This window comes from Diadema antillarum, unplaced genomic scaffold (assembly GCF_040938485.1).
Source record: "Diadema antillarum isolate AM-2024a unplaced genomic scaffold, OU_Dant_1.0 scf00000167, whole genome shotgun sequence".
NCBI lineage: Eukaryota > Metazoa > Echinodermata > Echinoidea > Diadematoida > Diadematidae > Diadema > Diadema antillarum.
In genome coordinates, this window is record NW_027271056.1 from 1,590,971 (window position 1) to 1,663,059 (window position 72,089).

At 39.3% G+C, this 72,089-nt stretch overlaps 1 protein-coding gene across 3 annotated transcripts; it reads right to left on the reverse strand.

The window, feature by feature from the left end:
* Positions 1–3,391: 3,391 nt before the first annotated feature.
* On the reverse strand, positions 3,392–43,632 carry LOC139722531 (zinc finger E-box-binding homeobox 1-like). 3 transcript variants are annotated; one of them, XM_071633818.1, is made up of 5 exons: positions 43,335–43,632; positions 11,980–12,393; positions 5,926–8,604; positions 5,172–5,351; positions 3,392–3,754 (listed from the first exon to the last, which is right to left on the reverse strand). In XM_071633818.1, the coding sequence occupies exons 1-5, from the start codon at positions 43,408–43,410 to the stop codon at positions 3,417–3,419; spliced, it is 3,687 nt and encodes a 1,228-aa protein (XP_071489919.1). In that variant the 5' UTR covers positions 43,411–43,632; the 3' UTR covers positions 3,392–3,416. The 3 variants fall into 3 exon arrangements, with proteins under 3 accessions (XP_071489919.1, XP_071489920.1, XP_071489921.1); XM_071633819.1 differs by lacking the exon at positions 43,335–43,632 and adding an exon at positions 14,018–14,415; XM_071633820.1 differs by having other exon boundaries at positions 3,645–3,754; positions 5,158–5,351.
* Between the last annotated feature and the right edge of the window lie 28,457 nt (positions 43,633–72,089).

Genomic DNA, 72,089 nt, shown 5'->3' on the forward strand with positions numbered 1-72,089 from the left:
TTGCGATTAAAGGTCAAGAAAAATAAAGAGAATAATAAGAAATTTTTTGCTTCTTTTGACCATAACTTCAAAAATGTACCTTTATATGTAGTGACCAAATATCATTTAAAAGGTTTTATTTTGTACTTTATGACAGAGACCATACTTCAAAATCTTCAAAAATGGACTTATCAGTTTTTGCGAACAAACTCTTCATATAGACAGATGGATAAGTAGATAGGTAGGTGAATATAAGCTACATAGAAAGATGATAGAATGAAAGATAAATAGGTTTGTTGATAAAAAGATATATGGATATAAACTGAGAGGTATGAAGATTGTACTGCATTTTGGAAAAAAATGATAGGTGGATAAATAGGCAGAAAGATATGAAGATACTTAGATATATAAATAGATAGGTTGTATAAGTATACTATATAAGTGGCTATACACACAAATTGATAGCAATAGAAAGATAGATACCATAAGAAAATTAATGGAGGGATAGAGAGATGATCACAATGATACACATACATATTTACATACACACATACATTCACAGAGCAGTGAAATACAGCTAGCATGCAAACAACTCCGCTGCGAGTTATGTCGTGTAGGGGAAAATCCTCAAAACTATAAGCCCATCTATTGTTTCACATTAAACAGACACCTTGTGGTAATGTATACTTTTAATGACAAGAGTTTTCATGCCATGCACAAATCTGTGTCGTGACTTTTGTCACAGTGTTCATATAGTGTGTGTAATGAGAAATACAAATACAGGATAGTACCATGGGAAGCCTACTTCTCTGTTTCAGGTCTGCCCTTTCTGTAATGTTTGTTATCTTTCTTAAATCTTCTCCACAAAATAAAATAATGTAGTGTACACAATCATAGAAATCAACATCATAATCATCATCACTAATATTGTAGTATTATATATCAACAACAGCAGCATCATCACCTTCATTCAATGACATAATGATCTCACTGTGTAAGAAAATCATGGTATCCCACACTCATGATGATCAAACAACAAAATCAAACACGAACCACGAGCATTTCAGGATTCAGTATGCTAACTTCCAGTCTGGTAACTTGCAACAGTGGCTGATGTATGGCAGAAACTAAGCCCAACTGAAAATACACTACAGTATGCCCTACTATAGCATTTTAAGAATTGTATAGCCGAGTCTTGATTATCTTATGTGCTAGGCTGTTGAAGCAAGTTCAGTACAGTCATGTTCTAACTTTTATCAACTTCTCAGTACAGTCAGCAATATCCACTGGAGTCCACAGACAATGTCATTAGTAAACACAGCCACCAAACAATCCCTCCAGCTCAGTGTAATTTGCACAGAACACCCATCAATCACTGCATATAAGTAAGTGGATTTCTTTTAGTGACATTTTATTTTGTTTCAAAATAGCAACATTGCTACAATACATAAATATGGCAGGGTGCCTCTCAAAATGGGCAACCCCTTTTTCTCAACAAATATGTTACATTGTTCGAATAAATAGTTACACGTCGACAAGAATAAATAAGTGTATACACAACTCCATTTACATGATTATCAATACCAAATACCCAGTGGCAATTCTGAGCAAAGCAGAACCCCAGCATATCAAGATAATCCATACGGAAGATTCATGATTTGAATTCTTTGCTAGATAATTTCAGCAACACAACACACGACATGGGACTATTTGCTTCATGAAACTAAAAGCTACCACAACAATCTTTCAAAGACAAAGTAAGTAATATTTCACAGGGAGAAAAAAAAAAATGAAAGTCATTTACATGAATTTCCCCCCTCTTCCTGCCTTATAAAACAAGAGTTGGTTTCAGATATCAATCTCTCTAGGAATTACACAGGTAAATATATGGTGGCCAATGAAAAGTTGTTATTTCTTCAAAACCAACACTAAAAAAAAAATAGCATCACCAAAATTTTATACACATGTCTACATTGAGTAACCTAGAATATCTTTGAAAGTTAGTCCTGTGCAATTATTGCAAGTCATCGGGACTGAGAAATGTCCCCGGCCCTCAGCAAGTTGAACTACGTATCTGAATATTGATCGATCTTGGAACTACAACCACCAGCCCCCCCCCCCCCCCAAAAAAAAAAAAAAAGAAGAGAAGAAGACAAAGAAAAAATTCTGGATATCTGGGATATAGCAATTTGGCCAGATTTTCACCTTCAATGAGGTTGTTGCAATGGGCAAGTTTGATGGTAATTACACAGTATTTGAGAGCTGCACTGCGTTTTGTCAGTCACAAAAATCTATCATCATTTTTTATTTGGCCTGGAAACTATGATTATCAAGAGCATAATTGAAAGGAACATGTCGAAAGTGAAAAGACAGGAAGAGATGAGAAGGAGAGAACAGAATTATGTATTCAGCGAAAATACACACCTCTTTCTGTTTCATTTCTGCGATTGCACATACAAAATAAATACATTTCCCCAATAGTTTCCTTGAAATGTGTACAGAATTCAGCAAACAAACAGACAAACAAAAATATAATTTCATTGAAACAATATTATTCAGCACATTGTGCTTAGCAATCATGAAGTACATCTTGTACATCCAAATGCCAACTGGTGTATAAGATATTGTTGCACTAAACAGAAAATTTCTCTGGGTTTTGTGCAACTGAGTGGTCTGTACAGATGGGAAGCTGATCGTTCCCATAGTTTTGATCTTGAGTAGAATTCTGATGCCATATACGTGTACTAATCATTGTACTGTTCATATATACAGGAAGAAACCATGAAGTGTAAGTAGTACAGTTCTGAATCACTTTCTTCACAATTAATTGCCCTCACATCTCTTCGGTGGCTGCCATTCTAACTTACATTCACTCTGAGTACGTATCTTGCACATAACAGTGACGCGCAATTTTATGTCTGCAGTCTTTACGAATGCGAAGTTGAGACTATCTTTCCAAGCCCACACTTTGCCCCCATCAAGAAGACTACTGACAATCTGTCATGGTCTTACTTAAAAATGTGTGAAGTCCACACTTTGGAAGCATGGATAGATGTACACAATTGATTAAAGATAACCTTCACCCTGTTGGAGATGAGTGAACAGCTGTGGACACTCTCTGTTGCTGTGCAATTTGCTCTCTTGCTGTACAATGATTAATTGAGTCTGTGCACAATCATCGATCCACTTTTTTTTTCTTCTGGTTAATCACATTCTTTATACAATCAGAAGTACAACAATCATGTCATCCAATCATGGTTTCAAATTCCTTTTGTCTCTCAGAATTAAGTAAATGGTGATTAGATAGTAGCGTTTGAAATGTGCACGTTATCTGCATACAATTATTTTGCCATCTCGATAATTTCAGATGAGTAATTTGTTAAGGAGTATCTTCATTACCCATATTTCATTAAGTTATTAACAAGCAAGTAGAGTGTCTACATCCCAGCTGCCTGCTTCTCTTCCAGTCGCCGGATCATAGCTCCAGTGCTCTCCAGCTCCATCTCCTCTGGACCTCCTTGGTCCATATCTTTGCCCTCCTTCAGCTCCATCTCAGCTCCTTCCAGTGGGAGCCCGCCCCCGGCTATGGCCTCTCGCCTGCAGTAGCTGTAGCGATGGTTCATGTGCTGGCTGTAGGAGCCCGAGTGCGAGAACTTCTTCAGACACCGGTCGCACTGGTACGGCTTCTCGCCGCTGTGGAGACGAGAGTGCTCCATCAAGTGGTGTTTGTGCTTGAAAGCCTTCCCGCATTCCTTGCACTGGTGAGGGCGCTTTCCTGCAAATGGGTCCAAGCAAAGAAAAAAAATAAGAACCTATAAACAAATTAGAAACTTTCCTTTAATCACAGAAATCACATTTGCTTCATAAGCCCAAATACAGTATCAGAAATTATTGAAAATTATTGAACATAAAATTCTGCAGGACACATTTGAAATATCAGCTTTAGGGCTAAGCTCAAAGACAAAGCACTGGAGGACAGTGATACAATACAAGATCAATTATTTTGTTTCTCTGCATAAAACTGTTCAAACTTTTGGGCCTATATTGCAACTTGAAAGTAAAAACCTTAAGCCAACAACATAAAAGTCAGCATACGATTATTCTTTACTAAGGAAGTATCTAGAAAAGGAAGAACAATCTGCCACTGTAGTTCACATGAAGATAAAATCAATACTGCATGTCTCAGATAAAGTACAGTGTATCAAAGATATTAACTCTCCTTTCCACATTTTGGACATGATATTTCAATTCTTTTTGTTTGGAGGAGACCTGTATGATTTTCTGCCTGAGCCGTGCCGATAAGTACAACCCCAGGTTAAGGTCATTCTCCATGCTTATCTAAAAAACTTATCCTTGCCTTTGCATTGACAGGAGAAGTGTGAGCTTGAGGGGGGCTTAAGGCTCAAGGTGCTTGACAATCATACAAAATGACTTGCAGTCTGAGAGCCCAAGTGTAGAATGCACAACAAAACAAATCAGACATCTGTTCTTCCTGCTCTTATCATCACTGAGATATCATCTCTTTGTCTACATCCGCGCAGGCGTAGACAAATTCTTGTTTCACTCACTCGTTCTGCAGGCAGCAGTTCACATATTTGATTCAATGTGCCTATTACATTGTAGTGCCACCCTCCTAGAGGGGCCACATAAAAAATTAGCACTCACTGAAAATGCCACACTAGCAATTTTATTTATTTTATTTTCTTTTGGGGGGGGGGGGGGGGTTGTTTATATTTTTCTTTAAAAGTACATCTGATGACTTAAAATATTGCAATTTGTACCTTTTCCATGGAAAACTCTTCAATTGCTAATCTGCCAAATCTTTTTTTTTTTCTTTTTTGGTGTGAGAGCATTCAAGGAATATTCATTTTGATTGATTAGTAACAGAAATTCAGTTAACATTTTGAAAGCCTGCACAGCTGAGACTAATGTACACCTTCAACATGCACAGTCTTCAATCTACACCTGTTCTGTCAGTCTACTATTCCTTGAAAGCCTGAAATGTTACAAAGCTTCAACAAGCCAAGAATTTGACTCACTGAAGGTTAAGCAAATGCAAGGCTTACCCAGTTTAGATTTGTTTTAAAGAGACCAGGCCAATCTAAATTCTACTCTTGAATATTCTATCTTTTGGCTGATGAAAGTCTGAACCTTAAGTTTCTCTAGAGCATGGCTTACTTGGTGTTATGTACCTGAGTGCTCGTAGACATGTCGCAACAGGGAGCTGTGCTTCTGGAAAGTCTTGGGACACTGCGAGCAGGCGTACTGCCCCGACGACGTGCGTGATGGCCTGTCTGACCTGCGCCGACGCCCAGGTCCAATCCCAATGTCACTCAGAGCATCATCGGAGGCTATGTCTGACGAAGCATCAGCTGTTTTGACACAAAGTAACAAAATGAGAATAACATCATCAACCACTTGCAGATTCAAGTTGCTATTCACTTAAAACTATTAATTGTACAAAATGTAACAGCACATTTTATCTTTAAAATAGACCTGTCTCTACATCACATTGACTTTCAAGAATTTAAAGTGGAAATATACATCAATATTTGAAATATCAATCCCCAAGAATTGCAGATTCAAGTTGCTATTCACTCAAAACTAATAATTGTGCAAAATGTACCAGCATATTTCATCTTTAAAATATACCTGCATCTATATCACATTGACTTTCAAGAATTTAATGTGGAAATAAAAATTAACATCTGGAATATCATTCCCCAAGAATTGTGTGGCTGTACATCAATAAAGAAGTTATCATAAAATGTGCTGTAGATATCATTTTTAAATTTCATAACCCTTGTTATAACAAAAGAAAAAGTTTGGTAACCATGCTGCATGCCTATTAAATCAATAAGTTACCAGGTTTGCATAAGTGAAATTTCTGATGTGGAGAAGAAAAGACGAAATATTTGGGTAAAACTCTAGAGAAATGACACTTACTGTGATTTTGATGGATACCAGCTCCATTCAGCATTGCTGGGAGAAAGGGGTTGGTGGTTGCCATGGCTCCAAGATGATGTGCCAGGGTGCTCTGCATGTAGCCAGTTTTAGCTAGAGCACTGTAGACATCTGGAACCTGGAGATGTGGATACAGGGGAGGAGGGGCCGCCGGGTAGTCCACTCCATCAGCAAATCTCATCCTCTTGGGTGGGTAGCTGTTCATGGGCATGTAGGCGTAGAGGGATTCTGGGTAGGAGCGCTTTAGGAGGAAGCTGTTCTCCGACGAAGTTGTGCTGGTGGTGCTCGCAGATGAAGAGGTGGTTGATTTACTTGGGATGGGCGCGGCCACATTGGTGTGTGCTTTGATGCTGTTTTCCAGCACACTGGTGGGTACAGTCTCCGAAGGAGCGTAAGTGGGAGGCAAGAGGTATCCATTGGCGGCAGCTGCAGCGGCTGCAGAGTAGAAAGCTGAGTAGTTCAAGCCGTAAATGAGTTTTGGTGGAATGGAAGATCTGCTAGGAGAGAGAGGAGGAGTTGTCTTCCTCTTAGGCATCGAAAGATCCAGGGGTGAAGTTTCTGTAGCAGTTTTCTCCGGTGAGAGGGATCTTGATGGGGATCTGCTATCTCTATCCATTGACTCTAATCGCCCCGGTGCATTATGCTCAATCCTCGTGTTCACTGTAGTGCTGACATCCATGTTTTTAGTGCTGTGGTACTTATCTTTAGCTAGGTCTTTAGACAGGGAATTATTGCTGCTGTACGGGGAAGCTGGGGGGCTGTCCACATCACCCACCACCTCAGCACTGCTACTGCTGACTGAAGCTGTTTCCAAATCACAGCTCACTTCCTTAGATTTCACCGAAGCCTTCTCAGTTTCAATCACACAAACCCGCGCTATGTCTTTGCTGTGATTTGCTGGTTGAACGACTGACACAGCTGGGGATTGTTTCATTAAGCTGAGACTTTTAAGCGAGGGGTCTGACCCCTCCTCCTCAAGCTTACGTGTGCGCTGAAACCACTTGTTCACAACTTGCATGGGCAGATTGAGTGCTACCGAGATCTTGTCAATTCCGTCCTCCGAGGGCTTAGCCTGCATGGCATAGAATGCACGAAGCGCCTGCTCTTGGGCCTGCGATATAGACTCTAGGCGCTGCAGTATATCATCATTGGACTTGCCCGTTTCGGGGGCAGGGGGAGAGGCTACAGAACTGCATGGGGAATGACTACTTCCTGAAACAGGGCTTGCTTTCGGAGACAGGTGCCTCTCGCTCTCAGCTGGTGACGACAACATCCTCCTCGGATTATCTCGCTCATTCTTATCAGCCTCATTGTCTTTGTCTCCCTGACTCTTCCCTCCGTTGTGCTGGGCTATAAATTGTTGCTGCATCTCGTAGTATCGATCAAGTTTGAAGTTTGCCATGCTCTGCTGCTGCTGTGGCGTGTTGCCGTTAAACAGTTTCATTTTCAGCACATCTTCGTTGAGGTCACAGAGATAACGCTCGTGCTGATGTAGATCAATAGGGCTAAGATACTCACGTCCACAATATTTGCATCCTGTTCTGTCGGGATTAAGGTTTATCGGAGTGGGGAAGCGGGACTCTAAGCAGCGATTGATGGCCTGGGCCTCATGTACTTTCCTCAATGTATAGTCAACAATATCATAGCTCTTCTTTTGCGGATGCATATCGCTCTCACTCAGAAACACTTTGGGCTTTTCAGTTTCTTCTGCTTTCTTTTCGGGCGTGGCTTTTGGCAAGGGGGGAATGGCGGAGAGTTTTTCAAGCTTGAAAGGGCGAATCTCAAAGGGGCTAGCTACCACAGGAGTGTCAGATGACGTTTTTGTCTTCTTCAATTTTGAGATGTCAGTTTTTTGACCATCCTGTTGCTGCTTGCTCACAGTTGATGCCACAATCTGCAAAACTTTCTTGACTGCATCATTTGGAGGTGAGGTCAAGGGTGTCGTGCTGCCGTTTTCCTGCTTCTCCTTGCTTGGGTGACCTTCCACAGAGCCATCTGCATTTGGGATCTTTATGTGGAGAGGGGTCATATAGGCAGTAGCATTGTTCTTGGGCTCTGCGCTGGGTCTACTCTCCCCTTTTTCAATGTCACTGATGGGAGAGCACAAGACAGGGGAAGGAAGGTTGTTGATAACTTTAACAGGAGGTACGCCAACAATTCTTGCTAGCCCCTGCGGCTGCTCCTTCACTGGGGAGCACTTTTTGCTGCTGATGTGCGAACTGTAGGAGCCCGAGTGGGAGAATCTCTTCAGGCAGGTGGGACACTCGTATGGCTTTTCCCCACTGTGGATCCGCAGATGCTCCTTCAAGTGGTGCTTGTATTTAAAGGCTTTGCCGCACTCGCTGCACTTGAATTTTCGGTTGCCAGTGGTGTGTGTGAGCATGTGTCGCTGTAGACGGTAAATGTTCACGAACGCCTTATTGCAGATTTCGCAGACCTGATTGCGTCCAGGCATGTGCGTTGCCATATGACGCTCCAGCTGAGATTTATAGGCAAAGCAGTAGTTGCACTCAGGGCAAGAAAAGTTGTTGAAAGTCTTTTCATGACGATACTTAATGTGCTCTTTCAGGGAGGTCCAGCGCTTGTAGGATCGCTCACAGTAAGGGCAGTCAACAGGCTTTCCGAGCTCACCATCATTCTCAGTTTCATTGTCATTTCCTCCTGTGGGCAAACAGAAAAATACAGAGAGTCAAATCCAGTCATGTTGTCACACCTACAAACAATAAAGCCTTTTCAAATACGAATAAAAACTGTCAAGTTTCACATTTCAAGTGGGGCAGCTTGAACATCTTTTCCCCTTTCACTTTTACCTGTGGTTAACAAGATACTGCAAATTATTTTACTACCAATCAAATTCAATGTTTGAAGCATACTGGCAAGAAAGTTTCACTTTTGCAACCACTTGATTTAAGGCTGGCACTCTTCATTGTCAATCTAAACAAGATTTTCAAGTACCTGTGAAGTCGAGGGTAATTACCTTTCAAAACTTACTTTAACAGCACTATGCTGAATTCAACTTGTGGAGATTCCCTCTACCACTTAAGAGGGTGAAATGAATGTTTTGAGAATGTTTGCATCTTCCAGCATCAAAAACAGTTTAGTTGCAAAGCCATGTAAATTCTTCAAAGTCACCGACTCTCAAAAAGTCAGTCACAATCCCAAAGGGCTTCTGAACCAAACTTGATATTGTGATGTAATATGTCATAATGTGATGATAATTTTTGTGAAGGGCCAACAGTGTGGTACCTGAAATCAATCCACTCATTTTTCATCTGCCAACTGCATCTGTCAGCACCCATAATCCAACAAATGCTCTAATTCAACTAACAAAACGACAGGAACTTGCCACTTAGCCTTTTCCCCCTGTATTTTTTTTTTTGAAAAAAAAAAACTTCATTTCTGTTTGCCCGGCCTCTCTCTGCATCTGTCACATGACACGGTTTATCCCATCCCTTGATCCTTTTGGTGACTACACCGAGGCCAGAGCGATATATATTTTGTCTTTATGTCTCTTTGATTTGTGGCAATAAATGAGATAGGAATCACAGCTAGCATGGGGTGTGCTTTCATTTACAGTTTTTTTTTTCCTTTGTCTATTCATTTTTTAACTTATATGTCTGTGTTCTCACTTCTAACTCCTAACAAAGCAAATACTGAACAAAGCAAAAGAAAAAATGAATGCAGAAAAAAAAAAACAGTCACAACTACTGCACTTTACCGTAGCTGTGAATCAAATGTCATGTTTCTTATCAGAAATGGCAAGTTCATACTACTTTGAGGTATAATGATATATTTTTTTTAAAGTCTGTAATAAAGTGTCAGGGTTCCAAATCAATTAAACTGACATTTTCTGGAAATCAAAATAATGAAGTTCATGTTATGTTAAGCAGAGCATGAAAGGGGAAAAAAGAGGGGAAAAATTAAAACAGAATAGAACATATCCTTGGCTAACAGTTAGTTCACCCACTGCTTTGCAAACATTTCTGGTGACGTTGATTATCCATGGTGTGTCTTGAATTGTCCCCAGTGAAGTGTATCAACTATGCACACAACTTAGTCCATTCATTCAGACTTCAATTCATGTCTTCCCCCTACATGTGCACTGAGCTAGTGTGCAACATTGCTCAATGCATCCACAAGTGGCAAATTTGCATGTCTTCCCCCGAAATCATGATTTGCAACAGCCCAGAGTGTAAACGTGTCCCCTTGCCACAAGAGGATGGGGATTACAAGGGAGAGGCGGAGAACTTGATCCCAATTTGGGGTTAAGGTACTTTGTTTGCAGATCACATCCACCTACTGATATTGATCTCCTTAAAACTAAGGATGCAGGAGATGAATGCAATCAAACAATAATCTATCCCCCCAATCCCTCGCCGAACGTGAGGAATATCTCTCTCCTCGTTCCCTTTCTCTCTCCCTCAGTCTTCCTTGTCTCCCTCCCTCCCTCTCTTCACTCCTCTAAGTCTCCTGTTACGGAAACAGTCATCACACAAAAAAATTGCAGTAACTCCTTCAGGATTTTGTTTGCTTGCTTGTTTTGTTTGTTTCCTTGTGTCTCTGATTGTTTGTTTGTTTGTTTGTTTTGTTTGTTTCCTTGAGTCTCTGATTGTTTGCTTGCTGTCCAGGGTAATGAGATGAGGTATTAAACTTCCATACATGAAGGTTTAATTTTAGCAGTGGGGATAGATTCTATATGAATACTTTGTTGCTTCTTCAATCTCTGCAACAAGAGCCTTTTGATACACCCAGCTAAAAGCAAGATACAGCTTTGTGTGATCTCACCCATTATAGGTATTAATCAAATCAACCTAGACCCTGCCCACTCTGTTACTGCATGTGCACACTTGTGCAATAGGTGTATCCGAATTTGTGTTTGGGTACAAAACAAATGTGTTACTTTGTAAGACTAATATATTGCCATAGAAAAGCAGCTATGACCATCACCTAAGTGGAAGCGGACGTATTTGACAGCACATGATTCATTTGGCATTTGCTCTGAAGGGGAAGGCCCTATTGAACAGATAATATTTCAGTCCCAATGGTAATACAATTACTATATACTGTTTGTACATGACACAATCTACACATTTCATTTTGGGTTATAACTTCAGTAATGCCCCATAGTGCAGACCCATCCCTTAAATAACAGCTGACTGAGTGACTGTTTCCAGCACATAAAGAATGTAAGAGGAAATGAAGCAAACAGAAAAATGTTTCACTGCTTGTTTATGGCTAAATGAGGCAAAATTTGACATCTGCTGGTTTGGACACCAAGCAGCCAAACAAGACTTGATGGAACTTGGGATGCCTTGAATAAGAGAACTCTAACTTTTCTGAAAAAGGCAAGGAATGAGCCATGACCCAGCCAACTTAAAATGTTGACAGAATCTGGATCTGAATACAGAGGCTTAAAAGACGAGTTCACCTTAACATATGTGAGGATTGAGTGAATACTACAATATTGGTAGAACACATCAGTTAAAGTTTGAGGAAAATCTGTTCAAAATTTATGAATTTTTGGGGGTCAATGCTGCCACTGCTGGATGAGAAGACTACTACAGTTTGTGATGTCACATGCACAGAACAATATAAATAATCAAAGAGTACCATAAAATTTCATTTTTTGGGGGTGAAAAGTACTTATCCCTCGACTTGTTACTGACCTATGTTAAAGGTAATAGTATTCCCCCTGCCTTCTTAAATAGGCAAGTCAAGTGCTCTTTTAATATGCGAGAAAAATGGAAACATGTTGAATTTTCTTTACATTTTCTTTATCTCTACGCATATGACACCACACACTGTAGTAGTCTTCTCATCCAGCAATAGCGGCAGCAAAACTTCAAAAAATTAATAACTTATGAACAGATTGTCTGATTTTCCTTAAATTTTCACTGATGTGTTCTATCAATATACCTGCATTCACTCAGCCCACACATTATATATTAAGCTGAACTTGTCCGTTAAACCTGCATTCAGTATCATCCAAAGGTATCCCATAGGTAATAAGCATGCGCAAACAATATTTGACTCTACCTGGACTGTCTGGGTCATCGGTGTCACCATTCACGCCATCCATGTCCTCTACTGGCTCTGGGTAGATAACAGCGGTGTCACTGCGGTTCATGTACTCTTCCAGGTTGATGACACCATCACCACTGATGTCCCCGTTCCTGAGTTGGGGGAGCTGGAGTCCGTTCTTGCGGTGGAAGTCTTTCTCCTCCCCATCATCCATGCTGTCGTCGCTCTCGCTTCTCGTCTTGTCCATCTCCACCTCGTCGACGTCCTCCTCATCCTCTTCGCCCCTGAAGCTGTCCTTGTCGTCCACATCGCTGTCTTCGATGGTGGAACTGTTGCTATGGTAACCATTCTCTGGACTGGGAGAGATGGGGTCATTGCCATCACTCAAATCCCCTGGCGTCATCCCCTTGGGATTTCCATCAATGTCAACTGAAAAAGACAAGAACAGACAAATAGGTTGCCAGTTAAGCAAGTTGCATCACCAGGGAAGTAGACATTATGAACACCTGTATGAGTCATTTTGTGGATTTGTGGATTTATCATACATATCAATTGTCTGAAAGCTGTTCATTTGTCATATGTCAAGTCATACAACTGCTAACAACTTTTGTTATGTATGATCAGTATGCACTCAGAAGTACATGGCATATTTTCATAGTACGGTTTGTAAGAGTTTTGTAATTGAGAGAATTTATCCAATAGGGATACTTCTTTGTAAGATTAATATTTTAAAAAAATAGAGAACAACAACTCTTGGTGACCAAGACCTGATATTCTCTTATTCTGCATTTTTGCTTACAATGCATAGTTATGATAATGAATGTACTGTGAGTAAGATCTCACACAAATTTGATCAAACTAGGCACTTTTCATTTAAAAAAAAGTGGTCACAGCATTTACATTGGAGATACAGTACCTTCAGTAGATGTTGAATAGCAGCCATATATCCAATAATGGCTGAATTACTTCCTTCATGGAAGGAGTTGTCATCTCTCTAAACTTCTCACAATTTTCACAAGACACACAGATCTAAATACTGTACAACCATTCAAATGCCTGAAAATGGAGAGTGGTATAAAATACCTTGCTTCATACTGCCTCCAACTTCCCAGGCATATCATAGCACGATATGCTGTTCAAAATACAGGCAACTTCAGACTTTATCAACTTCACAAACTGCTGCTTTGATTCCCTTGACTTTTTATCATTGAATTCGACCTCTCTGTAGCTGCAGTATGTTCTGATTCAAAACACACACACAAAAAGCTTGTTTTATTTAGACTGTATGATATCACATAGCCACATCATCTTTACCAGTATAACAGTATATCCCAAGGTAAATGCTTTGTTATACCAATCAAACCAGATATGAAACACTCAGATCAACATTTGCACCCAACTGCATAAATGACCCTTTCTGAAGAACATAAACTTATACACAGACCTGTGAAGAAAACAGTACATGGAATACAGGACCATGTGTCGTGCTGATAATAACAGAAAATCAGAGCTACCAAGTCTCACGCATTCTGCGTGAGACTCAAGCATTTCGGGGCAATCTCACGATCTCACGCATGGCACCCATTTTTCTCACGCATCGGGCGAAGTCTGCAACTTGGGCCTATAATAATGAGTATAGCTCAAAAGATTAAAGTGATAGTTGCAAATGAAGGTATATTTCCCTTTTGTCTTTCAAAATAAGTAAAAAATAGTCACTTAAGTATGCACCTGATCGCACCATTAAGAGCTAAAAATTGAAAAAGCTCCCTACCATGGGAGACCACGGGAAAAACCCTCCCACACCCTCGCTCGCGCGCACATTCGCATGCCGAGATGCCAAGTCATGAAAATCTCACTCATAAAATTTTTTTGAACTTGGCATCCCTGGAAAATAGACATAAATCTTTTGTCTTTGCCTGTGATCAGGCATTCACAGAGAACGCAACTACCACAGCAAAATAAACTGAACATAATCGACATGCAAAAAAGAGACAAGCCGAAACTAAATGTGTCGTGCTGAGGGGATGGGTTGACAGGAATGTCGTGTTCTCACCTGACGCACGCATCAAGCGTGTGTATTGGATGTAATGATACTTCATCACCATAACACTGCTAGTTACTGGATCACCACGAGAAATCACTCAAAGATATCACAAACTGCTCCTATGATATCTGGAAGCCATTGATTTTTTTCTCCGCAAAACCTCCAAACGAAGGCTTTTTGGTGATAAAAATCACGAGGTTGGCACAAAGTTATTGTTTAATGATTCAAGAAAGCCGAGGCTGTGCTGTATCAAAGATTCCACACGCTGAGAAAAGTTTGAAGATCAGTCAAATTTTACTTCGTCCACACATGGCTGGCGATGGGATAACTTCAGTCGAATGTTGGAATTCCGTGAGAGGAGTGTGGGAAAAAAATATTTAGTGACACAAATAGATGAACACACTCAAAGTTGGCGGAGGGAGAAATAGAGGCACTTGTCGAAGGCTCGGCCCTTGCTCCCCTAATGGGTGGCGCTTGTTGGACAAGAGACAAGATAAATAGAGCAGCGTGGTTGTTGTCGCGGCGGTAACTTGAGGACAGACCGAGGAGGGAGTTGTGAGGGCTCTCTGCGAGGCAGAGACAGAAAGTCTGGAGGTTTTGTCCTCGAGTACAAGAGGTGAACAAAGGCCATTCAACGGCGCTATTAAAAGGCGGAGGTGATCACTTGTCTCCAAAAGATGAGCTCGCTTCTTGTGGACCACCTCTCGAAAACTGATTAAAAGCAGTCAGTCATGCACGGCAAGTACTATCTCCTCCGACATGGACTTTGAAAGAGATCCGGGCAAGCGGATCAGTGTAGGTTAGGTGTGCGCAATAATGACAGTTCTTGAAGGTACTCGATTCCGTAAAATAACAAGGACAATCATTATACCAGCTCAGCTCATCCAACCGTAGAGTGTCTCGTAGAAAGTCAATTGGAATTCTGCTATGGAAGTTTGCTGACGCAAACAATAGGCGAATGTGGGTGAAAATTTTGATTGAGTGAGAAAGCGCGATAAGAAGAAAAAAAGGAAGAAGAAAAAGAAGAAGAAGAAAAGGACAACAACGCCATACATGTTCCACTAAAGCCTCGTTGCCGGCTTCTGCTCCGGCGATACTGCACACCTACATAATATCGAGCAATTTTTCACAGTCAATTCTTCTCGCTTCTTTTCAACAATGTCTTTTAAAAATATTGTTAGCCAACCCCCAAAGTGTTAATAGAGAACAGGGGAAGGGAGAAAGAGAGAACCTGTTTGTCATGCCTTCAGCCCCCGGAAACAATGGGGCAAAATTCGCCGGCTCCAGACCACTGCCTGTCGACAAAGCACCTGCGCACACAGGCAGGCGGAGCGGAGAAAAGACCCACCTTGCACGGCGGCGCCACGGAGTCTGAGTGGCCAGCCCGGGTCCCATTCAGCCGTCTGCTCCCAGCCCCATGCCTCATGAATTATTAACCTGATTAGGTCTAACACCTGACTGCTTCGACAAAGGCAGCGCCATTAGCCGTCACATGCGAGCGCAAGCATTGTGGGCAGGTGATTGAGTTGAATTTTATCTCTCTCCCTCCCTCTCTCTCTCACTCTGACTCTTGAGTCTATTTCAAGTATTCTCCCTTACTATTTTTTCCTCTTTCATTGCTCTTTATATCTCTCAAATTTGTCAGCTCTAGCCAAGCGAGGATGACAATAATCAAACAAGGTTGTCCGATTCGTACAAACGACAAGACTATCCCCTTCATAGTCCCAAATCTATTGGCAGAACGACCACTGACAGAAAAACAGACATATGTGTCTGAGAAATTCTGCGACATCCTGCTGGTGACATCAATGCCATGACAAATCTTCAAAATTTACATGTCACGCTATCATATCACACGAGGATAATTTTCTTGGCAGTGTACCTGTTATCTATTTTCTCTAGCACATTCTAGATTACGGCATCATACATATATAAATGACTAATTGTAATAATTCACGGACGAATATTGGCACAATTAATGCATGTCTCTTCCTTTACCCAGACTTCCGCTTGTTGAGTTTTTCTAATGATGGCGGACGCAAGACTAAAATTCAAGGTGACGAAAATATAGATATGGACAGGATCATCCAACAGAATCTGAAAGCAAGGATTGATAGAACAAGGAACACTCACGACAGATTTGATGACTTGTATTACACTTTTTCAATCCCGCGAAAAACAGCCAGGCGATTTTGTAGTTTTCCTGTCTCTGTGTACATTGTAAACAAGATAACCAAACACGATTGCCTACGGTAGGATTTCCCAGTCCACGCGGCGCCACGTTTCCATGGCAGCAAGCCACTCCCACCACTAGATAAACTGCGGAAGCCCGTGCTGCATTCCCAGAGGATGTGTGAGTTTCAACGCACGGGCGACCGACAGGCCCAAATATTTAGCGTTGGTTACCTGTTGCAAAGTGACAAGCCGAGGAGACGCTGTTTCTACATGTCATATTGATATCGTTTACATCGGAATGTTTGGGGAAAATCATAACCAAGTGTCTCAAATTGAAATGAAAATAAACCTTCTTAAAATGAAATGATCATCATCGCCAGTTTCCTGACCGATCATGATTTGTTTATCTTCAAGTACTCTTTTAATTGTCATAATAACAAGGAAGTGCTCTCCGGTTGTATTTTAATAACACTGGAACAGGTGCATTAGAATTTCTCAAAATACCGATGCTACGAAAGAATGAAATTCACTCAGAATACTGAGAATGTCTCTAATCCTCCCGAAAGCGACACACCCAAGCAATTTGATGCTCAGAATCTTCTCACGTTCACCTATAATCTATACCTCATCGGGGGTATAGGAATATGCACAAATAGGTATTATTCTCCTGTGCGACACTACCTCTTTTCATAACAATTTTCTAGGTGCTCTCTTCTTTTCTACAAGGATTAATACATTGACTTCAGCATCCTGCTTCGTCCAAGAAAAAGACAACAACAAAAAGCCATTAATTTAGCACAGGTACTTGCTTGTAATCGCATCACCAAGTGCAGTGTCTTTGTTTGGGACACTAAGACAGAAGGCGTTGAGTAATCTGGGGGCTCTTTACGCTTGATATACGGATTAGTGACGACGTAAATGACTCGCCAGGTTAATTGAGTCCCTGGACAAGTCTAGTCCTGATTGACAGGTGTGAAGAAACAAGGAATGTCGTGAAACTGTTGGTATTTGGGTCTGGGTCCGGGCAAGGAAAAAAAAAAGGAACAACTCCTGAACAACATGAACAACAATTCTCTTTAAATTCACTGCGGATTAACGTGAACTTCAATTGTCACTTAATACGCTACAGGTGTTGCCAGCTATAAATACGTTCATACTTTTCTCCACATTACTTCTTCCCCCTACTCCAAACTCAGGCAATTTGTGGATTGTTGTCGATACCGACTGCATAATATGTCATCATAATTATGATGATATGGTATCTAATAATCACATAGCATTGGAGACAGGTGCAGCAACAAACAGACCAGTTCTGTCATGTATTCAGATTTATGCACGCTTTGTTCACAAAAATTGCCCATAACAACCACAAGGCTTGCCCAACATAGCAACAACTAAATGATACCTTCCTATGGAACTTCATGGGAGGGAAGAGGTGATTGAAAATGCTTCGTTACTAGGCTGTGAGAAAAGAAACATCCATAAGTGGTAATACATTACAGACACGGTCTATTTGGTAATGGGAGTAAAGATCGTGATGCTGTTCGCATTCTTCTCCCGATTGTATTCATGGTGGAATCCCTGAGATGACACATTACACGCATACCACAGGTGCATCAACACCTGGGTTCGAAGGTATTTTCAAAGGGTTAAAGAACACAATCCCTGCATCTCAACGATGGACAATTTACGACCGCGATGAGCGACGTAACCTGCGAACCTTATCAACCCGACTATGTGCTGAATGGAAGTACCGCGAGTCACAGCATACAGCAAATGCTCCCGAGATAATGTTCTGAAAAGGTGCCCATGTATTTCATAGGATCAGCGATGATTGCCCAACTTTCACTCGATCACAAATTCTTGACCTAGTTTTAAGGCCCCCCCCCCAAAAAAAAAAAAAAAATAAAACTAATACTCATGTTCCTTTGATGAACTTGAAGTTGCTTGTCATACACACCTAAGATGATCGGCCTGACCATAACAGTCACTGTCAAAACGCTCAATTGGCAAAAATGGTTCGAAAGATGAATAATGATACGACTGTGTTAACAAACCATGCCTCAAAACAGATTTTCAGGTTTTCGATCGCAAACATAGTCTAGTTATCAATTAAAAGCGTATGCCTCATCACGAAACACAGTACGATTGTCATTCAGAGCTGAGAAATGCAGCACGAGATACAAAGATTTACCTTTCCTAGTGCCTAGCGGGACTCACTTTGTGCTGGTACACCTGGATTATTTGAGAAATATTAACAATAGCCAGCTGGCGCCGAGGTGTCGCCTGCCGAGAATCAATATGCGACTCGGCGCCGCCTGGAGTCGAGAGAATTACAGCCCTGCCCGCCTAAGTGTCCCCCGTCACCGGAGCAAGATCGAGTTGAGTAAAACGCGTACAGTCTCAGAGAACATACCGCTGAAATGTCATGCTTTGTAACCGACACCAGTTCAGCGACGATGTTCTTTCTCGATCGAACGTAATGTCCTTGTTACAGAAACACACATTGTATAGTATTGAGATAACTATACAGAAGGAAAAGAAATAATCATCTATTGTATACAACTGTTTAAAGGGCTAAGGTAAGCTTGCATTGGCTCATACATGGTCCATGGAAATGTCGTATCTAAATCGGCGTTTACTTGTCGTAAACGTCGAAATGGAGTGAAAAATATGTAGCCGTACAGCTTAGAAGTATATGCTTTTCAATAACAGTTTTCTTTCGACATAACGAATTTGTGTTTGTGCACGGGAGTGATTATGATATCTGAATCTTTCTGTGCTCGTCTCCAAATGTATCATCTTCGCATATTATGAAGAGTGTTTTTCTATTCATGTCACAAACGGCATTTCTAAGTGAAGAATGACCTTTCTATTTCTTATATTATTCTGTAACCTGTCACAACACATCGTCCGTGACGCGATAATGAGGACGAGACAAAAGGAACAACTACCGTCAGATATTACATATTGTACATGCTTGGCGGCGGCGTGACCTTTTTTACGCGTCCTTTTATGGCACGCGTCAGGTCGAGTACGAGTAGGATACTTTTTAATCCCCTACACAGCATCCCAGGTGATTCTGGCTCCACGATTCCATCTGCAGAAATGAACGAGCGACTGGCAGGCGGGCACGGTGCAACGAGTATACATTGTAAATACATACACACAAGTGCGCTTTGTGGCAGCTTGCTCGTCTCGCGTCGAGTGTTTTTTCTTTCCCTTTTTCATTTTTCCCCTTCTTTTTTTGATCGGAATTTCATATTGTTAGTGCAGGAGATGGCACGGTATGATAACTAGTCTGAGTATACAATAAACATAGCTTTTAATGCGCTCACTGAAGGCAGAAATAACAAATGTCATCCGAGATGCCATGGGAGAATTTAATCTACAGGGGTTGAGAAGTGCTGTCACTAATGATTAAGTACTCATCAAGGCGAAAATACATGGATGTTTCTCTTCAATTAAATTCAGTACACTCAATTATTCAAATTGGAAAGAATACAAGAACCCTTTCGGCTAGTGGATAGAGCAGTGCGAGGCGTCATCACATTATCCACACATTATCTTAAAAGTAAATGTTAACCATTATTGCACCATGGAGCTACGTATGATCGCACATTAGGTCAAGTAAACATTAATTAGCTGCAAGAAAAATGTATGCATAGACGATTTGAGGCTGTATAATACAATTATAAAGAGTTCAGTTTCATGTCAAAAGCTGCGGATTGTAGTTGCCTGGTGTGTCAAAATTGCAAATGTATTTTCGCTCTGCAGCAGATGCAATCTATGTCGTTCTTTTGGAGGTCTTTCCTGACCAAATAAACTTTCCAAAGGATTCTGCCAGGGGGTTTTCCACCACAATACGCATTTCCGTCACGGATCCTGTATCACACCTCATCAAGATGATGCTGGGCAGTCATCTTTTTTAAAAAACTCTAATCGACTATTTTTCTCCCAAGAGTTTGATATAAATACCAGCTAATTTCATGGCACACAATAGTCGAAAGCAAGGATCTACTGTTGATGTTGCTCGACGTTTGTGCCGCTTCTATTCAGAAAGTAGGCCCTTACACTACACTGTAATTCAAACCGATAATTTACTTCAGTCGTAATTATGTCTTTCCTCCATCTATAATATGATAATACAAGGTTGCATACAAAGCAAACATTCATCTTTCTCCTTTTCTCAAGTTAAGTGAAAACTTAAGTTGTAAATGACGTAACTGTAGGACACGGCAATGACATGTACCAGTAATACTGCGACCCAAGGAAGGATGCGAGTCCTTTAAAAATAATGCGCCGGACCGAGCGGTTCAATACTTTTTGAAGACATATTTCGGCTGACGTCGCCTGTGGTAAATTAACAGCTCAAGATCGACCTTCTGACGAATACTTGGAAGGCTTAGGTGTTGTGAGACTCTTCAAAGGCTGTGGCGGAAAAGTGCGCACCCTTGTCCTTCGTGAATGAGGCTGAACGTGGTCTTTAAAATTGCGCGAACCCCGCTGAACGGGATATGTGTGAATCGCTTCATCAGCTAGCAATCAGAACGGTGGCGCCAGTGCATAGTCTACGAATCCAGACAGCCTTTATGCCGACTTCCCCAAGAAGTGGTCGCTTTGTGCTTTGGTCGTGCAGTTTATACATCCACATTCACTCGACAAGATGTTACAACTTGACAGGAACTGTCGTGAATCAAAATGATCTAGTTTTGACGCAATGTTCTAGAATAATCAAAGGGGAAAAAATCATAAAGTCCCAAACAGGTGATTTGCAAGTGCCCCTTGCAGCGAAATGCACCGCCAAAACATATCGGAAGTTGGACATTTTACTGATCTATTCATTTGCACATTGGTTCTATGGTATCGTATTCACAATCACTACTGTCACAGGTGACGATATTCGTTAATCAACACCAGAGCAATATGATGGAATTCTGAATTTGTTGTTGGTAAATTCAGCAGAAAATCCCTTCCCCGAGCCAGGCGAACACAGTGCTTTCCAACTGAATTAATTCGTCATTAGGGCGTAACTCGGACAATTATTTATCATTGTGATTCCTCACGTCATTACCGATATGCTGTGTCTCTTTTTTCAACACACACGCAGAGACACAGAAATATGTATGTATGTATGTATGTATGTATGCATGTATGTATGTATGTATGTTTGATGCATGTATATACATACATACATACATACATCTCTGTCAATTTCTCTATTGCAGCTGGTAATGCGAATACTATCCCACATGATTCAAAGTTCCTCAATGACTTCCTGGTTTGGGCATACGGCCCGAAATATGGCTTGTTTATGCTCAATAGTGTCATATTGGGTTCAATCTAAATTTAGCCAGCCAGGCCCGAAGTCGTCTTGGGCTGCCTCTCGGCTGCTGAAATACAGGAAGCGCCAAGCAAGGCTCCCAAACACACGAAATGGTGGTATTTAGATCCAATATTTCCTGTCTTCGGGACATCCTACGTACATGTCAGGAGCTAGACGTTTGTGACAGAGGAGACGGGCTTACACCTGACACGTCTCAAGACCTTTTGCATATCAGGGTATACACACAGGAAAAACAGCATCCACCCCCTCCATTTAGCAGTCCGGCACTGCCAACACTATACAGAGAAAGTAAACTGTTGAAAAGCAGCGATGTCATGTGGTAAAACACTCTGAGAACATTGTTAGTCAGCTTCAATAGACAAGTCACGAAGATAACATTGCATGAAATCATTCAATATATGGACCCATTCTGACCTGCAACTCATACATATCAGGCCCTTTCATGTTAGAGTAACTGGACGATGCCGTGATTTCTCACTCTCAACATAGTCAGATAGTTTAACGTGATTCTTGAACCAATCTGTATCTTTTGACCAAGATTGTTGGATATTGGAAAAGCCCTGAAAAGGCAGGCTTCAACCTTTCATTCAATCAAGGCTCTTTAATATCTTAATTTGGAATAAAATCGGGAAAGAAAAATGTCTGAATTGGGAAGTGTTACCAATAAAAAAAAGAGGCAGCATTGATGAATTGATGGTTTAAAAGTGACAACCTTTATTTCATTTCATACTGCAATAATATCATCATTCGCAGTCTTGAGACGACGACTTTTGCCATTAAACCGTTTTTGGTTTTTATTTAAATGTTACGGTTCGGTACCGAAAACAGCAAGCCCACCCCCACCCTCATCGCTTTTGCGACACACGAATGAAATCCCGCTACACTTCTGTGATTACAGGCTTCCCCTATTTTTACTGATGGCGCTATCGACCATTACCAAGTTACACGTTTCTTAATTTGCTTTTGAATGGCCTTATCCTCTTGAGTGCTGAGTTCTGCTGTCAGGGGATACAGATACATGAGTTACTGCGAGTCTGAGACATTAAAACTTTGGCACTTGGTAAAACCAAATTGTCGTGTACGCGACATTTTCCGTAAATATCTATAAAAAATCATTATGATCAAATTAGAAAGTAAAGACTCAGGTTTGTTGGTTTTAATATATTCTATTTCTGCCCAACTATTTCGTTTGATATGGAGAGAACATTTCGCGACATGGAACCATGTACAGCCAATCATTCGTTTAGAACGGGGCAATCGGTTTCGTGCATTTAAAGGCGCTGGGTGACAGTGATAATGACAATATTAAATGTCCAGTGACATGAATTTATGTTGACAAGCCACGACGAACGATTTGTTGAGCTCACAACTGGAGATATAGGCTTATAACGGGGACTCGATGCCGTCTGTGGCGTCGATGATATCTCATGACTGTATTGTACCTTTCTCGATGGGTATTGATTTCATGCAGGCTAGACAGACATCCGGGAGATTCAAATTTCTCCCGGCCAGACGATGTCATACTCGCAGAAGTTTTTTTTTTTTCCCAACGCGAATTTCCACCGCCACTTGCTGTCAGTGGGATGACAACATCATTTTACAGTTGCGAGTAAACTTGGACATTTGAGTTTCAACTTTTCCAACCACACGTCAATAATCTAAACATTATTCATCGAAACACTATTAACCTGTGTCTCGTCTCTAATTCATTTCAGTTTTAGCGGAAAGTATCAACGTTTTAATACGTCAAAGATATCAGCTCGATCCATTTCACTGTTGCGACATTTTGTAAGAGTCGAGAATCTACGATATACCTTAATATGATACATACCATTCGCCAACATGCAACATCGAGATAAGTATCAAATCGATGATATGTGTTTAGTTTTTCTTTACTTTTCTTTTTTTTTAATACGATGTCACGCGATTGTCATGCTACCGTTTAAGTTCTTGTACTTAAAAGAGCTTTAGGGCTCTCCAAATAACATGGTAAGTAAACAAGGGAAGTTTCAATACCGATTGTCAGTTTCAGAAGCTAACAGAACCACGGAGAAAAGCACTTGAATCCTTTCAAAGAGGGGGAAGGGGACAACTATAGTTAGACAATATCCAGAGATGAATTCATCTAGCAGTGGTTGAAACCGAACGTTTCTGCACTGCACTCCTTTCTATACATGGGATCTATACAGTGGGCGCCAAGTCTTCTTTGTTGAAAGAAAATGAAAGAAATTTGTAGAGAAAGCTAACAGAATGTCTGATGACGGTCAAGTGGCCATGCTTTCGAGTCGGAGCGAATCTCGTACCAAGAAAAAGGATTGAATGCGAGAAACATAATAAACTCGCACCATAGATAGAGCCACTCGGACAGGCATTTTAATGCAGAAGATTAAAGCCAGTATCTACTATTTACATATCAAAAATAGTTTCAGTGCTTCAAACTAGTTCTAAAACGTGAGTTAAGACAGGGAGGTGTGAAGACTGTTACGAGTAGCAACAACCAATGTAAAAATGTTAATCAGTAGGGCCCGTAACCAATGTAAAGTATTGGTCAATATACAAAATAAGAACAAAGGTTTTATCAAAATCGTTTCTAGAATAAACCGTCTACAGTTATGGTTTATTGAGAAAGTTAGTAATGTCTCCTTATATTTGTGGTTTTACTGCGAAATTTTCATATGGTACGATCTTTTCTGATGCAATCGACCTAAAGACCTACATATGCATCAAGTATGATAACTCAAATATTTCTTTTTAATCACTGCTCCCATGGTACGCAGTGGCTTGAACGTTTCTGGCAAAATAATGATACTTTACATTCGTGACGTGTTATTATTAGCCGTTATTTTATACAGACGAGGGAATGGTTCGTGTACGTATCCTGTATTTACCTTGAACGCAAGAGGCCTGTGAGTTCTATCGGGTATTGAGGCGATGGGCAAAAGTTTGGATGCTGTTACTATAAAATGTAAAAGGAGAGAGGTTGCACGAGTTCATTTCACATGACATTGTAATTAGCTCAGGAACAAAGTATCTTGCCACAACCGTGACCGAAAGGTAAATAATATATAATACGGAAAAGGTATGAAATTAGTTTAACGATTATACACCTTCCTCGCCTCACGCTGAGTGGCGCGTTTTAATTGGCGAGCAAATGTATTTGCAGCGAGCATCAACTGTTTACTTCCACACTGATTATATAGCTTGATCATTTATGTTTATATACTTGTGACCTCATTTTAGATATTACGATGAGTCATTACGAGTAATAATGCAATCAACAAGATACATGCCGGCCAGATTAAATTGGCGATAAGGCGTTGCTCACTGAAAAGTACCGAGAGATGAAATTAACACGGGCACGTGTTTTTGTTTAAGCCAAATGAAACAAAAATAACGATTGGAAACTTGTACTAAATGAAAATATTGTTCTTCGCCGTGGCATTAATAATAGTCAGCGCCACTGCTTCCTGCACATGATAAACACAAAAAGTTTGATAGACGCGGAGAGATTTACCTGCTTTTCAATAATTCGGGGAAAACATTGTTCAAGTGATTCAACAAGTGCTGGCACCTACAGCACGCACACAGCAAATGTCTTGAAGCAACGTCCTTTTTAAACTTAGAACAAAAAAGTAAATTTTGGAACAAAGCTGTCGGGAATTAAAAAGATGGTTTTGTCTCCACTCAAAAACAAACAAACAAACAAACAAACAAACATTAAACAAACAAACAAACCCACGTTGGAGTTAATTTTGTTCTCTCCGTATGTTAAACGTCAAAGGAAGACATTGTGCAGCTTATAGTTGTCGTTATTTCTCTTATTCTCTTGCCATTGAAAAACAAAAGAAGAAAGAAACGAAGAAAGAAAGAACAAAGAAAGAAAGAAAGAAAGAAGGACTAGAAGTCACAGTCATCTCCCATGGCGCATTACACAGGAGATCTAGCTTCGATTGCCGCCAGCCCCATAACGTACCACATATCGCCCTTTCTATTGATGTCATACTCCCAAGGAGCAGGGGGTAAAATCGGTCTCAAACGACCTTCCCGCCTCGGGGTTGTCGACATGTCGCCATCGCGGCGGAACGCTCAGACCTCCGTCAGATCGGCGCCGACCCGAGAACGAGCACGCAGGTATTGCGACCGAGATACGAGATCTTTACGGCCTGGTAAAAACAAGGAAAAGTCGAACGGAGGGATGGAAAATACTCTCCGTAAGCCGACACTGTGTCAATGTTGTCATTGACATGCCAATCTTCTCGTTAGAACTCTTCTTGGATGTTGTCGGAAACGGGGACGATGTATGAAATACTGGATCGAGCAAGTTTTTATTTTTATTCTCGACGCGTGAGCGCCGGCCGAAACTCAGACAAATATAACGACGCACATGAAAATATTTTCGGCCCGCGTGCGTGTGTTTAGTGGAGATGGAAAGAGGAGAGAGAAAGGTTGATTCCCCGATGAGTGCGTCGGCTGCGACTTCTCGTCGCCATTTGAATGGCGTCAGGTATAAACTGCCTGACTTCCATTTTATTAGCACGTTTGAAGGATGGCAGGAGGACTCTCCTTTTTTTTCCAACGCAAAGGTTTTGCCTTTCAGGGTGGCAGGTTTATATATCGTCTCTTGAATTCCTGAACACCCTCCAATTGTGTACTAGCCTTGAGTTCGGTCGTTTCTCACGAGGCACAAGGCGATAACATTACAAAGCACGGCGATTGATTGGACGTGAATAGCGAAGATGCGACTAGGTTAAAAGTCTACATAACTTTTTCAAGTACATGAAGAATAACTCGCTAACTAGGGTGACCTCTCTCGGGCATACTAGCGCCTCCAGAATAGCAGGAGATAAAAATCGTCAAATGAATTAGTTGGCTCCAGTCGTCTGCCGCAATTGACAGGACGTGTAAATAAAAAAAGAACTCGGCGCGAAAAGTAATCAATTTACCTCTCCAACCGATTGGGGAGTAGTGCAGAGTTACGCACGAGCTGAACGTCCATGATTTAAAACCCAAACGCATCATTTTTCTACATCCCTGTCCTCAATATTGAGAACAGCGGACAACAAATTATACCGCCTGTTCAACGCAGCATCCCTCTCGCGCGGGTAAGGCTCTTCTAATTTCGCGTTCTGCTAAAACTTCAGAAAACATCTTTGAGTGTGTCTCTGCACTTTGCAAAGAATTCCGACATAAATGCGGCGGAAGAGTTAAAACAGTAACATTCAGTTGAAGCAATACCCCAAGAAGTTTTTTTTTTCTTTCAACCCAGAAGAATTTGTTTTAAGATGGAATTTCCTCAATCAGAAGGTAACTCTTCGGACGAAGATCAAAGTACCGCCGTGGTGCAAGTAAGTGCAAAATTTGCAGTGTCGCAGACGCTAGGTGCATTACGTTTTACAAGTGAGCCTTTCGCTAAAATTGGTCAGCGTTTCCATAGGTGCGTGCCGCGAGTACGGTGATAATGATTTAAAAATGATCGCCCGGATGGACCATGCATCAACACCGAACAATATCGAGATATCTCGCTGTTTGTCTTCTCGGAAGCTAGTTATCAAAATGGAGTGGTTTCGGGGATAAGATGAAATAGAGGAAAGTAGGGGATGTGCTAAGAAGGGGGCCGCGATAGAAGCAAGGAGGAGAGACAAAAAAGAGCGACAATTTAACGTGATAGACTCAGCGGCGCCAAGCTGAAAACATTCCGGGCTCTCTAGGGGAAGGCAGTATTGATTGAATGTTGGTCGGACGGGACAACTCGCCGGCTCGTGTCACCTCCTCCAGACGATATACAACGAAGGAAGAAGCTCCGACTCCATCTCACCGGATCCGTACTATACTACTAATGTTTTGTCCTGTCCTATTGGTTTCTATAGTGCACTACAGGTCATTTCGACAGTCGTCTTTTGACACACACATACACGCAAAACCACAACCAAACATTAAAAAAAAACTTTTAAAACATGCAGGTGTTCTATTGCAGCTGTCGCGTCTAACTTCTTTCGTGTTCTTCTTTTCTGACATGACAGTTGGCATACGAGCTGGGAACAATATTATGCTACAAAATTGCCTTTCGTTGCCTATTATGCATTCTGTTCATACTTTCTTGATGACTGTGGACAAATTAGACTGATTAGCCAACAGTCACAAACTAATATTTGGACTCGGGTTAAAGTTTCATTGTCGTCATATCATTTAATCGAACAATAATTTTTTCTTATTCATATCCATTCTAATCTGTATTTTTTCTTCGTTTCCCCTCTTCAATTATCCACAAAACTTCGATTCGTTGCCCAATGCCACGACAGTGAGCACTTCGGTTCTCACTATAAGGCCATATTTCATTACAGCGGGTAATTCATGAATACTGTCTTGACTGCCTGATCCGAAATAATGGATCACCACTCCACAGGAGACAGGAAGGAAGGGAAAATATACCTTTTTGGAAACAATTCATTTTTAGCTATAAATAATAACTGTACGAAGATGTTAACCAAATTTTTCCGATAGCATGCTTCCGCCCCTGACAACTTGCCAAGCACACAGGTTCTAGTTTAGAGGGAAGTATTTGGGACATGCCTTACAAACCTGGTTCATTGAAAATGACTCATGGTTTAGGCGTCCAAGCAAATACGCGAGTTAATTGATACTGGAATTCTCATACGGCCACCAGGCATTGACCTTGACCTACAAACTCGCCATTAACACATTCTGCCACCTCGACTAACTTTCCACAGCAAAACTACATCAGTTCAAACTACAAAGGCACCGCCGCGGCGTCAAGGTATATTGCGCTCATCAAGAAGGTGGAGCCTCACTGGCAGCGATAATCAACACCTGCCTGAAAGCTACCCTAAAAGAGTTCATTACGTATCCATTCCCATCGATGTTCGATGTCGTCACCTCAGATATGACTATATATGTCGGAGGCTCATCAAATCGGAGAAGGGCGGTGGTTAAAACACCTGATATTCGCTGGCCGTGCACAATGACAGTAATTACACAGAGACGTCAAGTAGGCCTATATTGACGTGTTTCTTGCTATTCTCTCAGCCACGTTCGTTGATCACTGGCTTTAAACACCATGAACACACTCCCTCACCTCTCAACGCTTTTTATTGCTTGTAGAGTGCGTAACATACATCAATGTCATTACTGTAAATTAATGTAGAAATATTGACTCCAACCTGCACAGACTGTCAGTGACTTCTAGACTACTGATAAGAGGAAGAAGACAAAGAAAAGGGAAGAAGAAATAGTAAAACTTACTTTTGAAGTAATAGAAGATGAATAATAATAATAATAATAATAATAATAATAATAATAATGATTGAAGATGAAGAAGAAGAAGAAGAAGAAGAAGAAGAAAAGACAATGGTGTGTGAACACCATGGTACATTTTCCTGAATCTACGATTAAAAAGTATAGTGTAGGCCTATACGGACCATGAATTACAATGTACTTCATATCGAATTTACCTCCATTCAATGGCGATTTTCAAGTTTAGAGCACGCTCTTGTACACCCTACCCAATAGATAGCACATGTTTCGCCTCATGGTGTATTTGAAAGAAATGAGAAAAAAAATCTTTTCGTATTGTCGAGGAATATCTTTTCGTATTATCGAGGAATCTGAATTCTAAACTGAAATCTACCTTCGCGCGCTTTCCCTGTAGTGGAACTGGAAGAGAGAAAGAGAGGGAGAGATGGAGATGAGAAGAGAGAGAGAAGAGAAACGTAGAATGTGAAAAAAGAAAGACTGGTGGGTATCTCTCGAAGAACAGAACACGTTTTTTCAAATATGTGATTTCCCGCGATTATCTGCATCTATGGCTACATATTCTTACGATTGTCGGACATGGATATCCCGGTCGCCCCTCACCAGTCATGATGGATTAGTATAATCGGTTTGAAAATTAATCTAGTCACATTTTCCTTTCCTGCAGGCGAGGGCGGTTTTGCCGCAAATTTAGAAACTCGCCTCCCGAGTACTAAAGTATCGACAAAAAAAAAAAAAGTTCTCTAAGCAGGAAAACACACGATCACAATGCTATGGATTATGAACATGCACTTCGTCATACTCATTTCGCGGGCGCGCCTATCGTGTTACCACGCTGGTGACAGCAGCTCCATGGGCTGGATTTGGCGGCTTGAGGAGCGTGCCAAGGATTGAGGTTCACGCACTGTCAAGCGATCAGTGTTGGCTACAAGAAGCTAGAAGTGACCTCTTCAAGTCACAGAAGGATGCAGCTAACCCGTGTATTGACGCTATCATAGTAAGTCATTATCATCTCTGATTGAAATCAAACTCAATCTGCGAGTATTACGCAATGGAATCTGCATGTGCATTTCACAGTGAAATGCACAAACTTGGTATGTGACAGAAGTTAGCAGTGTTGCGGAGCGTATTGTTCGGCGGTGTCCCAAGCGCTCGGTGAAGGGCGCACCGCATCTCTGTGTGCTAGCGCCCTCTGTAGTTTGCTTCACGGATGTGAGTACGGTTCCATGACATTTGCTCCCACCAAGGAGTTACCAGTCACTGGTAATTCCTTGCTCCCACGAAATATCTGCACGCTAAGCCAAATATAAATTATACCCACAAACTAACCTCAGTCCTAACCCTAACTCTCACTTTTAACTAAATCTAAAACCCCATCACAACCCTAACCCTAACCCTAATTCCTTGGAGAAAATACGACAGGAGCGATTGTCGCAGGAACAAATGTGTCACTTGTGTATGAGTTGTGAGTACATTCTTTTGATGAATAAATTTTGTGGTACTGGCATCGTGTAGTGACAGATCTCCTCTTATAATATATCCGTGAAAACCATTTCAATTAAAAATAATTTTACCCTTGCATATTTTCGTACACTATCAAGTTTGATTATAATGTTTGGAAGCATCTTGCTGTCAGGAATTGTATAAAGGACCAATTAATGACATCAAAGTCAACAGATGAGTGTTAGACGGAATATGTAGGCCCAGTTGACCTAAAATTGTCAAAATACCAAACAAAATCACAATGCGTCAGTTTGCACTATAGCCTTTCAGTCGCCAACAAGAAGTTAAAACGTCGTCAAATTTGCTTAAATATCTCTATGTGTAGATATTGCTATTCTTGTCATGACCACAAAAACGCAATGCTGTGAAACCAGGATCATCCGCGGCATGAAACTTTCGCGAATTGCACAACATAAAAACAAAATGCGAGTATACTACTAGTATGTGTCACTGCGTAAACCCAAACTTTCGCGTGCATTTTACTTTCGCGAATTTTGGCTCCTCACGCAATTCGCGAAAGTTTCATGCACGCGAAAATTCATGATTTTCCAGTATCATGTACTCGGGAATCCATATCTAGAGTGGCATAGTAATCTAATCTCTATTGCTTTCCCCTCATAGAAGCACGCATGTACCCTCGTACCTTCGATGAAACATGCAAAAATTTCCAGAATGTTCGACCTACGTGGAACCGTAATCGTCATTTTTATGGACCAATGGCTCAAAAATACCATGGAGATTGCTCAAGACTCTTTGTTAATGGCAATGAGGGAACAAACGCAACAGAAGCAGGAAAATTCCGTCTGTTGTGTTTATGAATTTGGTCATCCATTTTCTGTTAGTCTGAGCTGCTGTTCTTTTATAATCCACGCAACGTACAACACTTCAACGAGACAGCATTATCATGGCGAATACGCACAATGCGAACGGGTACAGGTATAAAAGTGTCTGAAACAACAGACTAGCTCCCACGAGGGTGCGACATTGTTACCTTTGTGTGTCTTATTGCATAATCACCTCATTTTTCTGTCTTTTTTTTTCTCTCTCTCTCTCGAAAGAAGTGAATCTGTAGCGAACAAAAAGTATTTAATTTTTGGTAACAGTACAGTTCTTTCAGAGCGAAACAACGGTGGTTCGAATTTTCTTAGCAGGTCCCTTGTTTACTCTGCTAATGCATTCAACCCGATTATTGGCAGAAAGCAAACAACGTGTGCGCGTGTACTCTCGTGTCTCGTCAAACTTGAGTGAACCCGCCGAACAAAGGGCCGTGAGTGGGGAGGACACGTCGCTTGCTTGGGCGAGGAGGAGGAAGAGTAGCTCTCAGCCGACTGCTCCAGGTTCGACTACCTTCGCTCCTGATCACCCCAAGGTGTTACCGCCGATTCATGGTGATTTTCCACTGATCTGTGACGATTTGGGACGAGTAGAATTCAGAGGAAGAAGGGATGTTTAGGAGGGGGAAAATGGTCGACCATTCGCCATCTGTCCACAGTTCGACCACCTTTGGTCCATTGTGCACATGAGACAAAAGGACCGCCACGCGTGCGTTGCGCACCACCTCCGCCTTTCAAAGAGCGTCCCGTCGCGCGTTCCTTGTGCAAAACCCCCGAAGCCTGACGAACAAACAAGGTGCACGCGAGCTGGCCAAAATTAAGATTTTTCCTCCCTTATTCTGCCTAATTATCATCATTACTCGAGATGGCCAGCCCTTAGGGTGGGTTGATCGGATTTGCATGGGCTTGGACGTGTAGCCACGTTTGCCGAGAAATAGTTTCAATTATCATGGTAATGAAGTGGAGAGTTTGGTCGATTCAAGCTACCTGCGGATGTAGATACGAAAAGGTGGTGGTGATGAGAAAGGCGAAGGTTGGGGTGGGGTGGGTAGGTATTGATGGACAAAGCGCAGAAGCGCTTATTAGAACGTAAATTTACTGCGTGTGTCCAGCTCAGGGAACAAATCACATCTAAGAGTACGTTATTCAGTTTATTCATAGTACAAGTCTTTTGATTAAAACAAAATATAGTAATTGACTTTTTACAATAGTTCTGTAAGAGTTTTTATCAATTCTCAGCGCTCATAATTATCATTATCCTGCACAGTTAGTCCCAGCGCCAAGACAGTGTTTTATTGTCACACTGCTGGTAATGAGCAGTCTTTATAGGTTTGAGGACTGCACAACATACACAAGCCACAAACCTCGATAGTGCCATCAATGTCGCATAAAGAACACCTGCTTGCCAAGTTATCGTAATTAAGTATAATCTTTTCTTTGTTCTCTGTCCGCTTCCGCTTCTGCTGGGCGTAAATTTGTCTTTGTAGATCGATGTTCATGTCTTGAATGGCTGCCACGATCCTTGCTTATTACCCATCAGCGCAGAGGGTTAATCGTGGGTAACGCACAATTAACAATTCCCATTGAGGTTACGGGTTAAAATCTCCATCGGCGTACTTAGTATTTTACTAATCTTGCGTGCGCGGCACTTGCGTAGATCTCACGGAATTGTGGGAACAAAATATCAAGATCGAAACCTTTCACCTTTTGCCTACACCTGCTGCGCTGGTCTACAGATGCCATCCCAACAATAAAACGTGTTTGATGTGTGATCATTATCTCGGGTCGGTGAATGCGACACTCCGAACATCAGCTGCTACTTGAGCAACCGGCTGATACATACAGGCATTTATTTCAGTTGCAACTCCCTCCCTTCCTTGGTAATCCGGTGAACAACGGATATCATCATCATCATTCCCCCTCGCGTTTCTGTCGGAGTTCTGATCAAACAAGAGGGGTGGGTTCATGGCTCAAGATCGCAGCAGCTCGAAAATTTATGTTTCAAACCAAGTCTTCGTGTTCGGAGTGAGGGTCATTATTTGTTCACGCAACACCTACATTCATAGATACATTATGGATACATTTTTTGGGGGCGTTTCCTTTCTTTTGTTTCTCATCTCTCTTTGTTGTTAAAATGCAGACCATTACATCTTGTAAAAGTATAGGCTACATATTGATTAAAAAAAAAGATGGGACGAAACTTCGCATCTATAAGCAAATATTTATGTACAACGCGGAGGCGTGTACAAGAGAGTCGCCTTCTTTCTATGCAGATTAATTACTGATAGGTGGCCCTATATATACAACATTGAAAGTTCTGGAGAAAGAATACTCTTATGTAAAGCATAAACAGGACACTCGTTCATCCAATTTACTCAATTTGCGGCGTATCTAGTTCTAACCTCGACTTTGAACCTTCTTATGGAAGTGAATGATGTTTGCCTGCTGGAAAATCATTCGTTTGTGTGAACATGAAGTAAGGTCCATGGTGTGAACATGCAGGTAAGTATAATTATAATGCCAGTCCAGGCAGCATTTCCTAGCGTTTCTAATGTGGACGCAACTTTAATATGTGGCTTTAGAACAGGTTCATCGGTAGGAAACTGTAATGCCCTCACGTCAGTACGGCGAACTAATTGCTTTACGGTTTACTCTGCAAACGATGCCTATTTTCTCTCGTCCCGTCCGCTTCACCATGCTCGCCACGCGAGCATCGCAGCCACGTGGCGCCGAGACGGTAATTGATCCTTATGAATATGCATGAGCTATCATCAGCTTGTAAGAGACGAGTCAAGTGGGTCTCTCCATCAGGGATCACTTTCCTTAGTCTCGTCTTCAGACCTACGGCATATCTTATAGGAAGGCAGACACACGGGTCAGAGCAACGACTACAATTACCAGCGGTACACGGACCCTTACACCCATGCAATGCTTCGTTAACCAAACGAAGATTTTCTTTCAGACTGCAGCTTCGGAATTTTTGAGGACGCACACGGTTGATGTTTTCTATTGTATTTAAAGTGATATTCCTAGACAAGGTTCTGATTATCATGTACCAGTAAATTTATCTCTAATTTTAAGTCACTTCTCACCTGTCAGCATTATGGGAACATCTGGGATTACAAGGCTAGCACCGAAGCGGATGCCGACGCGATGTTTAATTAACAATATGAGCACATTGCTGCTTGAAATTACAAATACGTTTATAACATCCATGGTGGGTTGATACGTAAAAAATAAAATGATAATCAAACAAACTAACAACTTAAACTTTCATCTGTCTTTGGTTCCGCACTGCTCCCCTCACGTACGTGGATGAAACGAACATCTTGGCTTGGTAAAGCGACTGCTGAGAAGCATGTAGCTGCATTAACTTTGGGGACCCCGTGTTTTCCGGGGAAAAAGTTACTGGGTAACTGACAGAAATCGACAACAATTTAAATATCAAATTTACCGGCTATTTCGATATCAGTCATGCAATTAAAGAGGGGAAAAGGGGGAAAAATCATTCATGTTGTTGTTGCTGTTGTTATTTGAATTTATTTGGCGTTTATCATTCCTCCAGGAATATTCACGCCAAATCTGTATTCATTAAATTACTTTGAATTTCAAATTTTACCCTATATCATTTTCATTCTGTTAAAAATAATTCAAAAATAAAATATTATATCAAATAAATCTCCCTCGCTGGCCTCGGTTCTCATTCTCACTTAATGCCTATTCTTTGTTTATTTCGTCACATATTGTCGAAGTTAACTTTCGAGTATTATTATGTTCATCTATTAGTGTCACGTGTTAAAACTGAGGATGGTATAGTTTTGGTTGAGATGGGGCTTCAGGTTTCCGTCTTTTTTGTGTGTGTGAGATAAAGAGAAACCTCATGAAATATGAAAGAGCATGTAATTCTAAGAGGGATTCAAAGTTTATTTGATGAAAATAAGGTTTTGAAATGGTTGAGATATACAAAACAAAGAGATCCTGATAAAAGGTGGGACCCACTCTTTTTCAGGATCGCTTTATTTTACCTTGTTTGTGGATGTCTCAGCCATTTTAAAACCGATTTTCATCAAATACACTTTGAATTCCTCTTAGAATGGTGTGCTTTGTAACATTCATAAGTGGTTCCTTAGTATCTGGCAAAAAGTTTAAAGCTCAACCATCATGTCAGCTAATACTATACCATCCCTTTCGAAAAGAAATCCACTCCAGAAATTTTATAAATTAGCCTATACATAATAGAGGCGAGAAAAATTCCCTGCAGAACAGTGCAAAAATGATCAAAATGATTGGATAAGAAATAAGGAAGTTATGACATTTTGAAATTTCTTTTTATTTTGGGGAAAAAAAACCCCTTCTTGACCAGTCGTTATGAAATTTCAAATCAGCAAGTTGATGATGTCATGCTCTTACAATTTCTTATTCATTTCAAATATAAAAATGACAAATAATCTCATGTTTCAGCTGTATAAATGTAAAACCACCCAAAATATAAAGAACAAATGTATTTTGGTATGGGAATATGCTTTTACCTGTATATTAACTAAAAAGATTTCCCCCTAATTTCATACATATCATACATGAAAAATTGTGAGGGCATGACATCATCAACTCGCTCATTTGAATATAAGGACTGGTCAAGAAATGTTTTCAAAGAAAAAATGTAAAATTTCAAAATGTCATATCTTCCATATTTCTTATCCGATTTTTGTCCTTTTTGGAACGGTCTTGCAGGGATTTTTTCTCTTTCTTTTAGAGATTACTTATTTTGGAGTGGATTTCCTCTTTAACGGCGACCCTATACCATCCCTTCATCAACGGCGATTTACAATGCCACAAGTTAGATGAACGTTGATACACAATCAGTGGATTCTCTAGCGTATCTGTATTCGGTTCTGTTTTGTTGAGGAAAAAAAAGAATGGAATTTTACTCTTATCACATCCTTCTTTTTGTCGTTTCTTTCTCCGTTTACCACATACTCATCATTGAATTACAGAACACAATGGTCTTTTGCATGCTAAAAATAAAATGCGGTCTCCCTCTCCCCACCCCCGACTGAACAAAAGTCGAATTTTGACCAGCACACAATATCATGACATGGACTCATTACTGCAAAAAACCGTCTTGGTAAAAAAAAAAAAAGAAGATTCTCTGAACATTACACAATAATACCTTGTCAAAGTCCTCGGTTTGGGAAGGGGGGGGGGGGGGTTAGCGATATTTCATTCTTAATCCATGTACCACACAATAATCACTTGCTTTAAATAAAGGTTTGAAGTGATTCTTCTTCTCTGAACTACTTCCACACGTTGACAAACCCCTTCATTCATTGTGATAGCAGGACGGAACAAGTCTTTTTTTCTTTTTTCTTTTTGCATTTATCTGAGCGTTCATATCCGTCTAAAATATTAGCTATCATAGACAAAATTACTCAAGAAGTGAGCTCTTTAAGCCTAAATTTTCATCTCTTGCCGGTACAAATTTCACAGGTAAATTTGTTGTTTTGTTGTTGTTGTTTTTTTTTTTGGTTATCTTTTTAACAGTTTAACTGACATAATACTTAGGCCCCTACTCGTTGAAGCTCGACTTTCTATAACTCTATGGTGTGACTGGAAGATGTCTGCATGCTACCACAGCAAATTAGAACCCAAGGAGATCATCTCAGTGCCAACACTGGTCGTGTGCTCTTCTGATGTTGAGCTGAAATTTGGCTTGGGAAAGTCTTGCATCAAACACAACTTCCTAATGTAAAATGACTGTGATAGGACATAAAATATAGCGAGTGGAAATATACTCATGTTAGCTTTAAGATACTGTTGCTCAACTATCATAAAATCCCATATGCCCAAAGCATTCAAAATGCCTCGTTCAAACATAAGGGTTTTACCATTCCCACAAAATCATGACAAATGAAACTAGCAATGTTTCTCTCCTTTTATTTTGTGAAACTGTGCACTGGACATATTCGTGTGTAATTATTGAGACATTCTGATTACTAACCCAGGGTGATTGTCTTAAAAAGAAAAACTTCACATACACCATGACATTTTGGATGTTAACGGTATTGTTTACCATTGGGAGCGGTGATTTAAAAGAGGTTCGAGTTACAACACTTGATGCAAATGTATAGGTCAGCTGTATCACAAAACATCCTATAGCATATAGGCCTACAAATTTCACAATTAAGCCTAAACTATACGGATATATCACTAATTTTTTCAAACTGTAGACGGTTAATTTTAGAAACATTTTATTATAACTATTGATCACATTCTGTACATTTAGCAATACTTAGCAATAAATGGTAAATAATGCCTTTAATGATGTTAATGACGACCAAGTAAAACCTAAAATACTCTTATCATATCGCTCAGCATCTTTACACTGGAGGTACTCAAGATTCGTGGGCTGGCGTTTGTACACACGCAATGATGCGACGGATTCACTTACACAGTAGAATAATATCAGAGCATGGAGTTACTAATACATTGTAGCTCCATACTGAAATAGAGGCAATGCCAAGTCATAACCAAGCTCTATTATGAGCACCAAACTTTACCCATTGAAAAGGGGGACATTATCTATGGACAATTCTGACCTGGTAGGGGGACGACGTCTCGCCTGACTCCGGAGCCAAATTCGGCAAGTTGAAAGCAATTAGACCATCACTATCTTCGATTATTTTTTACGTGGTGCATCTCGGAGAGGAAATCAATTGAGACGCTCAGGGCGGATATTATTGGAGACGTCGAATACATCTCGGCTGGGAGCACCTTCATTTCGCGCGCCAAAAGGAAAAAGAAGTCATGTCAACCGACCAAAGCCAAGGTAGAGGAGAAATCTGGATATCACATTCTTTCTGTCCAAGCACTGGACGATTATAGCATAAAAGCAAGAGATGATGGGAGTAGGGCATGCGTGAGAGAGAAAGAGATAAGAGGGGAGAGAGAGAGGGGGGAAGACAGAGAACATAAGGGAGAGACGGTGGAAGAAGGGAAGAAGGGAGAGGATATCACGAAGGTCTCGTAAAATCAAATCCCGAGTTCTTCAACCCCAACCAGCAAGCATCGTCCCATGCATCACCCGATAATAGTAATTCCGTCGACGGCGCGGTGTAAGAGCTTGAACGGAACGTGAAAAGACAAAAGGCCATCGCACGGGGCACGAGAGATGCCGGTTAGGCGGGTCGGCGCAGACATCGCGGCGCCAGCTCGCCACGCGCGCAGAGGTCCGTCGTCTCGCATGCACGTCAACACACGGGCAACGTGCAGCTCGCAACTCGCAGACGACGTAGCCCGGTATTCGGTCCTGCCCCGTGAAAATGCGTCCCCTAATACCAGCGCCCGTCATCTGGCGCCAGCAAGCTTTAAAGATGTTTTACCAGTATGGCTTCGAGCTGGCTCACATAATACATGTCAGTACCTGTCGCAACACATGGAAACTTTAATATACATGACGTATCGTACCTTCAGAACAAACCTCGATCCACACAGCATGTACAATAATTCTTCCCTCGAACGCTGTATACAATTACCTAGCATTCAAGCCATCCTTGCGCCACTATTATTACGTAACATCTCTCATTAGTCATAAGATATTTTCAATCAAGATGCAAATCGCGATGAATCCAGATGAAGTAGCCTTATGCAACAATCTGCGTATGTAAATTGTCACTTTCTCACTGGCTTTTTGACGCCATTCTGAAAATTCAAACAATATGCGAGATTCTCAATTCGTCCCTATCACATCCTGAATGCCTCTTGCCTCTAATACCTATCTGTACAGATACTACTCTGTATGAAAAGAGCAGTGCATTGTGAATAAAAATTAAAAGCTGACATTATGTGTCAGATCTGTGAATAAATCAGAAAGAAAAAGGTCTTCCGACTTTTGAGTGTTCATATATTATTTACGTCTATCATCGTCACTGACGTCATTAACCCTTCGTCATGCTTGTAATAATCAATATGTGAATGCAGAACCTGCTCAACTTTTACTTGGTATAGAAAATGAATTTTTCAAACTAAATCTTCAGAAAGATGATCTTCTCTGCGTCAAACCCCCATCCCCCGACAATGAGTAAAAAAAACCCAACAAAACCTTGGCCTTTGGTGAAGTAGTACGCAGTTACAACGTACTTTGCTGAAATTGCTGCATATAGCATCCATTATGAGTTTTGTGTTATCTTGCTCGAATCAGTGCTCACGAAGATGTCGTGACTATTATCACGTTTTATCATTTGACATTAAAATTTATCATAGATTTGTCTATTTCAGTTTATTCTTCCTAAAAATATGGGCACTTGCAGGACAGGGCATCAATTGACATCGGACTATTTCGCCAGTTGAAACTACTGTTCTGAAAATGTAGGCCCCTACTTATTCATACTGTTTACTAACGATCATAACTTGCAAAGACTCTGGTCCATGCGTGTACATGAAATGAAATACAGCAAAATCACGAACGATAACAGGCTTACATCTAATTTTTCTTTTTCATGTTTTAGAGAAACATTTCGGCGAATTGATACAGTATCGGAAAAAAAGGAACTGACTGTGTAAAACCTAACAGATAAATGAACATTTACTGGTGTGAAACACGATGTATTTTACCTACTTCTGAACATGGCGGCAATAGAAGTACGGCGACACGGAGAGTCTCATTAAGCGCTAATGATCATCATTTCTCAAGAGCTGACGACTCGCCGATAAACATCCAGCGAACACTCCGTGCGAGATTGACTTCAATCACATGGAACTGATATCCATAGTCTGATTTTCCTAGACCCCTCTACAAGTGCGAGGTCACTGTCGAGATTATAAAATCACAAAGCCGACTGTGAAGCCGAAGGATGTGACATTTGGAATGTGTTAGCTATTTTACTTTCCTGCCGTCTTGTCAACGGCGACATGGAAAAATTAAATTGGTGGTTTCCCCAATTTCGTTGCACTCATACATGAATCACTGCAACTAAAACATTCGTAACGTCATAGTTTCTCGCGCTTCCGTGTAGAGCGATACCATCACCTAAGTCATCAGCAATAACATTTGATTGGTCCCAAACGCATTCTTGTCAGATATGGAGCCTTTTTTCTAGCTTGTAGATGCCTTCTTCTGTGAGATAGCTGACATTCCTGCTCATCGCGAAATATCAAGTCTATCTGAAATATAATATCATCCAATGTCACGAGCACGAGCGAGTGGACCACAAGAGAACAAGGATCTGTGAGCTTATTAGATGGTGCCTGTAAGTATACAGTACTTTTCAGCCAATATTTCAACAAAATGTGCTATGCATTCCATTTTGGTCTCTTCTAACGACATCCACGACCCCCTCCCCCCCCCCCCCCCCCACACACACACACACACATACACTGCAGACTGCACTCGCACACAAGGCGCTAACGGCCTTACTGGCATTGAAGGCTGCACACTTAGACTAGACCGCACGAACCTTCGGTCGTGCCGTAATAGCAGTGATAGTTCGCGGAAGGCGTTCACGATAAGGCAGGCGAGAGAGGGGACCACTATCACCATCGAAAGACAGTCTTCCCGCGCACACCACTCCGGCGACAAAAACAAAGCTGCCCGACTCCGTGGCGCCCGATTAATAAAATATGGAGCGACACCTGCGGCCGGCCTGGAATTGAAATTACAGGCGGTGAGTTTCTGCTAGTATCCCCCTTTCAGCTTTTTTACTCTACCACCGGGAGAAGGAAAGAAATGCAATTCAAGTCCGCGAACAAAGGCCGACAATATTTGAGGGGAGGGAGGGAGGGATGGAACTTTCATGTTTCACCGTTTCAGGTAAAAGGAACCCCCTCCATCAGAAAGGGTCGTGAATCAGTACCAATGTAACAAACACTAAATTTGAATTATGAACTAAGTTGTATCGGCAATTTATCATTCAATATGCTCATTGTGATAATTACCATCACTGAATTTGTACATTCTTTCCAGCTTGCGATAACTGCTGTAGGCCTATACACTTCGAGGCTACTGCAGCCCACATAATACGACAGAACAAGCACTCCTTCATGAGTGAAAATATCCCCGCATCTTAGCCAAAGGTGAGCAATCGGCAATTTCCCTCGGTAAAAAAATCATGCTCAGCCCATTCTGACCATCATACGACCAGGGCAATTTCTTTCCACGAAGAAGTCACGAACAGTCAGTGAAAGTCCTCCTCAAAGCAGGTGACACAGGTTGGGCTAATTACCAATTTTGATTCGCAGCCACTTTGACGCCACCTGCGTCTCCATGGACACAATGATGATAAATACCTGAGGAGAAGTTCAGTTCAAGATGACTGCAGACAGTATGTGTATAGATAGCATGTCGATATTGGTCTTGATAGCAAGTTTCCTCTGTCATATACTAGTATAGGTCGCATAACATTGTTCCACGGCACGACTAAGCAAAGTAATGTCATAAAAGCAATGAAAAGTGTGTTCAACTGGGAGTGAAATTAGAGAATCTCAACTTTTACTATCTCTGCGTCACTGATAAGACGGGGTTCTCCCAACATCACGCTCTATTTTTAAATGATGTCTACCGTAAAGGCGTAAGCTGTAATTGCATCATCGTTCTATTACTACTACTGATGGTTACTTTTCGATTTAGCACACTGTTTATACACAAACACGTCTTTATTCATGGACCGCTCTAGTTCAACACTCATTCAAAGCGAAGACATCAGCTCTCACGCCTGGCCTGAGTTGGTTTGCTCATGCATAACGCAGTAGATCAGTAATGTTGCTGAATCTACCTCAAAGGTTAGTAGTCATGGATAATCTTGGCAAAAGAATCATGCCCAAAATTTAAATACACATGTCATGTGTTGAATACCGCAAACGATTCACATTTAACCATTCGTCCGCGTCCTACATCATCCAGACGAGGGGTCATGACCAACTTCAGAACAGCTGTGCTCGAAATAGAGTCTGTATTTTTGTTGAAACCTTGGCAGAGCATGGTATAACATTCCCCCTATAACTAGAACTTTTGCCAATATTTCCTTTCCTGCACCGTGTAACATTGGCAGCCAATATAATATAATATTGACTGGACTATTTTCTGTCGTGCCGTGCTGATCTCTATTTTATTCTACACAGTAGTATTTAGAAGATATAAATATTATATGTTTCATGTAATTCGATATTATGATAAGTTACGACCAACCAACCATATTTCCCACAAACACCAGATGCTATAATATGAACAACATCTGGAAAATGATATTAACATTCTGAGCTATAAAAGATTATTGCCTTTGATGCACTGATGCACAAGTGATATTGTGCATGTACCTATTAAAACCGGGTTGTGAGATCTGTGTAAATCTAAAATTTGCACCAACAAAACACAACAAAATATCACAAGAAAACAAGAAGATCATATAATATGAAATTAGAAAAGGATGAAATATTATACAACGGAGAAGCGTATATGCGACATGCATGACAGCCGCTCTCTTCATTGAGTGTGTATCATTTAATAACTAGCAGCTACGCTACGAGACATATTTTTCTTTTTAATTCATTAGTAAGAGATGGTAGAATGAAATGAGCTCTCTTCACTCAACAAAGACCGCTTCAATTCTAACCCCGTAGAGAAAAAGGGGGAAAAGTAACAGGGGGAGAACAAACAGTGGCGGACAATGGAGCCGCTTCGGTAACGGTTCGACGCCAGGTGGAGAGGGCCTGGGCGAGCACAAAGGACCGGTGAAATGCTGGTAGTAGGTAGAACGGCTGACGATGCGACGATGTCTATACCATAATACCAGTAAGTATGCAGAAGATTTTTTTTTTTTCGTTCTTGGTCAAAACGTCTCCTTGCTTAACCACATGATAATTCAACATATAAAGCTTAACAGACACCACAGCGTTTGAAACAATTGGACTACTCAGTAATTAGGTAAACCCGGAAACATTTATCTTATTGCGTTTGCAATATCTTTCTACTTCTAGTGTACTGGATAGAGACCATTTATGGTCGCCTGGCTTTTCATGGCCTGATCGCTTGACTTGGCTTTCTCGTTTAGCTTTTTGCATTAAAAGCAATGTGAAAGACATGGAATATAAATCATATCAAGTTAATGCACATAAATTGTGAAATCATGTTATCCGTAGGCATGCATGCAGAAACAACTCAAATAAAATAGATATAATCTATGTGAATTCAGTCTTGAATAGTACTTACTGTTTTTTCTTTGAGGGTTTGCTTGTTTCCTCCGCTTACACCTGATAATAGCGGAGTCTGCCATAGTAGCTCCCATGCGTAAGTTATGTTCCAAAATACAAGCCAGGATGCAATTTGTGAGAGAGAAATTCCTACCGAGGTAAGAGAAAGTGAAGAAGAGTCGGTAGGGTGTCGCTCGCGCACGGTTGGTCGCTACGAGTGTAAATCACATGTATGTGGTAGCCTAGCCAGTTAGTGGTGGACAGAGCGGGTGAGAGACGAGTGTATACCAGGCAAGTTAAGGGAGGCTGGCGGCCCCTGTCACCGTACCCGAGGCCTGCTGATAGCACACTGAAGTCTCTCTGGCGCCGAGCCGACGATCCCGGGTGCGCAAACGCCAGTCAGTCGCTCAACTTCCATCCATTACGTCACGTCAAGGGGATTCACGCACCAGCGGGGCCATATCGCCAAATCAACGCATGTACATTTACGTCGGCCCCTGTGTGTATTGCCATGTGTATTTGTGTGGATGAGAGTGTGTGTGTGTTTTACTGTGTAAGGGCCTAGTGTGTTCGCTCCACGCATATCGCTAACGGTCTCTCTCTCCCTCTTTCCCTCTCTCGCCCTCTTTCTCACACACACTCGGGCAAACTTTGTATTGACTCTAGCATTGAGTGTGTGTCAGAAAAGATTTGTGGTCAAACCGTGGCACGTGGGCCTTTGTTTACGTCGCGCGACTAGCACTTCCCACCGCTTACACATTACACACACTATGCACACACACTCACTGGAGTCACCGCGCATTACGTGCCTTGGGAAAAGACGGTAAGGGATCGCCTTGAAATATAAGGTGCTTGCCACTTATTTTAAAGTCTCAAACATAACTGCGTTCTCTGAAACAAAAATGGCGTGTTGTCAGTTACGAACAAAACAACGTAAGAGTATAATATTTAGCAATGGAGTAAATGTAACGTAAGGCTGTATCATCGCTTAAAAGAGTTTACAATATTTTTTTTCTTGTCATGATGACACAGTTGGCAAGACTATACACTCATCATTAAAATCGGTTTCTGATTAATTTGACCGACACGTAGCTGAATGGTAGACAATAACTTACAGCGATGGACGGAGAAGGTGTGAAAAGCGACTTCACTTTATTTGGAAAATTACTTTGAGGGCATCTCGTGTTCCAATGTCTTCATTTTCGCGACAAATATCCCCTCTCCCCTCTATTTTGTTTGTAATGATGAAAAAAAAAAAACTCGTCTGGTAAAATGCGTCAAGAGTATAAAACAATACAATTTGGATCTTGATGTGGCCTTCATTTTGAATGCAATTGCACCTTCTACCAAATTATGCATCTACATATTTTTCTTCTATATTCATATGGATGTTTAAATACGAAGGACACTCGATTTCTACAAAATAGATTAATATGTTATCGAAGTAACAATAACATGAAAATCGCAGACTTCAATTTCTTTTAGACATTGTGGAACAGGCATGAGAACGAGTAATTTAGCAATTTCAGCTTCATCCTCCGTCAATTTCATATCAGTGTAAGTAATTTTTTGAATTAATGGTATGGACGTTATTCATAATTGTTTCGTTTTTAATAGTGGTTGGTAAACAGAAATTCGCCAGTGGTAAAGGGGATGCATCCCACATGATAAAGCAAAGTACCAAGAAGGTTAATAAACCACCTTCTAGAATAAGAATGTGTTGTTTGCCAAAAAATACAGAGGCTTAAGAATGTCTAAACATCTACGTGCACAGTTAATATCAATCTTTTTTCCCCGTCAAGCTAGTGTCATATTGACCAGTGAATCTCATTTCAAATTCTGCAATATTTGCGATATGTATTTTCAACCAATAGTACAGTTCTCGACAAAATACCTTACTGACCCATTAATATGCATTGATACACGGACAAGTGAATAATACACGGACAAGTGAATAATTTTCGTTTCAAAACTCGAATTCTATTTTCGAAATTTCACAAGAGCCAACACCAGACGCCACATGTTGTCTACGGATTACAGTTAGTCATGACGATTGTGGGCTGATATTATCTACATGCAGTGACGCTCTGAAAGTTTTGACAAGGAGGTTCGAGAGATGGAGTCACAACAGTCTTATTCGTTTTGATCCCATGCTCGAAGCCGCCACTCAAAAATATTTGAAGTTTATCTGTCAAATTTCTCTCTCTCTCTCTTCTTTCGATCTTTAAAATAACAACAACATTATCTGTCAAACTGGATCTGCCGCTCAGATGCGAAGACAATTGACTTGTGTCTCATTGCATAATCACAAGCCACTTTCCAAGGAAGATTTATGTCTTTGAGATGGTAATTACTTTTCGCTATCCCTACTTACAAACGATGGGAGGTAGACCATGGTAAAGGCACGGGCGCGCGCGAATAGAAATTGCTCAAATATTGCTGAAATAGATATCAAAATTACTCGACTGTACGTGTCTGTACGGTAATCTGACATATTAATTCATAAAAAACTATACTTGAAGATGATACCATATTAGTTTCATTTTGCGGAAATAAGGAGAAAAGTGATAAAACCAGCTTTCCATGAGGGTAAAATTTCAAACACTTTCACAAAATACAGCTCAGATTTACACTTTTGCACATATTTTCGAACGGAATTGACTTTTGTTTTATATGCTTTATCCATGGCTCGACACTACATTTTTTTGTGGCGCGAGAGAAAAATTTGGTGTCCCGAAAAAACAATAAAAAACATTAAAAGTCCTTTTTTTTTTTAATGAGTCAAATAATTAAGTTTTATGATAGTAAGAATTAGAAGTTGGACATATCTACTCATAAATAAACTTCAACAAACTTGCAACACTCACTCTCAGGCACTCATTCAGTCCTTTTTATCCATCCTTTAAACAAATTTAACTGCTAATTTCCGGCGCAAAAAGTTACGAATTTATTGACATCAAATTATATACTTTTCAAAAAAAATTGGTGGCCCGAGGCGGGCCACCAAATTTGCCCTTTTTTGAAATTTGGTGGCCCGACTTTCATTTTTGGTGGCCCGGGCCACCGGGCCACCGTTAGTGTCGAGCCCTGCTTTATCATTAAGTGAAATTTCATTGCATTTGATATATAAACGAGCAGCATATACCCGACATTATGTTAGCGTTAAAAATGAATCTTCCGATTGCTCAGAAAGATGCATGGCGACTTCAAGCATCGAACATCAAAGGCACAAATGCACCTGTGGAATTCTTTTGCCCATCCATAGAAAACTGACAGCTGATTGAATGATTATAGTCAGTTGTAACTCCATCTCTCGAACCTCCTTGGTTTTGATGAAGACGTACAGAGAACACACGCTCTGCGCAATTGTGGGTTTCCACCCACGCTTTAGTGTCCCTCCTCGCGAGATGGATTATAGTCTGACGTGGGGTTGTGAGTTCGTTCATTTTACCTCATATATTCTACATTCTACAACCTCGATACATTCGGATTTTCGTGAATTTTGTCCTTTTCCTCGTCTTTGTTTTGTGATGATGCGTATCAAGTGCAAACCCGATTCAGTCGAATAGTTTTCCGCAGCCTGCTTGCCAACTGTAGTATCAGTCTAGTGGTGAAACTGCGAGAGTTAAGGGCGATGTACACATATAACTTACATTCATATTGGTGCTGATAGAGGCATGATCTTAAACAGCAAAATTGTAATCACCCTGTTAGCTGAGTGTCCACACACTATAGCGTTGTTGTTGACATTCACCGCATACAGAAAGAAATTAAGAAAATGAAAGAATTAGAACTCCTTCCCAACCCCACCCCCGACTTTCGCATTACTTCTCTTGGCTTGCATGGACAATGGGTATTATCATTAGAGCAGCTAAACTTTAATGAAATGTAACGAGCAAGCACATTATATATGCAATACAAGTAAATAGATACTCATATTCAATAAATGCGTGTATAGGTATATTTCATTTCATTTCACTTTAATTTATTATCAAGTTTCCACAAACTACATACATTCACAGATCAAACAATATAGTAACCAGAAGCCCCATGTTTACGGAGTAAACTAAATAAACTAAAGTTACAGGATACGTAATCTATATCAATCACAGTGTATCACGTTCATATTTGGAAATAAAATGATGTGTGGGTAACCATACAGAAAGCTTCTCGCTATGGTGCGTTTTTAGAGTGAATGCAACAAAAGTGATAATTTTTTACTGATGGTCAAGTTATTATACATTTAATAGGAAAGCTTCAAAATCAACAAAAAACCCATTTTACGATCGCCATCAGAATTCGCCAACAGGTTGGAGCACTCGATGAATACTGAGCTCGGAATACGTTATGAATCAGTGCACTATTAACGTGAAACCATCTTCGAAAGTCTATTTATCATTTTTCGCAAATTCAGTGTTAATTCAATCAAACTTATCCCTATATATAATTTATGTATATATATATATATAAATCACAGAGAAACATGAAAGATATCAATATAGTGTTGTATCATAACTTCATAAGTGTTGGAAGAATACGTGGAAGAATCAAAACTGTAACATCGTGGCGAACACGCTGTTTACATATACATTCAAAATATACATTATGATTGATATAATTATCCGTCATTACGAGTAGGTCAAGATATTAAATAGATACTGGTTCAACAGGAAATGAGGGTGAATTAGCCAGTTAGCCAAATGCGCACAGGATTACATCGTTCGCTTTTACAACATGCTCCTCTCAAGAACACAATCTCATCCTCAACCCTAGAAATTAATCAAATAAACTAATGAACAAACATAATCAGCAGTGGTTGGATGGTACATGATAACATCGTAAGTATCTCCGAAACAACGCCTTGTAAGATCTTTTCCTTCCACAACTTGCGCAACAGCTCGTTTTTCGCATCCTGCGTCGTCCGTATAAAATGTTCCGTTGTAAATTGAGTGTGTACAGAAAATACATTTCCAAGCGTGTTCATCGTGTAAAAACAAGAACAAACAAACAAAAAACAAAAAAACAAAAACAAAAACAAAAACAAAAACAAAAACAAAACAAAACTAGTCTCGCACTCTCTTTCAGCATTATGTAATGGAAATTAACATGACAGGTAGTACACCGTATTTGGCGTATTTTAATCTCAGTTTACGCTTTGAAAGGACTTTACAAGACACGAGTAGTTATTGTAATTTGTGATAATATCAACAACACTGTACATTCATTTGAAAGGCTAATCGACATTTATTTTCTTTGTCTCCTGTTTCACTGGTTTAACATCTACGATGTTTACTGGTTTGTGTCCTGACCCATCAAAGGACATTGTTAATGCAAACACAAAATTTTGACTGATAACATAATTAACATCATCAACACGGCATGATTACACTGTAAACATGTATGGTAAGAATTCAGCCAAGCTGCAGAAAACTGAGTAGGGATTTAGCTCGTTCTTTTCAGACGCACTTAAAAATCATCCTCTCAAATTTCGCCAAGTGGAAACTAAAATCTATCTATCAAAGGGTAAGGAAAAACATAAAATCTCAAAGCTTTCTCAACGCCACCCACGTTAATTTTGCCCCAAACACGGAAGAAAAGTATTAAAGCTGTGTTACCATGGCCACCGTGGTAACGCCCATCTTACGGCGCAGAGCAACTGGCGCCCATGTATTAAAACTTAATAATCTCGCCTCCCACTCATCTCAATGGCGCGATGATAAGCAAGCACAGACGATACTCATTGACAAAATGTTATCACCGTCAAATTGCCTTAAAATGTGCTCATTTAAACAGACCTGCATGCCCTGACCGTTGTTACAATCAGGATGAGCTGATTCTCTAACTACACTATGAAAATCTTAGTTTTAGTTATGAATCAAAATGTCTTGAAATTACACTAAAGGCCTCACGTATTTTTCTTATCGTGTTACTATATTCAATATTAGTAGTTTTATTAGCAGTATTAGTAGTTCTTGACTAACCACTTACATGTAAGTTGAAGGATTTTGACGTGGATTTTTTTCCTATGAATTAGATTTATCTAATTGCTTATGCCCATCAGTTGGGGCAAATGTCTTTATTACACGTGGGTATAGTTAAAAGTGAAAATTGAATGATTCTTCTGCACCCTTCGAAGACCTTTCTCCGGATGTTTGACGTCCTCTATAGATTCTTGGCTGGTCTTTTCAGTTTTTTGGTCACTAATTACCCGTCTTTCAGTAACTCTACCTAACCCCGTCGAGCATATCACGTCGTATCTCTCTCGCATATGGTCGGCTGGCAGGCCAACGAGTGGTAAAACCCTTTCGCCGAGTTCTGCTGGCCAATGACATCTCGTCTACGAGCTCAGAATGTCTGGAGTCGTAACGAGCAGAGACGTGACTTCCACCATTCTCCATCGAAGCACGTCGGGGCGCGTGAAACCATCCATTACGGCGGCGCGTCTCCCGTTCTCTCTCCGGGTTCAAACCCGGCTCGTCTGCCATCGGCCTCTCCGCTCCTCCACGACGCCAAGACTAAAATCTTGCTCCGAGCGCTAATCAGAAAATCATAACTCATAAATGGACACAGAAACTAGTGGAATACGTCTGTATCCATTTGGAGAGGAACTGTTATTTTTCTGTTTCCCCTTGACGAAAGGGAGCGGATTTAGTCGGCGCAGGCGACACGCTTCTGGTGCCCGCGTGCAGACGACTTTCTGTGTAATGAATCGAAATTAGTTTTTTTTCCCTTCTCATCCACTGTTAAACGAATTTTTATATATGAACGATAAAACCACTTCGGAAAAATAGTTAGTTTCTTTCTTAAAGGCAGTCGTCTTTGTTTGAATAGTCCTTCCATTTCATATCAAATGGGCATTCACGATGAAAGACATGTATGTTTTGTAACAGCGATCAAAATAACATTTAGTTTTTGATATTGTACGTTAAGAGTTTGGATGTAAATACAGATATATCCATTATCAATTCAAGATATTTGACATTAAAACTGCTGAAAACACACATAAAATTATTTAAATATCTGTTGTAATTTTAATATCTTCAAAAAATATTCCTTGTTGGATATCGATTGCAGTATTGTTAGAAAAGATTCTTTATTTCCCTATTTAACGATGATAACGTCGTTTTAAATTAAAGATCTTTAAATGGGATTTATTTTTTTCTTTGCATTCAAACTCCTCATTTATATATAAAACCTTTGTATTTGGTTGTTCAGCACTCCAGATTGTTATTTATGTTTGTTTCATAATAGGACGATTATGACATGCAGCCATGAAGGTAAACAAACGTTGTAAATATTCATCAACAAATATAATGTTTCATAATAGCAACATAGATCGACAATGAGTGATGCATCAGCGCTCTGCGTGGAACTACCTCTTATCGTGGTAACCGCCTAACTTCCCCCTCCAACACACACACACACACACACACACATACACACAATACAAAATCGTTATTTTTTCTCGTCTGTCCATCGGATTGACAACATTCTGGTCATATTCACGTGTTACTCTTTATCTACTCAGCTATAATATGCACAGCAAAAGGTCAAAAAAATTACCGCCATTAAGAAGAAAACGAGTTTCATTTTCGACACGTCACGACAAACATCTCACAACGCTCTTTCTTCCTCTTCCTCCCCCTTTTACCAATCTTCCTTAAGAGAATATTCCTTTAGCTAACATTTGCCGATTTTTTTTTTCTACCCGACATATCCTCAAAGAAGAGCGAAAGTGTAATTCAAGTCTTGTGAATGTATCATTTTGGAAATTCCAGAATGCGACTCTTCAAATGCAAAATGTATATAGGCGTATTTTTTTCTCTATCTATATCTAAAATTGTGTTTATTCAGAGTTAGCCTCGTCTGTATGTTATGCAAGCGATGATTGAGGACCTGACAGGTACATTACATAACAGGCATGACAAGCTAACATTGACAATAAACTATTAGTATTGACATTCTTCAACAATCAGAATCGCTATAGATTTTTAACCGTAAATGAAATAAACACTCTGTATTGTATATGGTTCATGAAATCTTATTAATTGGTTGTTTCCAAATCGGAAAGAGGGACAGGAGGGAGAGAGAGAGAGAGAGGGGGGGGGGGATGGGAGAGAGAGGGGGAGAGAGTAAGACCATAACGAGGCAGATTGAAGAAATGAGAAGTGTTCTTACCGCGCCATCAGTTTAACTATATATGAAATGGTAAGGGATAAACAATAACGACAATAAACCTTCGTCAAAAATATAGTTAAAGGTAAAGATATAAATGGTATACAGCATGAATTATGATAGTATCAGCGGAACGTTATGTGTCCGTGACACAAAAGAGAAAAAAAATAGATGAAAAAGACAGATAAAGTGGGGGTTGGGACATGATAATGTTAAAACAAAATGACTGTGAAATACGACTGATGGCAAACTATACAAGAGTCAAGGCGGAAATTCCATGCTCATCATGATTGTATCTGGAGAGGAATAGGTATTAGGTTCATGATAACTGAAGCACAATATAGTAAAATCACACAAATTTATGAACATTTTGATTTCCCCTTAATCTTTTCTGTCATAGCCACGTTCAAATTCATTAAGTTGTGTACATAGTTCTATCTGCTTTGTTGACCCTGATTCTAATTACTACAATTTATCTATTTGATAGTCTTGTGAACCTCTAGAATTGGAAACAATCTCATACACCTCTCCAGCTAGCCAAACAAACAGCGAAAAGACTTCAAGATACATTGCCTTATTTCATGGTCTCTTTTTCACGTTTATAATATACTGATGGTTATGTCGTTAGGTTGTCATTCATGGGTCGAACCAATTACTGGCCTTCGAAACATTGTGGCAGTCTCGCCTTCACGCGACCGCACTCCTCTTTCTTCTGAACAGGTCCACTGAAATAGGTGTGTAATATTTGACAACACACTGCTGCAAAACGTGCAACGTTCCAGCTTCAACACTAAAATGAATAAGTAAATAGATAATATATATACATATATATATATATATATATATATATATATATATATATATATATATATATACCAGTGTATATGTAAATAAATGAATTTAAAAAAAATCGCTCATTATTGTCGCTACTTATACTGAAACTTCTGTCAACTCTCTGAGGCTTATACTCCATATATACCTTGAGCTTTAGTGCCCTGATTCAATTCTATTGTTTATCTACAATGTTTCCATGTACTTGTTGATTCCATTTGGAGATTACCAACATACAATGAAAAAAGCCTGATGCATACAGGCTATACCGCGTTCTCTCTTTAGCAGAATACTCTGTCAATAAACTGAGATTCAGCACCACAGGCTAATCATGATGACCCCCGAATTCGTTGATAAAGCAATACCGTGACCTTTTGTGACTAACATTAAATACTGATGTTTGTTTCTGCTGCTTGTCGTGATTTACAGCTACACGTGTATTGGTATTAACTATACACACATGAAAGAAACCGAGTGAAAAGCGCATGCAAAAAAAGAGGGGAGGGGGTATAATTATGATAAACTTGCACATCCCATCAATCGCCTGACGCATTCAAAAAGGTAATAAAAGTGACAGCTATTTTGAGAATGATTCAGTTTTCACGCAGTTAATGTCGACAAATTAATGAAGTACATGCAATCAATCAATTTTCTAAACGATATTTAAATCATTCGATTAGTGTTGGATGATTTCGGCGAAAATCATATTCATATTTAAGCCGTTACGTTTTACCTCTAGAGATTTGAGTCAATAGTGAGTCAACGTGGATATATTTCCAACTGAAAACCTCTCCTTTTGTCCCAAATACGTATACGCTCTTTTTTTACAACCTTGAAAGGCTAAAATTCACAAATTGGTAGCTATATGGGTTTAATCGATCGAGTAAGCGAGCTCGGGGCTATTTTTGCCACACCGACAATACTTTGCACGTGTTTTCAGCTACACACACACATGGGCTGTCGTCGTGTATGAATTTTTCAATATTAATACTTTTGCCATAATATCGATCGGTTTTTTTTTATTAACATGTCAATCACATGCATGCAGAACTTACATGAATATAGGCAGTTGCTTGTGTTATATATGACATGTGTGTATGACTGTGTGCGCGTGTGCGGGTATTCTTATGTGGTTTTGCATTTTTGTTCGGACCCGCCGCACACAAAAGGCGACTGTAATTACGACTGCCGCGTTGGTCAAAACTGTTGTCTCCCGCCAAACATCCCTTTGGTTGGGAATGACGACAGGAAAAAAAAAGAAGAAGAAGAAAAGAACCAGTAGTCATATCCATTGCTATCTCTTCGTGCTCGGCCCTCTGTTATTTCGGGTCAAGTTCTAAAATAAGCCGGATAATGTATCCAATCACAGTATGAATCATAAGGCGACATGCCGGCGACATAGTCGGCTGCGACTCCGGCTAGCTTTCCGCTCTTGTCTACCCTGATTCTATCTGAATCACTTCTCTCTTTTTTTCTGTTGTAAAGACAAGATAATTCCCCCGTATTGACATACATTCTGCATCGGATGTCGAAGACTTTGTATCGTGGATTTCTGTTGTCATGTCGTCGTTATCACAAACACACATCAACCCAAAGCCGCAACTGCAATGACGTATCAACTCAGGCCTGTTGTTACTTAAACCTCTGTAGTCAATTCGGAGATACAACCTGTGTGAATTAAATTGAGAAATGATGATCATTAGACCTGTATCATACTCCTATACATTCTAGATAATATTACCATGTTTCTTATAATGGCGATCGTCAACATTTCTGCATCTCCTCGAGTCTAACAGACCTACCGTGCAATTCAAGATAAATGTGAAAAAGGCTTTGATAAATAGGAGTAAAAAAAAAAAAAATCAAACAACCTTAATGGTATGCAGAGAGTTTTATCGATATCGGACATGAAATGAGAAAGTCATTGAATGTTTAAGTTTCACATGAAGATTTTAATCGCAAAATGGTTTAAGCGCCATTTTTGCCATTTTTAAACATTTTAAAGTAAGTCCATCCTCAAAGAGAGCAAGACAAAACATTTCATTGATACCTCATTTGTTGCATGGAATATTCTAAGTTGTAAGATATCCCATTATGTTCTTATTATTTTCTTTGGCGTTTGGTTTTGGCGTGTGTGTGTGTGTGCGCGCGCGTGTGTGTGTGTGTGTTTGCAGCTTTAATTACAAATTTCTCAAATTGGTAAGCACTGATTTAATTTGTTTTCACCAAACTGTACAGTATAGCAACCACGCCATTCTGGAAATTAGATGAGGGGATGATATTACGGCGTCACAAATCTGCCCTTCGCCTGTACATCTTCACAAAATGTCCCTTTTTTGACATGAAATAAAGGAAACAAATTTGAATCCTCCACACCAAATATCAGTTGTGCCGTAAAAAAATAGCAACAACAACAACAACAGCAACAACAGAACTTGCAAAAGTGACATCTATATATAGGGAAAGACTTGTAGCGTATATAACATGATTTTTCATTTCGTTTTTCAGCATAGATTAATGGGAAAGTTATAATGAAATCATTACCTAAGCTAATTTGTATTATCTAATAATGATGATAATAGTGCATATTGGACTTTGTTGGGGCTTTGGTTATTGTCATCGATGTCCGATGTTTTGTTGACAGTATAACGTACGTTTCTCTGTAGCCAACATTTTGCTGTGTCATATTAAAAATTGCTTTGAGGGAATGCTTCTTACAAGTCTGCTTTTTAGCTTCCCCTCCATTAGCAGCATCATTAAAGGGAAAATCCAGTCCAAATATAAGCTAGCCTGATAAGAAAGAGTAAGATATTATGAGTTCAATGGTAACATTTTGATCGAAATTGGGTGAAGATAAGGAAGTTATGACATTTTGAAGTTTCGCTAATTTTTGAGGAAACAGTTCTTGAACAGTCAATACGAATATGCAAATGGCAAAGTGAGCATGTCATACCCTCAGAACTTGCCATGTAATAGAGTTTGTACATAAAATTGTGAAATTTCCAGTTTTTCATTCAAATGCAATTATGCCCGAGGCTCAAATCCTGATATATCTAACTGATCACTATTCTGAAGTTATTCAACTAGGAATAACATCATGTTTCAACTTCAATGACAGAAACGTTTAATTTTCGTCATTTTTTATACACAATCAATGGAAGACTGTGAGGTAATGACATGGTCAGCTCACTCATTTGCATATTCATATCCACTGTACAAGAACTGTTTTGCAGAAATTAGCAAAAACTTCAAAATGTCATGACTTCCTCATTTTTCATCCGATTTCAGTCAAATTTTTACCGTTGAACTTGTAAGATTTTATCCTCTTTTTATCAGACTAACTTATTTGGGGGCTGGATTTCTCCTTTAAGATAATATCTTTGCTTTACAACCTATTGTATTGAGATTGTATTTTGACATATCTATAAATTATTATGTTTATTGTTTTTAGCATTATATGTTTTGTACATTCATATTTTTTGGTTGAAAATGAAAACGAATTGAATGAAATTAAATGAAATGAGATTTAAATGTGTTTTTTTTTTCAAAAAAGATATTTCACTTTTCGGTGATAACATGTAAAAGTTGTTGGAATATTGGCGTATTGAACAGATGAAAATATTATCTTCCTTCATCTCCATTATTAACTCTTTATTTTAGTTTGATACTACCTTATTTAAACTAAGGGATTCTTGCCTGGGGTAATACATATCAGATATTACTTGATAAACTTTTTTTATTGCAAAAGAAAGCACTCAGAATTGTTTTTAATCTTACATACCCGAGAACATACAGATGCTTTTTTTTTTTACCATAAAATACTAAAAATAAAAGATTTGTATGTGTTCCAACTTGGCCAGTTTATGTTTAATTATAACAGCAATTTCTTACCTAAAATATTTCACGACTCATTTCATCGAAACAGTCATGTACATAACTATCCCACGCGACGATCCGACGAATTTCATCTTCCATTAATGAGAACCGCTAATGCCCAAAGTACATTCTTTATACCGGACCCAGACTTTGGAATAATCTAGATAATAGTTTAAAAGATTCCCCCAAATTCGTCACATTAAAATACAAATTCAGAAAACACCTACTCTCTACTTATAATTCTAGATAATTCAAATTGCTTTAATTCATGCTTGAGCTTTCACCTGTCCTAATGTCGCAGCACTTGGCGTGTTCTGTATGCAGACCTCTCTTCTTTCTTCTCTCCTCTTCCTTTCCTGTCTTTTGTTCTTCGTAGACTTGTATTGTTACCATCTTCTCTCCTCTCGGTACTGTCTCGCGTCTTATAGATATGTGTGTGGGTAATGTGTGTACGAGTGTGCTGTGTGTTATTTTCCCGGTACACGTGGTTCAGTCAACAGTGTCCGGGCATTAGCATTGATATTCTATTTTTATTATTTTTTTTATTTTTTCCCGACCTGCGTATCTCAATATAACTACATGTATATCTTTACAAATGACTTAAATAATATATATCAAATACAATAGCTATAAAATAACCTACGAATAATATATTATTTACTCATTATTTATCTAGCGATCCACGTCCAACAAGCTTTGCTTTTTAGTGGATCACTATTTTCGCACGCCCACGAAGTATGTATTGTTCCTCCTAATTATTGTATATATATATATATATATATATATATATATATATATATGAATATATGTTGTTATGTAATTTATATCGGATACTACAAGAAACTTTTGCAAATGTATGAACAATATTATTTCATGACATGTATACTTTGTACTACATTTTGATTTTCGTTGATTGGAGATAAACCATGATTGAATTGAATTGATTGGAATTCCGCAACTTTCTTACTTTACGTTCGATTTTGATGAAAAATCTTCCATTCTCTTGTCAACTTAAAATGTTGTGGAATTGTACCATATTATAGAAGGATACTGATATCAATCTTTAAATCGATGGTAACACATACGCGGGGTACTTGGTCAATGTGAAAGTCATTGTATCGTGTTCTATTGTACTTAATCGCATTTATTCTGTCGCATTGTATATCGTAATGTATTGTATTGCATTGCATTGCACTTTCGGTATACGGCATGATATTGATTTGTATTGGCAAATTAAGGCAAGATATCTACAATACATTTGCATCAGCTGAAGTTAACGTACAACTTGAGTAAATGCGAATGATAATCCTTTGCATATTAATTTTGTTTATAGTAAGATTATAATATACATCAATATGTTCAAAGGTAACTTCTAAAGACTTAATATACATAAAGGTTTCCTTATATAAGTTCCTTATTTCGCGATAAGTGCGGGCGCGCGCGCGCACATATATACACACACGTGATATGATTACGTATGTAATATATACATAAGCTTCATGTTCAACGTTAATTGAAATGAGCATGTGAAATTGGTAAATTCATTGCAAAAAAAGGGTAATATTTGGATTTTACAATCACCGCTTTGGAACTATATCACATGATCACATCCTCAGTGATCCTCGAATGACCAAAGTTGTTGGTGTCTTGTTAAGATAAGGAAATACGTCATCGCCGTTATACCAAGAGGTGATGAACGTAAAATTAAGAAAAGGCAGAATCTTAGTTTGACTTTATGTGATCATTTCATTAGCATTTCTTTATATTCAATTTGCAATTTGATGAATGTCTGCCTATGTACAAATGGTTCCGCGTTTTTACAGAATCTGCTTTTTTAATTATACTTGGGGGAAAAAAACTCATACATTTCGCTACGTGTTTACAAATTGGAAATAATAGTAATGACCAACACTGATATGTTAAATTCAGAAAATGACATGATTTCAAAAGATTATGATTACAACGCGTCATGAAATACATACTTGTCTTGATCCATTAGTTTTGCGTTGAAATATTGGTATAGGTATTTTTCGTCTTTGTAAAAATGGTGAGATTTCAATGGATGACTTCCATCATACTCTCGATAACCGTATAAGTCGATATACCCATCACAATGCGCAGTAATTTGATATCCCCAAACACCATTGATGCCAAGCAGTTTTCGTTTCAGGTAACGATGTCTTTTATATAGAATGAACACTTAAACACCGCATGCACGCAATTTCCTCGTTAGTTTAATCTTTCCTCATTTTCCATTCCATCCACGTGATCGACCTGCAGGGTGACTGTACACAGCTTTGAGACCTTGTTTCTTTTTTTTTCTTTTTTCTCTCTTTGTTTTTGTGTGCGAGAGAGTTTCAAAACTTTTGTTTTGCTCTTAAGAGCTTGGTCAAACCACGGAGCTAGTAGCTCCACGATCAAACAGTCTTTATTCTGTTACGTTCCCCGACGAAAACAAGGTCACTCTTTCAGAATTCATGAGCCTGTATGCTGCCACATATAGTTTGACTTGAGCTGAATCTGGAGTTTCACTGCATTGTGCTAAACCGAGCACAGTTGCTGTCCGAAAGTTATTGGATATTCTCGGCGAATTTACAGTTAGCCATTTATTGGGGAATCGACAACACAGCCTTTCTACGAGCAAGAATGATTCCAATGTTATTCATTTTTAGCAATTTGATTGGAAGGCCGAATAAAATACAATAGCTCTAGAGGCTCACATGTGATGAGATCCGTTACCGATTTTAAATCCTACACAAAACATCAATTCAAACGAGGGGAAAATAAAGAAATCACATAGCATTTATATACAGACAATATGCGGTGTACCTTCCCTGGTCATGACCATAGTTATAACAGTATAAAATCACACCAACATTGAATTACTAAGGAGAAGAAATTCAAAATAGGAATGACTGAAAATAAGAAATATTAGTTTCAAGTTCAAGATCAAGTTTATTTTATTTTTCTCCATGTCAACAGAATCAATATTATACGCACAATGTGAATGAAGTAAAGAAATATCAACATTTATGCAAGCATTACAGAAAGGTGGCACATTATATACTTTTGATGTAATGGGGATCGCAGAAATTTGCATTTTAGTGATAGATAGAGTGTTGGATAGAGATGGGGGGGGGGGCTAAAAAGCGAAGCTTGTACATTGTGTCATGGGTACAACCAGTTACTGTACATTTAAGAGGAAAAAAATGCGTGCTATAACCAAACCCATAGTTCATATTGCTAAATCAATTATTTGGCAACAGCTACTCTCTATTTTCGAGGAGAATGAGTAGATTTGCGAATTCTACCACAACTTAACCCTGATGACGCTTTCATTGAATATTGAGAAATATAATAATGGGCATTTGTGTGTGTGTGTGTGTGTGTGTGTGTGCGCGCACGAACCCCCCCCCCCAAAAACACACACACACACACACACACACACACACACACACACACACACACACACACACACACACACAAACGTAGAACGTCTAGTTTTCCGTAATCTGCTTCTGTAAATGCAGAATATCAGGAATGAAATGACGCAGTCTAGCTATTTTCTTTTTTTTTCTAAATAAGGGATAATAAGTCTTGATAATGTGTATTCCACATTATCGTTTTTATTTGTTGTTTTAGCCTTCAACACGTGTATGTTTTCGATAATCTATTATACCGCTGCGAGCTAACTAACTTTGGCCGAAGAGTGCTGATTGTGTAAATAGAGGAAGTTGCAGCAGTCTCGGATGCCTATGCCTATAATGCAAGTCTAATGTATTCCATGCGAATACACGTCAACGTCAGCGATCTCTAAGTTTCTATTTCTCTAAGTTTTGACCGTAAAAGTAGCAAAACAAGTCTTCATCACAATAATTTATGAAATTAGGGTGATAATGCCTTCCCCACATAACTGGAGAAGTGATTACAACTAACAACAGCAGTTTACGTGGTCTTTCGTTCACTGTTACACTGCATGCGAACGGCATTAATGTTGTGATGTTATATCTATACGTACAGCGACGCGTAAAAACGGTAAAACAGTAAAATTAACAATAAAATCACATCAATGGATACCCTACTGCTGGTATCTTCATGGTCTTTCTGAATATTGTAAATTGTAGGATATGTTATATGCAATGAACACTGCCCCTCTGCTTCCTTCGTTCGGCAATAACTTTGTGATTTTTTCCCTTTTTTTTGTGCGATATCATTTCCTTTGTGTTATATGATGTATGAAGTAGATTTTCAATGCATTTCTTCCGAGAAGGAACTACATTGCTTGTCACGGCTTGTCCATCTAAGTCTATGGTTTCCATTTACAGAAGGAACTATACGAGTCAAACAAAACTCGGTTTCTCCTTTATGATTCATGATAATTATAAAAGAAATCGCGGTAATTGTAAGGGAAAAGTGAAAGATCAGTGAGGTGTGTTTGAGACACTTAATTAGACTGTTTTGTGACGTACCGATGACGCAGTTCTCACTGGTAAGTGGGGACACTGCGACGCAGTTTCTCGATAACAAAGGTAAGGGGAATGCCAGTGAAGTCTTGTGCTTACATCTTATGTGAGGTCTCTTCCTGTGTGTACGTGTGTATGTGCTCACGCGCACGTGTTAATGTGTTGTACAGAGATACGAGTGTACAGGTATCTGTGTGCGTCTGCGTGTGTAGTGTATAATGTAAGTGCACGTCATCACTCACTTCTATATGCGTATGTTATATATCTCGTCTTTTCCCCTTTCCATCTTATTCGGAGAAAGCTTCTTGAAGTTATGCGTAAGCAGCTGAGATAAACTGTGTATTATGGGTATACCCTTTATCAATAATGCTTATGTTTTGTAATATGTGTCATGTGGCAAAATATGTAATAATGACATCCTTTCATTTCAACAGGCCTATGGCTCTCTATCACGTAATTGTCATTTCGTCGAATAATTACCATCAACAATCACGCATATTATATTAAAAGCCGTTTGATTTTTTTAACAGTATAGAGAGAAATGTATCACCTCTTATAACAATATACTCCGGATGTCTTTTGAAGTTGGATGGGGAGGATTCCAATTTGGAATACATCTTTTATTTTTGCACAATCACCATGACAAGGTAATAATCTACTTTATTCACTTTCCACAGCATCAAGATCATAACTACAGAACTGGAACATGGCGTAATGATATAGGATTAATACACTTAGATGTTAGAGAAACGGATGATAACTCGCAATAGTCAAGATTCTGTTAAGAAAAAAAAACCCACACACACTCACATGGATTTAAATATCTAATTTTTGCCTCTTAGGTGTCCACGATACAAAACCCTTTTGTGATCATTTCGATTGATAGAATTTCATTTGGTAACATTTTCGAAATAAGAACAACAAGAAAATAAAAATCAAACGACTTATTTTGATGATTATCATTATGATGTAAATGACCAAAAAATAAAAGAACAAAAACAAACAAACAAACACACAACCGAACATTCCATCCTTAAATATGAACTTGCAAATGCAACGAGATTGACATGATTAGCATCACATTTTGGGAAGTACGAACATTGTAAAGTAAGCAAATTCATGAATGTATTCATGAACATATTTAGTTGTTTTTTTCAGCGGTTATTATAGTATTTTTCAGGTCAATGGCTGCGTAAGATATATAATGCCGTTACAACATGGGTACTGGATCCAGTGACTCGATTCTCTATGATCACAGTTAGTCCTGGCCGGTTCAATGCAACTTTACCTAATTGTATAAAATCGTTTTCTGACATCTATTATGCGAATAAAAACGTGAAATGAATGTGGTCTTAGTGTCAGCAGCTGACTCTCTAGTAGCTTTACTTTTGAATGGCATTCTACTTTTTTAATGTGCCCGAGACGAGCGCCACAAATGCTTTCTTTGTATTCCCCATCTGAGTTTTCTGGCTGTACCTTTCATTGTGCTGTGTGTGGACATTCCTATTCGTTTATTCAGATTTTGACCTTGTCGTTCGTATCACACCGTTTCACAACAAGCCCTCCTGTAAAAGGATCATTTCCCCCTGCGATGCTTTCCAACACATAAGGATTTCATACACACGCACACACCAAGGACAACGCGAAAGTCATCGAAATCACGGCAAAGTGCAAGATAAATATGATATTTGCCGCGGAGTTTTGATTGGTAAAACGACCGCGCGAGCTGGCCAAACACCTCCCCCCTACCCTGGAAGCACTCGAAGGCTTAAGATACCTCATCCGCTCTGCGAAGGCGCCAAGCTTAGTTTACCGACCGATAGTCCTGCAGTTTGTTCGCTCTCACCCTCCCTCTCTCTTTCCATTGCCAAAGCTTTCCTCCCATAACAATCTTCCCTGTTTTCTTACCATCTCTCGGCCTCACTTCCGATGAGACTGATGTCTCATAAACTCTTCAAAAAGGGTGAACAAAATACTCACGGTCGAAAGTTGGTGTTGCCGTTTCCTTCCCCCTTCTACATATTATTTCTTGTAGGTTTAGACCCTACAGATTTTGCACGTATAACTGACACTCCGGCTTTATAGTCAAGTTCACTTCTGCAACACTGATTCTTGTAATGTTTTAGTCAACATTTCTTTCATTCATGAGAATGTATATTTTTGGTCTAAACATGATTGTGTTTTACAATGTGTTTGTCATGATTCTTTTTACATGCATATGTATACGTCAAATCTATTTAGCCCCGTCTCTCTCTCCACACAGACACACAGACACACAGACACATATTATGCATATGTATGTATATATATATATATATACGCGCATGTGCTTGTATGTTTGTTTATTACACATGTGTTTATACTTACGTATTTTGTGATTTTTTTTTCTTATTCGTTACAGGTATGTGTAACGCTATACAACATATTTGCAAAGTGTCTGAATAGAAGTTGTCGCTCGCCAGGACAAGAAGTTTACTAGGACTCATATACCTTTCACCTTTGTGCTTTAAATAATGATGAGATCAAATTTCAGTCGGTAAAGTCTGTGTGCATTTGCGTCCTATATGCACCAGAAGTGATTTTCCCCCTCTTGTTGGGGTAATATCCGATGACTGGTTAGCATGAAAGTCTAAACCTGACTATAGATCCAGATGAAAAGACACTTATATGCCGGAGATCACTTGCGTATAAAAGGGAAGATATTGCATCGAGTCACCTATGAAGACAAATAGCTTGAGACCTGATGACATTGTAATGCTGTTTTTCATATGGGGCAATGAGTTTCTTTGAAATTGTCATCTGAACAAAGACAATGGGCACATTAAGTATTTAGATGATTGTATTTGTATATGTACACTGCAAAAAGTCCGGTGTTAAATAGTGAACACCGAGCTGGTGTTAAATTTTCGGTGCTCATTTATGGTGTTGAATTAACACCTCAGGGTGTCATTTCCAAATTTTAAACTGTTTTTGAAGAGTTTCTTAGTAACTGCACTTCTTGTTGATTTTTAATTTAAACAAGACGATCAAGAATTTTACATTAAAATACTAGATTTTTGAAAAATGTGAAAATAAATTTACACCAAAGTAACACCAGCTGGTGTGGTCTCTTATTGAAGCTGGACGGGTGTTAAACCATTGATATTAACACCAACAAATACCAAATCAACACCATGTGGTGTCATTTTTGAATTAACACCAGTACAGTGTCAAAATAACACCAGGTACAGTGTTAAATTAACACCACGAAGTGTCAGGTGAACACTTTTCAACACTATCACAGTGCATTTTTAACACCTGTGGGTGTGGTCCTTTATTGAAGTTTAATCGGTGTTAGATTTAACACCCGTGGTGTTAAATCTATAAACACCGATGTTTTTACAGTGTATGTATGTATGTATATATATATATATATATATATATATATATATATATATATATATATATATAGTCTAGGTCCAAACATGTTGCGAATTCACGTATTGGCTCCAATTTAACGAAGAATAAACCGGTAATGCAATATTTCGCCAATATAGAGTTTATTGAGCAACTCAAATTTTCGGTGGCTTCCATCCACCTTCTTCAGGAGTATCGACGCGGAATGTCAATGTCAAATGTTTTGACATTGACATTCCGCGTCGATACTCCTGAAGAAGGTGGATGGAAGCCACCGAAAATTTGAGTTGCTCAATAAACTCTATATTGGCGAAATATTGCATTACCGGTTTATTCTTCGTTATATATATATATATATATATATATATATATATATATATATATATATATATGTATCTTATGTATACACACATCAAGTGTATGCATATATACATATACATATACATGTACATAATTATATTCATATCTCTACGAAGACAGAAATACATAAACCACAAGATCATACATGCATTTTATCGCTATTTAGTAAATTCATTTATCAATTTATCTTAATTCATTCGTTCATTTATACTCACTCAACAATATGTCGAACGGATATACAAATACGCATGCATAATGCAAAGTTGCATGCCATGGAATACTTTCAGTCATGCGTGTGTGTGTGTGTGCATGTACATGTAGTTTTGAATGTGCAAGTCCCTCGTGGCAGCTCTTTGTCTGTTACTCCACGCCACTCGAACTCATCGAATAATCTCCCGCCCTCACGGGTCACGGTGGCGAAGACCGTACGGTCCTGGGGCTTCGAGCGCGTCTACAGCTCGGCTGCCTCGATGGATAAGAGACGGGGCTCTTTCGAAACCTGCAATGCTAAATCCCTCACGACCTCTGGATGGAGGAGATAGAAAAATGCTTGGTACCGCATTCTTTCCCTGTTTGGTGAAACAATAGCCGCGGACTCTATCCGACACTCTCTGGCGACAACCTGGCGCCAAAGTCGAGCGATAAATAAAAGAACGATCGCATAGCAGACCGCAATGTGCACGCAATGCCAAAGCGACTCCATCTGCTTCGTTCTTTCCCTCCCCTTTCTCTCTCTCTCTCTCTCTTTCTCCGTTTCTATCTCCATCTTTCTTGCCATGTTCCAATGCCAATGTAAGAATGATGCGTTTCGCTTGCACTTGGATCTTTAAAATCCTTTGAGCGAATGATTTTCACATCGGATTTAAGGTTGGTTTTGATGTGGAAGATTTCAAGTATGAGCAGCAGGAAAACGCAAACTGAGACTCAGAGTTCTTTCTTTATTTCATTTCATCATACAAGTTCAAGAGCTACCCTAAAGACACAACGACTCACGAGAAACACAATTGTCATGAAACACACTTTTACTGTTTGAAGACCGTTTTGTACAATGTCACTCAGTTGAATGCACACCAACCCAATGTCTGAAAAGAAAATGGCACAGACAGATACACTTACAAATACATATACACACATACACAACCATACATATACACACACACACAAAGATAAGATTGCACTCATGCGCACATGATAAAACATGACTACACTGTTGATCAAGATAGTAAGCATGACTACACTGTTGATCAAGATAGTATTAGTGATGAACAGTATTATTGCTATCATTATAATCACTGTACATCACATTATTATCGACAACTATTACCATTGGTGATATTGCGCATTCGTACAGCATTCGTGATGTGTTTGTGTGTGTTTGTGTGTGTGTGTGTGTGTGTGTGTGTGTGTGTGTGTGTGTGTGTGTGTGTGTGTTTTAAACATAGATAACACTCGCGATTAATTCAAGCGTCGTCATTTAAATCGTGTATTTTTTTTTTCGCTCTGTCTTCATTTACAATGAATAATGCTTTATGAAGTGACCTATCAAGACGAGGCCCATTTTGGAGCATTTCTTGCCGACAAGTTGTTGAAAGAAGAGTAACCGTTTCCGGGCGAACTCTCGGACAAGATAGCAAAACATAAGTGTTTACCATCGTTGGTTTCGAGTGGCAGAGAGCTCGGATTCCTACATATTCGCCTTTCACAAATATCGCTTGGGTCTGATTACGGGGTGCTAATAAAAATGCTACCGCAGTTCTGGTAATGAACAGAATGTAATCCTGCAGTTATGATCTACATAATATCTGTTAAAGTGTTTTCATTAACTGTCAATTAAAATGTTGCTCCGAGTCCTGACATGAAATTGTCTGGAATAGTATTTAATGAAATAAGATGGTACCCTGCCCTTTGCTGATGGATTCAAATGGATAACGAAAAAGTTAACAGAAAAAAAAGATACCTATATAGGAAATTCTTTCAAGTGCTGGGGATATTCCCTCAATGGTTCCCTGCCATTGTCAGCATTAGACCCAGCTTTGTGAGGCGCAATAATCCTTGGTAATCTACACGTGGGCTGAAAGAAACAAAGTAGATATAACGTCATTCCGGATTGGTTTCGAACCAAGGACTTCTTGTTACCGACTTCAGAGCCATTTTACTCTAACCACCAGACCAACGTGACCTTATATTCAGAAAACGTTAAACCCCTCCCCTCCAAGAACAACAGCAACAACAAGAAATGATAACACCCAACAGCAATGAAGACAAACATGATTTTCTTCAAGAATCTCAATCCGAGAAAATATGAAACAACGATGCGAATCATCAATTGGCTATGAGTTAAGTCATAAATAATATCACCAAATTCCCAATTCACATTTCAGGTTTCGAACAACGAAAAAGAACGATATGTTTTAATCTGCTATGTCTTGTTGTTACAAATTCATCTTCGCATTGGCCTCCAGTTCAAATTTTGTAGTTGTAATAAAGCACTATACGTTCACGGAAGTTTCTTAGTTTGTTTGCTTGTCTGTTTGTATGTTTGTTTGTTTTTCTGTTTGTATGTTTGTTTGCTACAATGAATAAAGCTTAAATTTTCATGGCTATCTGGTCAAAAGACTGACAGACTCGACTTACAGAGAAAGGCAACTATACATGTATGTTGCTCTGTTAATGCAAACATTATTATTCTACCTGCGGTCCATAAATCAAAGAGAGTCTGAATAGCACAATTATAACTCTGTTACAAGATTGCAATATACGCTGATCCTCAAATGAATTTATTGTGAGCATGACCACAGCGTGCAAGGTATCTATTGTTTCAACCGTTCGAAGAAACAGAGCAACTTTTCGAAATTAAACCAGAGGTATGGGTCCAGCATCGAATGGTGAATCCTGAGATTGAAATATTGCAGTATTACATTCGTGACTACATGGCAGGTCACCTTACCATCGGATATTAGACATTTCATGGTCCAAAAGGGAATGATGAATGTCACAAGCGTTAAGGTAAAATGTAACGAAATACAAAGAAAAACTGATGTCTCTGTTCATAGACTTAAAGTATATGTTATTTTGTTATTGTGAGAAGATATCCTAGAGGGGCTTTGGGACGCCCATTCCCCTAATAGTCGTATAAGATGAATTGTTGCTAAACTGTACATAAAAGAATGTGATATAACCCGCTCTATCCGTCTATCTAACTATTGGTTGCATGCATGTGCGTATGTATGCATATATATTATTATGTGTATGACTGCATACGGATATATCTTTCATGGGTGTATGTGTGTGTATGTGAATGTATATTAATGTATGCTTGCATATATGTAAGTACGTATGTCTATATTGCATTTCCGACAAAAGTATACAATTCATATAACATTTGTATTAAAAAAAATGAGTATAATGTGACTTTCGCATATTCAAATGAAATTAATGAAGATCATTTTTTTTTTACAATAAGACAAAACATACATACCTACTTGTAGTTTAAAGAAATATATGGGCAAAATGTAACTGAATCGTATCAAGGAAAAGATGTCGGAAATGGAGGGATGTATGTATGTGTGTGTCTATGTATGTATGTATGTATGTATGTATGTATGTATGTATGTTTGTGTGTATATATATATGTGTGTGTGTATGTATGTATATATATATATATATATATATATGTGTGTGTGTGTGTATGTATGTATGTATGTATGTATGTATGTTGGGGGGCTATGTGTATCTCTCTATCTGTATAAATTATGTTTGTTTGTTTGTTTGTTTGTCTGCCAGTCTCTTTCATTCTTCCTCCATCATCTCACAAACTCGATAACAGAAAACTCCTCCAGTCCCCTTGTTCTCGAATGTTGACAGTCATTGCTTTCTGAAGCAGATAAAAATATTGGTTGCTTGCTGAATTTCCATCTCTGTTTATATCGTCCGCTCAATTAAAGGGAAATACCCTATGATTTTTGTTTAAGTATCACTAAAACAAGTTTAATAAACCCCGTTTTGTAATCTCGTAACACACCCTTTGATCACTTTCATGCCATTTTACTTTCATTTCCAATCAAACCACATATCAATAATATTGAATCAAGGTGTTTATTTTTGTGATTACATAATACAAATCAATGGAAAATATGACAATTGATATAAAAATGTTTCAAAAAAGTTTAGTTTTGTAAAAAAAAAAATCTCAAAATAGTAGATGCCTCACAAACAAGAAGACAAAATTAATGATTCATGTCTCATTGCATAATGACAAACCACTCTATAAGGATGATACAAAGTGGTTATGAAGGTATATCATGCTTACTTTTCGCTATCCCTACTTAAAAAGATGAACAGTACACAGTGGTAAAGACAAGGGGTGCGCGAAGAGAAACTGCGCAAAGATTGCGGAAATGAATATCCGAATATCTCGGCTGGACAATAATGTGAACACCAAACTGACATATCAATTTATATGAAAAAAAAAAACAACTACGTTTGTATACTTGAAGATTATTAGATAGTAGCTTAATTTGTCGGAAGTAATTGAAAAGCGATAAAATTGGCTTTTCATGAGGGTGCTATTTCAAACATTTTCACAAGACACCACTCAGACTTACACTTTTGCACATGATATTAATTCTGGATGGGATTGACTTTTGTTTTATATGCTTCATCACCTGGTGAAATTCCATTTCATTTGATAAATAAAACAAGCAATACACATTTTACTGGTGCCGCGCAATGTTCATTAACATGACTACGTCAGTCAACGTTCACCTCGTATTGAAGCAAATTATAAGGTTACTGGAACAAATGAAATCTATTATTAATATTCATAGTCATCCGTTCCAGTGTATCTGTCGATCTGCATGCTTATCTATCTACTGTTTATGTATGTAATCTACTTGTCTGTTTGCTTGTCTATCTCTCCACCCATCTCGTCTAAGATCATGTGACTACACGTGGCATTTAACACCCTGCCTAATTAGTTAATTATTGAAATCCATCAAACAGTAATAGTTCGTTCTCGTCTTGATTATGGGGTATCAGAGAACTATTAAAAGTTTTTGGCCTGCGTACCACTTCAGGTGTCACACGCCCTCACCGATGAGTGCCCGGAACTTAATTCTGCTTCCGTTCTCTTGAGGTGTGTAGAACATCCGCTACAGCATCTCATGTCCTTTTAATTTGACATAGGCCTATTCACCATACTGGAGCAAAGACTAGTATTGATAGAAGAATCCGTAGTATATGATAATTAGCTCAGCATGGAGAGCAATACAAAGTAACAATGCACAAAACAGCATGGAGTCTACCAGTTCAAACTGTTACAAACTTTGGATCTGTCAGGTGTTTCAAGAGCGCATTGATATAGAACGGATGTGAATAAGGCGTGCGTTCCGAATAGTTGGTGCCGCTAAGTCGGGCAACACAAGCTGCTGATCTTCGATAGTCGCAGACATAGGCACCATGCGAAATGTGAGTCTTAATGGAATCATCGTCTAAAATGCATTACGCATAATCATGGAGTTTGCCTGGAGTATGAAAATGGAATTCAGATCATAAGCAATTTCGTTCTCCGAATGTTACTCAATTAATTCTATTTCACTGTGTTTTTAAACAATGATGAACATCGTTTGTTTACAATGAGTCAACTTGTGCGAGGTCGCACGCTCCTGGATTTTCTGAGAAGACCCCTAACGAGTTTAGCGCTGTTCGTGTCGACAGTTCACCACATCAGAAAAAGTTCTCGCATGGCTCTCGTCTGCTCGTGTGACGTGCAGAGTTGGTTGTTGATACATAGCAACGAATGCCTCGATGTAGGAAAGGGGATAAATGCGGCGCAACACCTGTTCGCTAATACCTGGATAGGCGACAAGTGAGCAATTCTGCATGCTAATGAGCGCTTCTGTAATCCCCTAACAACTGTTTGTGGCTTATCTGCTCCGTGCATGCACTTCATTGTTAGATAAGGTAAGCGGACAGAGGCGGCTCGGGATAAATTTATATTTTCACATTTTTCCTCCCTAACTAGTTTCACAAGTTTTGAGTTTGTTCTCTCCCTCTACGACTCTAGACCTCTCGAGGGACTGCGTCACTACAATGAGCACGTGGTGAAGAGGAAGTTTAGTATTGCGTGTATATGCCATGCAGTGAATCAAAACCTCGCCGGGCAATACGTATAGATCTAGATGATTTTTGCCCAGTTAGGTTACTCTTACAGGTGCTGTTTCATGGTGTTGTTTCATGTTTTACAGATTCTTTGAAAATGGTGACAATCCTTCTCCAGTTTCCCAAGCTGTTATCAATAGCAATATTTGAACACCTGCTTCTGTTTTTACTGCAATATTTTGTTTTGCTTTGTTTTGAAGGGGTAGGGATAGGTGTTGTAAAGATTTCCAGACCAGGTAGGGCCTATCTTCATGAGTTCATTCGTGATATAGCTATCAAATTATGTAGGCCCGTACTGCATGGTACATTCTGTGCAGATGAATGTATTACCAAATATGATTTTCTATTCAAATTGCTCCCCATTCAAAAAATAAACTGGAAAGTTCATTGTTTTTTCTTAGCACTTGCAGCAGGTTCATCTCTTGAAGTTGAATCATATATTTGGCACAGCCAGCAGCATAGGGCCTAGCACTGCATGAGAAATGGAGAGTTCCCCTTGCAATGGGTAGGACACAGATCTTTGCTTTTTGGAATAAGTTGATATAATTGGAATGGAATTATAATTATCTTCTTTTGCATGTGTTTGTTTTTTGCATCAGAATAATTCAAATTGATAACAATATGGCATGATGATTTTTTTTTTGAACAGGTAGTTGTGATATGTGCCTATAATTGACACCAAAATTAGTTTCATTATTCTACTGCACTGACATCACATTTTTTTTCACATGTTCAGGGCCTATATAACTGATAATTTGGGAAACACATGTGGAACTTAGAATGACATAACTATCTTTTTAAGAGCCTATGTTAATGAAAGCTAGTTTTCTGCTTTGTTGATTTTCCTCTTGTTGATTCCAAGTTGAAAAGAAAATGACATTTCCCTTTTAACAATTTCTGTGCCAATGAGTCAAATGTGCACAGATTTCACATACATGTATATACCTAAGTACAAGAAATTAGTGTGGCATGCAGAGACTTAAAGGGTGTGTACAGTTCTGGTTGAGGTGAGGATTTAGCTTTTAATGTTTTGCGAGATATTCAGAAACCACTCTATGAGATGTCAAAGAGCATACAATTCTACGGAATCAAAAGTTTATTTGATGAAAATCGGTTTTGAAATGGCCGAGATATCCAAAAACAAGGTGAAACAAAGAGATCCTAATAAAAGGCGTGGCCTGTCGCCTTTTATTATTATCACTTTTTGGGATATCTCAGCCATTTGAAAACCAATTTTCATCAAATAAACATTGAATCCTTCTTAAGATTACATGCTCTTTCATATTTCACAAGAGGTTTCTCATTATCTCACTAAGGAATGTTCAAAACATGAATACCCACCTCAACCACTACTGTACAGTCCCTTTAAGGCATGCAGATGAAGACCTATCTGAGAGGGATGTCTGTCTGATGATGTATAATGTTCAGTGTGATTTTTTTTTTCTTTTATGGCAGAGCAGAAATTTGCACAGAATCACAACATGAAAATTCATGGTTTTAATTCCCATTATACA

Excerpts from the sequence above, each read along its gene's own strand:
- LOC139722531 (XM_071633818.1), bottom strand. The coding sequence starts at position 43,410 with ATGGGAGCTACTATGGCAGACTCCGCTATTATCAGGTGTAAGCGGAGG. Across the intron at positions 8,605-11,979 it reads CGATGACCCAGACAGTCCAG|GAGGAAATGACAATGAAACT; the intron begins GTAGAGTCAAAT and ends GTTTGCCCACAG. Across the intron at positions 5,352-5,925 it reads TGGTATCCATCAAAATCACA|CTGATGCTTCGTCAGACATA; the intron begins GTAAGTGTCATT and ends GTGTCAAAACAG.